The sequence below is a fragment of the Chiroxiphia lanceolata genome, chromosome 1 (assembly GCF_009829145.1).
Source record: "Chiroxiphia lanceolata isolate bChiLan1 chromosome 1, bChiLan1.pri, whole genome shotgun sequence".
NCBI classification, from domain to species: domain Eukaryota; kingdom Metazoa; phylum Chordata; class Aves; order Passeriformes; family Pipridae; genus Chiroxiphia; species Chiroxiphia lanceolata.
In genome coordinates this window covers 77,375,386-77,447,474 of record NC_045637.1, presented here as the reverse complement: position 1 = coordinate 77,447,474, position 72,089 = coordinate 77,375,386, and the positions used below count along the sequence as shown (strand labels likewise).

At 41.4% G+C, this 72,089-nt stretch overlaps 1 protein-coding gene and 1 long non-coding RNA gene across 3 annotated transcripts in view; one reads left to right on the top strand and one right to left on the bottom strand.

Annotated features, from left to right (window-relative positions):
- Positions 1-10,076, bottom strand: part of BASP1 (brain abundant membrane attached signal protein 1) — a 53,940-nt gene extending 43,864 nt beyond the window's left edge. Inside the window, 1 exon segment of the mRNA XM_032695284.1 lies at positions 9,873-10,076. The gene's annotated coding sequence lies outside the window, so the exon portion shown is untranslated.
- A 22,875-nt stretch (positions 10,077-32,951) lies between these two features.
- On the top strand, positions 32,952-52,100 carry LOC116780589. Of its 2 annotated transcripts, none has more exons than XR_004354528.1 (4): positions 32,952-33,045; positions 34,556-34,664; positions 42,643-42,680; positions 51,887-52,100. It is a non-coding gene; the product is annotated as an uncharacterized LOC116780589 (long non-coding RNA). The 2 variants fall into 2 exon arrangements; XR_004354525.1 differs by lacking the exon at positions 32,952-33,045 and adding an exon at positions 34,051-34,223.
- The last annotated feature ends 19,989 nt before the right edge of the window (positions 52,101-72,089 follow it).

The window sequence follows — 72,089 nt, the reverse complement described above, 5'->3', positions numbered from 1 at the left end:
GGTCTCCTTTCCAGTGCAGGGAGTCAACGAACATCATTTGTGCAGCAGCCGATGACTGCCTCTTCAGACCAGGGATGCAGTCCCACCAAAGCTACTGTCTTTGCAAGACTGCCCAAAAGGATCCCACAGACAGTCTCATTTTATTTGTTACTTTTAAGAAGATCAGAGGAGCTCTTCACTGGTAGAATACCTATGTCTGCTCAAAAGTGAGGTTTCCAGAGACAGCAGGGTGAGACAGGCAAGAGATTAAAGGCAGGAACACGTAGCTCAGAAAAAAAACCTTGTAAAATGCTGAGAAGAAGGTAGCAGACCCACAGTCAAACTCCAGAGGTATTGGAAAGGAAGTTCAGGACCAGGGAGGACTGTGGTTTTTCGTTCCAACGCACAAAACCTCAGCGTACTCAAAACAAGCATTAGTATTCAAAACTTGAAAGTGTTCATGGGCAGAGATCAGGCTGTGAATAAACCTTTATCTATTATTTTGGTTCTATCAACACTGTAAGTTTTCTCTATGTAAGGAGTTAATTTACTAAGATGACTAGCTGTAATTCTAATGAAAATAATATCCTTTGAGTTTTTTGATCTTCTTTGGGAACACAATGTACAGCAGATGATCTAAATCAGTCCTCTTCAGTTCCCTGGCCCCCTACTTGGGGACCGTCCACAGTGACCAAAGGCTATTTTGTATCTTCACTCTGTAGCTACAAACTTGTACTTCAGAAAAAAAAGGCATATATACCTGCCATCATGAACTCACTTGGCCTGAACAAGGCCCTCATCCTGATGGGACTCATACTGAATGTGCAAAGCAATCATGTTGTTGTCTCTATCATTTATAGATGTTATGCTTTATTTAGACACAATTAAAATCTCAAGCAATTAGAAGTGGATCCAAAGAAGGCTTTCTCTATGAAAGAAACTCAGGCCAGTATGACTGTGACAGCTACTGGCCTTTATGCAATATGCAGCCCAGCACAGCCACAGCTTGACAGACAAGCTTTGTCTATTACAATAGCAAATGTTTCCTCTAAAACTCTGTTTTGGAAGGTTTTTCAACTCACTAATGTAGTTTAATTATGACCTTGCAGCACTTTATTTAATTTTCTACAGGAATCAAAATCTAATTCTTCTTGAAAATAAGACTGTCAATGCAACCTGTCACAGACAGGTTTGGGTTTGTTGGCTTTTTCTTTTTAATTTAGTCAAGAGTCACTTTTCCTTAAAACTAGAAGGTGTAAGAAGGAAAGAATTCTCTTCCCTATCAGTCAACCGAAGAAATCACATTAATATTTCTTCAAGTGATAAGAAGTTTAAAAGTGTTAAATGCTTTCAGCTGGCAGAGCTCCAAGTTTTCCATATTGTTACAGGATTTGCATGAAACTTTGTTTAAGACCAAGTTCTCATGTTGATATGATCTCACTAGTGAACATCTAGATTTGGGAGCCATATGCATGCAAACAGTTGGGATCTAGTAGCACTAGTTATAAAGCTTACAATTAAAGTTTTACAATAAGTCATTCTGTTCTCATGCCTCCACTCATTATACATGAATGACAGAACACACTTAAGCTTAGGACATAGCTCGTACCGTGTTCTGCACAACTGCTAATGCACACATTGCATGTTACTGTCACTGATTATCAAGGTGTTCTCTGAAATAGGTTGAGTTAGTTCATGGCTGAAAATATGGACTTCTAGAAAGGTAAGCAAGGGAAATGACAATATAACCACTACAATAATTTAATTGAAATACAGATAAATTATCTACAGGAATATGGTAAGGAAGGGTACAGAGCCAAAGCTAGATGAAAACTTAGTAAATATTAGCTTGAAGATACCAAGCCTTTTTTTACTGTGACACATTTACAAATATGGACAGGGAAAATATAGTATATCCAAACAGATTAGAATACAGTTTCTAATATATAGAAGCATATAAAATTGCTTGTTTAACAAGGAGATAATCTGCCAAAGAACTTGTTTTTTAAGTAGAAAGGAAATAAAAGCTGCTGATATAAATATTTCTATTCTCGGTCTGTAAATTTATCGTCATTGTTTCACAGCAAACTCCTGGACAGACTTTTTTTCTGAACCACAAATCTGTCAGTGCAGAACTTCCTTCACTCCCTATCATCTCTGTGTTTTAGATGGTGAGGCACTCGGATGTTCAGTCTCTTTCCTCACAGGGTCAGTGGCTGCAGGAGAGCATGCAAAGCCAGCTTGTTTCCCTCAACACCATCCTCCATATATCAACTTCAAGTTAGAACAGAGATGGCAGGTATTTAAAGACACAATATTTACCCTGCTTCAAGCAAGGTGGATCCACTATGTTTGTCATTTGTTGACTGCTATGTTTGCTCTTCTCCATAATGCCTTGGTGACAGTGTTGTTCCAAGAGATTTTTGCAAAAACACCTGTAGGTGATTTGCTGTATAATTTGAACCCTTGGTAACAGAAGGTACCTGAGCACTGAAGGCCACTTTCAATACATCGCATGGTAGTGGATTGTCAATACAGTGTATTGTTCAGTCAGGAATTAGACACCATAAGGAGTGCCACATTCCTTTTGCTAGAAGCATCAATAATTTCTTCTGAATCTGTCAGTCACTGATTCATCCACAGAAGAGAATGACAGCTGAACTTTCATAATAATTATTCTAGTTCTTATAAAAAAATACTGCATCATTAGTTTTCTTGAGCTCTGTTGAAGCTTTTACACACTATTACATGGACAGGAAAACAGTGCACTCCAGTGAGCTACCATATTTCAGTTCACATGACAGCTCTCATTTAGCATGGCTCGAAAAGTATTATTCATTAAGGTAATGTCATCAGTTCAAGGCAACTGGATGTAAAGCATGAGCCACTATGCCGAAAGCTGAATGTTTCTCTAAATATCACCTAGGGAAACTAGAACTGAATAAATCATTAAGATGCAGAATACTGGTGGAACATCAGATGGTTGCAAGAGGTTTAAAAGGTTTCTGCTGATACCTCTTCACTCAGGATAGTTTTCTTCAAGGCGGAGATCCTTAAGGGCAGGAAATGAGAATATAGGAACAAAGAATGGATAAATCTCTCTTACCAAAATTTTTTCCTGCAAGTAGTACCAGATTTGTCATAAAAAAATGCCAAGGACAACTTGTCACTCTCCTTGAACTCTCACATCCTACATGCAGCTTTCTAGAGCTATCAGGAAGTTCTTAGCTACAACTGCTGGAGCTACGTAGAGCACGTGTGGACTGCAAAGAAGGAAAGATTTTCCATATTTCCACATTGGCTTTGGTCAGCTAATTTAGGCATTTGAATTATAGGCTTGGGAACTATCCTGAGCACTCAAGTATCCTACGGAGGCCTCATATGCTCATAGTGAAAGCTCCAAGTGAAACAAAGTTGCAAACCAACGGTACCTTCTCCTATCTCTCAAAGTGAGGGATGGAAGAGCCTGAAAAATCTAGCCGGATTTTGAGTTTTGTGCCCTGGAGAGTTGCTGTCTCCCTTGCTTCACAGGGCCTGTAGATCTGAAAAGGAAAGCAATAGACAACAGCCACCTTTCACCCTTTCTTCAGTGACACCAGCTATTCCCAGTGCAGAGTGTACATTCACTGGTGCAGAGTTTACACACAGGGTTGAGCGATGCTGCTGAAGGAAAACAAGCCCCACAACCTCGATACATCTGGCTAGGAAACCTGTTGGTTAGAGCAGCCAGCACATCTTCCCCATTTGCCTCACTTTTTCTGGTGACAGCAAGAAACCCAGAAGAGCTGTTTTTAGCACCTCAGATCTCACTGAATTTGCCTCCTCCCACCAGCTCGGCACAATTAGCAGCAGAATTCAATCATGTACTTACCATCACTGGCCAAAATACAGCAATTTTGCATATAGGAAACTTTGCATATGAATGGGAAATATCGAAATAATCTGAATATCTCATCTAGTGGTGACGGGTTTCTCCCTATCCTTTTCCAGACTCCTGGTTTTATATCACCTCTAGCCTGTTTTTGTTTTTGTTTTCTTTCTCCTGTACTGACATGCTTCACTGCCTTGAGGGAAGATGATTACAAGAAACCAACGTAGCAATTCTCAGCCTCTGGTCTATCTCAGGCAAATGGAAGTACCGAAGCGTTTCTCATGGTGTTACTCTTCCAAACATGTTGACTACATGTTTGTAATGGGTTTTCACAGTTTTCTACATCCTGATTTGAGCTTCTCTTGCATGTTTTTTTCTAAGGTAGTTAGATGAGAGACTTGCATCATTTCTAGTATTGTTGATCCATTCTTTATTTTGTCTAACTTTGCTTAATTTCTTCTCCATAGTTCAGCAATCACCTTAAATTTGTCTAGCGGATGCACATCTACAGCATCCTGATATGTCACCATCTTCTACTTCATCCTAAAACAGTTAATAAGGTCAAGATGTAATTTTGAATATGAGCCCCTCCTTCACTAACCATTCACATAAGGAAAACAGTAATAGCAGAAAATAATTTCACAAATTATAACCAGGCTCTATTCTTCTATAGGGGTTATGCTCTACATCCCACTGAGCATTTAAAAACTACCGAAACAGGAAATAGTCAGCAGCCCCCTGATTTTACTGCTCGTACAGGATTGGCTTCTGTTAGCAATGTAAGGTAACGATGGCAGAGATTTCTGCCATTAAAATTAATCCTTGGAAATCTTTGTTATTATATTTACTAGGCTTTTGCCTGGAGTAAAAACTTATACTTCAATATTATATTCACATCCTCTTCATGCCAATGCATCGGTAGACTACAATCACCATCATGACATCAGCCATTAACATGCTCTTATAAGTGGCAAAAGGTAGGTGGCTAAGGCCCAGTCTTATTAGACATTCAGTGTTGTATCCTTTGTAAGGACAGTAAGTCTCTAATCACAATGAAGCTCTTGTCACCAGCCCTATGGTTTACATCAAGCAACAAGTCATGCTGCTCTGAACAACTGCTAAGGCAGTGTATGTAAAATAAAATCTTTCGAAAAGACATTAAGATTCCTAAAGGTTAAAAAATAAAATCCCTGGATCAGCAGATCATAATCATATGTGGCACCACTTACCAGGCTAAAATCTAAACTATGCAACATGTGACTAAAAAGCATGTGGCTTTCCCAACACTACAGCACCGGTGGGGTACTTGGCAGTCTATACTAAACAAGTCAGGAACTATGCAGCCTACTTAAGTTTTATTCTGCAGAAGACAATACCAAACACATCAAAAGAGATCAGTCTCTGACTTCTATCCCAAGACAGAAGGTTTTTATTAATAAAACTGTTTCCTCAGAGTTAAATTCCATTAACTGTACTTAAGAGGGAATTACTACACATCTTGCTCCCAGGCAAAACCTGACCATTCCACATGTGTTAAAAATCAGTATCTCTTTACATTTACTGGTGTTCTGAAGAAAGTCAAAGGATTTTATTTTCAGATTCTGGCAAGCCAGGAATTTTTCATGTTTAAGGAATCACATTTCTATCAATCAGTTTCTATTTTAAACTTACGAATTTTCATATCAAATAGCCAACAGCTACATTTTTATACTAACCACATTTCTCTATCTTGAAGTAAGAAGCTTAGGTGGCATCATGTGTTTAAGGAAGAGAGCTGTGAGATACAAGATGTTGCAAAGAAGACTTTAAAGTCCTTTCCATTCTGCACAAAGTGTTTCCCCTCTTCTTCTCCCTGCACTTTTTTTAATCTTGAAAGCATTTTCTACTAATGCATGAAATACCAATTATGCTACATATGGTTTCTATTTTCAAGTCTCTAATGCTTTCAGGAATTTCTCTGATTTCTCTAGTTGTTACCTCATCCTTGTCATTCCTGATTGACACAGAAGCAGCAACCCAAGTCACTCCTAAGTATCTTTCTTTACTTATAAATCTGTTTCCATGCATCTGTAAGGTACTTCAAAATGGCGTGCCTTTAGTACCCTTGTATGAATGAAGGCATAGCATTGAATACTGGTTGATTATTATACTCTTCATTATACCTGAAGAGCATCTAGTTTTCCTACTTGAAGAATTCAGATTTTAACCATCACATTTACAGTGTACCCATGGATACCTCATTTATACCTACCCACCTAAATCAAGACCTGGGATTTGTGCATAAATGTGTACATATGACTGCGGAATCCTCATCATGCAGGATGGGGGAAAAAAATGCAAGAAATATTCTGAAATTCTTTTCTTTCAAAATTAGTGCAAAATAAGCTTTCCATGGCACGTTTCCAAATAACTAATAGCTCAGTGGTAGCTGAATATCCGAAAATGAAGCCTCACAGAACTCTCCCAAGATTTCATGGGAAGGCCTGTTTCTGCCCTGCAACCAGCTTCTGTCTCTTGATGCATCCCATCAGGCCATGAGTGGATGCCTGCCCAAGGGAAGAACTTAGCATTGTTCTGACAGAAGCTGTCGTGTACACAGGAGGCTCTGCTGAAGGACTTCATGGTTCACCGCATGGGGCAAAGCTACCAGTGGAACACAGCACAAACAGAAGAAGCTTCATTTGGAAAATACAGTTTATTCCAGAGACTTAACGTTGAAAGATCAAAATGCACAAATACTTAAGGACTAGAGACAATTCTAGAGACGGTTTCAAAATTATGGAGGTTGCATACTCTATATAATCTCAGGGAAAGAGTATGCCCCAAAGGTATGCCACTTTCTGAAATAAATCAATCATTTATCATCAGATTGTTTCAGTGGGTGATGCATTTCAAATGCAAAGAAGCATAGAAGGAGGGGTGAAACAGAAATTTCACTTGATCATTGCTTCAGCAATAACTTGAACAGTAATTTTACCAGTTTTACCTTTTAATGTTGATTTTATTTTAACTGGATACGATATACTCAGAGGTTCATATGAACAGAAAAAACTGCTGCATGATTGCTTTTTGGCAGCTATTTACAGTTTTCTTGTATTACACGATCAGCTATTTCATTCCTAAAGCATGCAAGAACAGACAGAGCCACCATGAATTTCCCAACATTTTGGGTTTATTCTGTCCACAGACCAGAGTTGGTGCTCTCTGGTGAAACTAAAACAGCCAGATAAAAAGAAAATATTCACTGCATACAATCTAGTAGCTAGGAAGATCTCGAAACAAAGCTTCTGCCTCTTACAAAGTTGTGCAAGACAATGAATAGACAGCAAGAAAAAAAACCTTTGGTCGTGTCCTTGCGTCTTCCTTTTCCCTCACCCCTAAAAGATGGAGGGTCTGCCCAAAGTTCTCAAAAACACCCTGAATACAAAAGGATTGTGTGGGATAAGGTATCTCCCCTGGAGGCAGCAGTAGCAGCAGATGCCGCATCTTCCCTCAGCATGGCACTTCCACTCCATTCTCCCTGGTCCCGTGCTCAATGGGGAACAGCCACACAGGGAAAAACCCCTGAGATTGAAGTCTGGCTGCCAGTCTAGGTGGTGCTTGGCAAGCATCTGGCAAGCAGAGAGGGGACATTTTGACAGATTTTAGGGCTCTGATGGCTTCTTCAGAAGAGACCTTAATTGGAAACACTGGAAATACCAAGTGATAGCCATGCCGAGGAGCCTTGGGGTGTATGTTTTCCAGTGAATGTTCCATCACCCTCGAGGGGAAGCAATAAAATCCACTGTCATCCCTTGTTTAGGAGCCCACTGGCAATAATCTTTTGTTAGCTTTAACTTCAGCTTGATAAACACACCAGCTGTCTCTGTTCAGAAACTGTCATTAGCTTACAAAACTATCCATTTCCAACAGGCTTATGCATGCTCCCCCTAAAGAGAAATATATATCCTGATTTTGGACAAGGGCTAGGAAGGAAAAGGGGAGGAGGAGGAACCAGCACCGATGCCAGCAACGAGATGCAACAATTCGAACAAAAGAGATTTCAAGATGTCGCACTAACACACACACACAAGCAATGTGAAATTTCCTGCTGAAAGATTGCTTCCCCTCGGCAGAGGGAGATGCTTGAGGAGGCCGCCCGAGCACGCAGAGCACGCGTGTCTCCCCCAGACGGAACCCGGCGGAGAGCACGTCCCTGCGGCGTGGCTGCTCCACAGGGCATCCGACTGCGGCACGTACGCTGCACCCACTTCGCCTCTTTGACCAAAGGGACCCACGAGCGAACCTGGGATACCCGCGCTGCTGCAGAGGGACCCCGTGCTCCCCATCTCCTGCGCCGCCCCTCAGGGCCGCTCCGAGGAGCGGGGGTGGGTTTTGGAGCCCGGGGTGTGGATGCTATGGAGGCACCCGCAGCCGCTCGCCAGGCACAGACCGAAACCCGCTGAGGGCGGGAAGGGGCGGGCAGCACCAGCGGCCTTTTCCCCTTACAAAATTCCGAATTTTGTCTCGGCGAGGTGAAGGGGGAAGGGGGGTGTGTGCATGGCCGGGGTGGGGGGGTGGGGGGGTGTGGCACAGAACCAGATGTCAAAGCTAAGCCGGGCGCAGCGCCGGGAGTGAAGGCGGGGGGGTCACTCCGACGATCCCCCCCGGGGCTCGTAGGGGGCAAGGGGCGTGTGGGGCGCCTGGGGGTCGCGGCGCAGCGCGGCGCCTTTGTTCCGCCGCCGGCCCCAGCCCCACCGCCCCTCCGCGCATGCGCCGGGCACAGACAAAGGCGCGGGCTGGACGGTGGGGGCTTCCGCATCCCCCCCGACCCGCACCGCATCCTCCTCCCCGCATTGCATCCCCCCTCAGCACCGCATCCCCCCGCTTAGCGCCCACCCGGCGCGGCGGGAGGATGGGCGCGTCCCAAGGAGGGGGATGTGTGTGTGTCCGCCCGCCCCCCCAAGCCCCGCGTGAGCCGCCACGCCCAGCTGAGGCGCGGGCAAAGCTCCCTGCGGGAGCGAGGTTCGAGAGGCACGCGTGTGCGTGGGGGAGAGGCGGCACGGCGGCGCGGGTCGGGAGGGGCAAGAAAAAAGGTCGAGGGGAGGTGTAGCGTGCTTCGGTGCCGGGAGAACGGGGAGCCGACGGGGAGAGAGGGACCTGTGGAAAGCGGGGGGCGGCATTCGATGAATATTCATGACACAGACACACTGGGGCGCACCGCGGGGGCGGCAGCGGCGGTCCTCGCCGTGTTCGGCGGCCGGTCCGTAGCCCCTGCGCGGGCAGAGCTCGGCGGGGCAGCCGAGCCCCCCTAAGCCTCGGCTTGTGCCGCCCGGCCGAGAGCGACGCTTAAAACCCGCCGGCTCGTCCACGCGCACGCGTGGCCGCGGCGGCAGCGCCGCTCCCGCCGCCTCGCCGGGGACAGTCGCGTTGTCGCCGGCCACAATGGGCACGCGCCTCTTCCCCGCGCCTCGCCCGCCCCGCCGATCCCCCCCCACGCTCCCCCTGCAGCACCGCCGCCCCCCGCCCAGCCGCCCTGCCATCTTCCTGACGCCGTGCGTGCTCTTCTCCCAGCGCTTCCTTTCGTGGAGAGCTTTGGCATCTTCTTTTTTTTTTTTTTTTTTAATTATTATTATTATTATTTAAGCAGCCTCTCTTTGGAAAAAAAAAAAAAAGGCTAAAGGCACCGAAAAGAAATTGGGCATAAACCACTATTATTCCCACCACACCCACCGCTACCCCCACCCTTCCCCAAGAAAGCCTTCCCGGGCATTTAAATCTCATGGAATAGCCTTCGGTCCGTTGTGTGCCTCGAACCCGCTCCCAGGTGGTCCCCTCTCGAGGAATCGAGCTCCTCGCAGCGATATTCCTAAAGTGTGCCCGAGTAGGCGGCTCCCGGGCTGCTCCCTGCTCTTCCCGAGTCTCACGCACGTCTCCGCTCCCCACATCCGAGACAAAACGGAGGGGGGGAAAAATGATAAAAATGACAAAGCTCGTGGGGTCCGCTGTGTAATTGACATAAATGAGATACACCGCTTCTTACCTTTATGTGTTTTTCCTCTGTCCCTTTCGGTGTGTTTGTGTGCTGGGGTGTCACAAAGAGAGTCCAGGTAGCCCAGAGCCCCCTTGCCTCGCTCGGAGCGCTGTGGCTCTCGCCCGCTCGCTCGCCGGGACTGGAGTGCCTAGTGCCTGCTGGAGCACTGCCGCCGCTACCGCGGCTGCTGCCTCTGCATTTCTCACTCTCTCCCCCTCCCTCTTTCCCTCCCTCCCCCCTTCCCTGTGACAGTCTGTGGGCAGTTCAAAAGCCACACGCACTTATTTATTTATTTTCCGGCTCGCGGGCGGGGGATGCGCTGCGCGGCGCTCGCGCTTAGGGGGCGCACGGACCCCAGGTTTAAATATCAGCCGTGCAGGCTGCGGGGGGGGGCGGGCTGGATCGCAGGTCCGCGAGCGCACCTTGCGACATTACCCCCCCCCCTACATTCCCCCCAAAAAGGGAAGGGAGCAGCTAAACTCTCTGCCCCAAGGAGAGCGGCCGCGGCGCGGGGTCGCACGCCGAGGTGCCGGGCGCTCTGCGACCGTCCGCATCCGCGCCGCATCGGGGCCGGCTGTGCACCATGGGGCGGCGGGTCGCGCCTCGGCGGAGCTGAGATGCTACGCGACGGAGGGAACGGGCAAGCCGGACCGCCTGCCTACACCTGCAGCCCTCTCGGGGAGCGGGAAGCCCGCCTGCCCGGCGGAGAGGGGCGGCACGGGCGGAAGAGACTGAAAAACCCCGGGCGTGGATGCTCTTGGCACGCTTAAGGAACGAGTCTGCCCTTTAAACACAAGAGGCAACAAAATAGAGGAAAACAGCCCATTTCTCAGGAGAATGGATCTGTCTCCCGGGCGCTCCTGCAGCTGAAGAGCTGGCCTGAACGTCGCCGGGGCTTCAGGACTGGTATCCCTCCAGCTCTCCCCCTTTTCCAGAGCGTCCCTGGGGCCACCACAGCGCAACAAAGGGCACTGCCCGCACCTTCCCACCTCCCTCTTTTTAAAACCTCACTGCGGCGGGGACCAGGTGCGCCCTGGTCGTCGCTCCGCGCCCACTGCGCGCTGCGGGAGCCCGGCGGCGGCAGGCGATGCGCGGGGCTGGGGCGCCCTCTGCTCCCCGAGCGGCAAGCAGGCAGGAGCTGCCGGGCTGAGCCGTACTGGGCGCCGCCTCCGGGCGGGGGACCAGCACCTGGGACCCAACTGCCTGGGACAGTCGGTGGAACGGACCCGCTGGGAGCGAACCGACCACCGGTGGCGGCACCTCCACCGGGACGCTCTGGCTCCAGAGGCTCAATCCGGCTGCGCCAGGGCTTCATAGTCAGCAGCACCATCTTTCAGCAGGAACAATGCAGGCTGTTTCCCATTAACTTGGGGACAAGGACCCTGTGAGAGGCGCTCAGTAGGCTCGCGACAAGGATTAGTCCGGTTTGCATTTTCGATGGAGAAGGAGCGAAAAGGGCGCAGGGCACGTGGAGAGGGCGGTCGCGGCGGCCAGGGTGTGTTGCTGAGGGCCCCATGTGTGCGGTGTGATGTGCGGTGGTTCCCGGCCATTCCCATGTAGGAAAACTATCGGGCAATAAAATGCATTTGAGGTTTATGTGTTTCACACCCCGCACCCTGCAACCTGTAGCCGCGCCGAGCATCCAGCCAGCCGCTGCCGGGGCGGGAAGCTGGTCCGAGACGCGGGGTGAGATGCGGGGCTCAAGGGCGGACAGGCAGTGCCGTGGGAGCCCCCGTTATTCCCCCACGGTCACAAAAAAGCCCCGGGCTTGGAGGGAGCAAAGGAGAGAAGGAGCGAGCACGGGCATGGCGGGTTCCCGGGGCTACTGCAAAGACAACTCCCCATATTTTCGTGCAAGCCTTTACAAGCCAGCCTTTTCCTCGTTTTTATCTTATGGGCTTTTCTTTTCCCTAGTTCTTCCCCATACCTCCGTTTTTTCCCAATGGTTAAATTCTCGCTCTGCAGCCCCCAAGGCGCAGCAGCTCGCCGTGCCACACCTGCCCCGATGCAGCATCCCACCCCTCTTCGGGCGCGGTGCGGGGCTGGCTGCGCCCTGCCGCAGCTGTAGGAGGGAGGACAGGTGGGACCCCTTCTCCCACGTCCCTACCCGCTGTATCTCTCCGGTCAAGGGTGAGCGGAACATACAGGGGTAAGGCATGCAGCATTTCCTGTTAAATTGGGTAATCGAGGAAAAAGAGAAAAGAGGGGGGAGGGACACGCCCTGACACGTCCTCAGCTGTCGGAGAAGGGGGTAGCTGCTCCCCCCGGAGGCGAGGCGCATCCCGCTCCCGAGCTGCCTCCGCTTAGACCGGGGAGCAGGGGTCCGCCTGCTCGCTTTCCCGGGAACATCCCTATAGAGGGAATAGTAGCGCCAGCGCCAGCCTGGGGGTGGTCTGCTGCAAGGTCAAGGCAGAAAATCCCTCTCCCCAGTTTTATTTCTGAGCCACGAGTATTTGTGAGGCAGGGCTGCACAGAAGTGAGAGGCAAATCTAGGGTCCAAAATCAAGACAGAGACTGGTAGAGCATAGCAGCGTGTCCTGGATTGGGCTGAAATCGAGTCCTGGACCGTGGGTAGGGTTCAGGGGAAGCTCCAGATTAGGCTGGGCAGGGACAATCAAGCCTAACAGTGCCCATGAGGCCATGACATTCAGACTGTCGAGATTGTCCTGTAAACTTGCCTAACCATTACACAATTAGCATGAAATTATGTTAGAGAGAAAGAAAAAGACTGGTGTTTAAGACTGTGTTTAAAGGTGGGCTTAGGCAGTTAATGCTTACCTGCATGGAATCAAGCACTATCTGACTTGGTAGTTGAAATACAAGTTACACAGGGTTCCCAGTATATCACAGAAATGAAATTCCTGAATGTGTACTGAGTCATTGGCCTGGGAAAGCCTGTACAACCAAAAGTGGCACAGAAATAATTATTGCTGTTATCAGTTTGAGAGGGATTTTGGTCCTTTTATTGTTTTCAGCAGCTAGAGGGCTGAGATGGTAACCATGGTTTACCTGTTAATATTCTTTTAAATACACCTACATGCTAAATTATGTATCTCAGAACAGCTAAATTCAAAATTCACCAAATGCTCACTTTTGTTACTTTGCTGCTTCAAGGTATCATACATATTTGGATATCTTATTTGATAAATGTGATACATTTAGCCAAATGGGGATTCTAAGCAGCCTTCGAATATCTTTGTCATAACTAAGTGTGTGTAACGTGTCCTCACCTTTTCCTTTTGAAATTAAAAATAGTATCAGGAAGAAGAAAAAGCATGGAACAGAGTCACCTGCAAAAAGATGAATAACCAGGTCTATTGTGGAAACATGGATAAGTCTAGGCCCTTCAGTAATTAACAGTTAGCTGCTTTTCTGAAATCCACACTCTTATTCTACTGTGACAAACACCCAAGTCACCTCTCTCATCTCAGTCAGCTCCTCATGTCACCTCTTGCCAGTTACTGTATCTAAATGCCTTTCCCACCAGATTTGACATTTCAGGCCAGACTTTGTTCAGCCCTGTCTCTCTTCAAGGTCTCACCTGCTGTCATATTTCCATCTTCTCCAATAGGGAAAAAATTCAATCCTAAATACTCTTTTCTTATCTTTAATTTGTATTGTTCGTTCTTCTGATTAATAATCAAGTATTTTTTTCTGTGCTTATGTTAAGTCTGACAAGAGCCACAAGCCATGTCTCTTAGCCCAGCATTACCACAACAAAAGTCCAAAGTACTCACAAGGCCACCTCCCCTCATCTTCCACCAACACTCTACCATAATGCCTTCATCTCTGTCACCCAGCACCTGCATTTTTGTATCCAATAGCTCTTTGGTTTTTTTCTTCAGGAGAAGATAGTATCAGTAAGGAGCACCTGTGCTGGAGTAGTGGAGGCCTTTTCTCTTTACTTCATAGGAAGAGAGAAATGACCAGCAAACAAGAAAAAAAATCAAGTTAAAAATATCACCAGTGCCCCTCTTTCAGAATCAGTCCTGAAAACGACATGCCACCTTCCTCGCACTTACCATCACAACCAAACAGAAGCAAACGCAGAGCCGTAACAGCTCGGGGCTTTCCAAGCCTGTCAGCTCCAGCTGCAGCTGCCAGAACAGCCCGGCCCCCCCCCGGTCTCCAGCTGCTCCCCTATTCCAACCGCTCCCCTATTCCCTAGTTTTTACCACAAGAGGGAGCATTTTGTTCAGTTTATTGTCAAAACCTGGTTTCCCTTGTATGCAGGCGAAGAGAATAACCACAGTTTCCCGTATGTAGAGATTTTCCCCAGCTCATTTTCCCCATAAACGTTTTCGTAATAACGTGGGGTTTTTCCTTTCACCATACAATGTAATTTTTTGAAATTCTGTAAAATTATTGTTCATTTAAAGTAAATTTTATAATTAATAACTAAACTGTGTTTCCTTGTTGATTCACTCAGTTATAGAGTCATTCTTTCAGGGGAAAATACAAGACGCTAGTGTATCGCATATGTAAAATCTTCTATTTGCAGTGGATATAGTTCTCCTCACCAATTTAAATACCAGCTACAAGAATTTCAAAAATTGACTGCAACAGCATAGGTAGACACAAGGTATAATTTCATAGATTTGCAGACAAAGCACATAAAATACAGAGCTTTGATCAAATCCTGAAATAGCAACTTTGCTAAATCACTACTGGAACACCTCATACAAATGTAAGCCCTCATGTAAAGACAGATGCAAGCCTCTGATAACAATTTTAACCTGAACAACTCAAAGTCATATAGCAGTAGGCATACCTCAGTCTAGTTTTATTAGACTGTTTCTGTTTCTACCATAAAAAATGACACTTCGTGCCTATAGCCAGGTAGGGATATGTGGGTTGTGAACCCATCTTTACCCTAATGCTCCTAGCTTCAGCTCAATCTCTAACACGAAGCATATGTGCCTCCCAGGAGGTCCTGTGCTAGCTATCAATATTAAAACGCTTTCCTACTCCACTGAAGTCTGTATGCAAGTTTTCCCAAAGATGGATATAGTTGCTGTTCTGACAATACAATTATCTGAGTTATTTCTGTCTGTTACTCCAACTACCCTAAGGAGTTAGAGTTACTTGTGTACAAAAGAAGCAAATGTGCTCAACTACTATAAGCTTCCCTTATGATTTATGCATGCCAGGCTTCTCCATGACCATCTATAGGTTAGATCTCAAACTCTTTACTCCATTTTCACTTGCAAGTTTCACTGAAGCAACAGCCAAATAAGATAGTCACTGTTTGGCTTCTATGGCCACAAAAATGTCTTTCAGTTAACAACTGGAGTGACTATATCAATATCTTGATAGTGATCAGAATTGGCTTCTCTTGTACTATTTTACTCTCTTCTCATTCAACTACAAGAATGTCAGTAATGCAGGATCAAGTGCACAACTGACCGGATAATCTAACTAATGTGACAGCTATTACGATGTACCTCCTAGAAGGTAGGAGAAGTGAGGCACATGAAAAAGAGTGCCAAATACCCTCAGAGAAGAAAAACATAATTCTCTGCTCTAATACTTTGTGTTCTGATCACTGTAATGAAGGATGCTTATATACTTTCCTTGTTGTACTAAAACATTTTTCTGTTTGAAACACAAGTTGTTGGATTCCTACCTTGAGAGAGAACTTATGTTTGTCACCCCCAGGTCCAAGGACTTGAGGGCACTGTTAACCCTGACTGCCCTTGCCAAACCTCCCTCAGGACCTCACCCCACCCCTACCCACAGCCCAGGACCCCCTTCCAGCTCAGCCCAAGCCATCAGTCCTGGTCCCAGCTACACCACTGTTTATCCTGATCCAATCCCTGTCTCTGACCCAGTCTTCTACTGATTCTGACTGAACTTCATGAATAGACCCTGGATCTGGTTTATCTCCTTCTCTTGCCCCTCCTTCAGCTCTCGATTCCTCCTCCCTTGTAGGGCAGCCCTGTGCTTGCTGCTATGCAATATACAGTTTGTAACAGAAGCCTGCTGGCAGGCCAGTTAGCTGTGTAAAGATAGTGCAACATGCAGTTCCTTGCAGTAACTCCAGCTTAAGCCATTTGGTTTACCTGGCATATTGCTCCTTGGTGAAGGCCCTTGTGACAATGATACCACAGCTCTGCTTTTGAATTCAAGCTGAGTAACGTGAGGCCACTTGAGGAGCACCTGCATCTGTACTTTTGCAAGCAGTCTTATAGTTAAAACTCACTTAATAGTGCCAGTGTTATCTCAGAGTCAAAGCAGAGGAAGGCCAAGAGGGATACCCATCTCAAATTTGTCTAAGAGCAGCAAATATTCCTGAGACCTATCTGTCTCCATTTATTCCTTCAACTTGGAACCACTAGATTTAAAGCTGTCCTTTTACTGCACTATTTGTGTCAAGAGCAAGCTGCAAATTACTTTTGAAGAGTCAAATTGAACAACTACATTTGAGGTGGCTAAAGCTAAAAATATTTGTAAATGTTGAGATTGAAGTGGCTCTCACAGAAAAAGAGAATCAGATAATACTCATGCCTCAAAACCGTTATTCCTCAGCTAACCACCAGACACATCCACAGAATTGTTGAGACTACTCCTGTGTACGAAAACACTCCTCTGCTTCCAATAAAGAGCCAGTTGTAGAGATTTATCTGAAATTAAAATGTTAGCAGTAGATCACCACAGGAAGGACCCATTGCTTCAGACTGCCAAAAGCAAGTCTGTGAGCAGCTACATGGTAAGTTATGTGACCACATCTAGAGGACCCGTCTTTTCATATCAGAGATGGGTACATTCTCAGAACATGGACCGTACATTCAGCCACAAGATTCTCCATGTTGGAGCAAGACATGCTGTCTGCTTCCTGAATGCTTCTTTGAAATGCTACACTACATCGATATTTTTATTTTCGTGTTTTTATGTGCTAAGTTTAGTTATTGGAGAGGATGGGTGAAAATACTTGAGCTTTAAATAAGCTTTGCAATGTGCACTACCAGCTGTTTGTAGCTGAATGACAGAGAGTCTGTAGCCACCTTTTGCCTTTATTGGGTGAATTTTGTGGATGCTACAAATGAAAGAACATATGGGAAATCCTTACATATGATAGGATCAAGGTTGTTACAGTGCATAAATCAAACACACACAAAATGGTTCAAGCTTTATTGAAAAACTTCGGAAAGAAAAAGATAAAGGCAACTGGGATCTGTGGAGATGCAGGAGCTGGTCATTGATTGTACTCTAGCATGGAAGTATCAGACATTCTCTACTTTATCAGCCACAGTTCATTGACCAGTGTAACTGAATGACTTCATGTAATGGAAGCAGATGCTGCTTTTGCTTGCCCAGCAGCTCATATTTGTTTAGGGACCGGTAACAGCCTTGGTGACAGGCAGAGGCTGCTGATGTCACCATACTGCCAGTCTGTCCTTCAGTGCAGACGAGTTAATTTCAGCAACAACCATTCAGACCACGCAAACAGCACCTCCAGTTTCTATTTAATAAGTTAAAAAGCTGACAACTTTCCAGTGGGACAAGGATAGCATCATCTTTTCTCATCAAAATCATTAAAAGAGGTCCCACTGCTGGTAAGTCTGACACAAAGCTCACAGGACAAGCCATCCATTTGACTGGAAAGTTTTAACTGTCTACAAGAAGTACTTTCCAAGTGTTTCTGGAACATCATAATTTCCAAGATGGTCGAAGTCTCAATCACCTTCCAGAAGACCTGTGACTGGCAGTCCATGGTGTGACCTTACAGTCTAGACTTCCTCAACATAAGACTTCTGTGAAGAGGCATATGGTTTTACTTCTGGTCAGTCAAGTTCATAGATTCCACCTTGTATTGATCCCATCTGCTCTGTGTTCTCAAGCAAACCTGTGTGTTTTAATTCATCAGTCAGGAAAACAAGGCTAATAGCACACCTGGAGGTAAGTTCCAGTTTAGTAAATGTGTCCTGAATTCCATGAGTTCCATAAGACTGAGGCAGAACTATTAATAAGCAAAGATTACCAGTCAAATCTTTAAAGGGTTTTGCTCCATATTGGGTAGCCACTGCATTAGAAGGGCTTTCAATTAGCTATTTTTTTGAACTAAGAAAATGAACTGGGAAATGGCATAGTACAAAACAGTGGCCATTTAGCCACTTTCCCTCTACACTCTCTCCCCTGCCTTCCCTTACACTTGGCACTTTGGCTTCTTGGCAAAGGTAGGAATTTATAGCATCTTTCACCAATGCAAGGATTCTACAAGAATTCATAAGGTAAGTAAAATTAGGACAAAATCGATTGCAAATCAAGTCACAATCATCTTGCTTTTCAGTCTTCCATCTGTGCAATCTGTCCTGTTGTAATGTCAGGTCTTTGTGACAGGGCAGAAACTTGTCCTGGTTATACACACCTGTGTGCAGTCAAATAGAGCAGTAAGATCATGATATTGGCTAGTCTTCTCTACAGTTTAAGGATCATAAAAAGCATAAGGGTGAGTGATACTCCTATAATGGGAATAAAAGAGTCGAGGAGACAACAAGGCTGGATTTAGTGCAAGCTAAATCCCCCTCTGTTGTGGGGATAGCTAATGGCAGTGAAGTTGGCTCAGTCACCTCCTGCTGCTTGTCCCAACATAGCCAGCATGACTGAAATTAATGCATCAGGGAGGATATACTGGCACCAGAACTGCACCTAGAGCATATGATTTCCTCTCTGTAAAAAGAGAAGAAGGATGTTGAAGGGGCTATCACATCAATTCGGGAAGAAGTGAACCTGCGTGCAATTTTTGGCATGGAAGCCATCAGTACTAAGAAAAAATCCTTACTGTCATATATAGAAAGAAAAGATGATGTCCTAGTTAGAACAGCTGGGACCAGTTCATCACTGTATGGGTGTAACCCAAAACTGTGTATTCTATAGCCTTCCCAGAAACTGTTGTCAATAGAGCATTTACACCCTCTGCCCAGAGCAGCCTGACTCCTCAGGTTATAAACTAGGTGTTGAGAGGCCTGCGAGATAGGAGGGTGCTCCTGTCCTCATACCCATTGTGGAGCTCCCCGCCCTGAGGGAGGTACTGGGCATTCCTGCCTGAACTGGAGGATATATAATGTTGGAGTCTTGGGACTTTTTTAACCACTTGTGGAATCCAGAGGAAGACTGCAGATCACCACTCTCAACCAGACTGCAACCACCATTTTTCAACCAGACTGCAGCCACCACTCTCAACCAGACTGCAATCACCACTCTTGACCAGACTGCAACAGCACTCTCACCAACAGGTTTTTTCCCCTCTCCTTTTACTTTGGACTCAGGGGGCCCAACGAACACCACTCTGTTCATGCCCCAGGGTGCTGGGTTATACATTTGGGGTTTGTGGGTTAAAACCAATTGTTGTCTGTATAATCGTATTTATTGTATTATTTTATTAAATTGTTATTCTGACTTATAATCTCTCCTTTGAGTTGAGTTCATTTCCCCTGCTGGTTTACCTTTAAACCAGCACAGATGATGAAAGCATATTGGGCCTGTCATATTCTGAGTGAAGATTGCTTTTTTCACGACCAATGTAACAGACTTACTTTTGGGGATTTCATAGTGAATTTGCAGTGGTGGGTAATGAATGCATAGCCGTGTGCATGGTTTGAAGCTCTGATCTTGTCCAGTCTACAACTTACACCTGGTTTTCTTGTCCTGCCACTTTTATTCAATCTACTTCTTTTGCTTGTAGAAGTTAGTAACATAACTTAAACCAAATCCTGTTTTCTTCTCTCTTTACATGTTTTTTTTTTTTTAGAAGGCCTTCTGAGAAAAAGTTACTGTATATTCTGGCCTGAATAATTAAGCCTCTGAGCACAGATGAAATTCAATATTACAGGACAAAAGCATAAGCTTTGCCATGCTGCTTTCTCAAACACTTTCTTTTAAGTATAGAAGCAAATACTTGCTAGCCTTGTCTATAGCACAGTTTTGAAAATATTTGCAAAAATTACTATAGTATAGGCCTTTCTCATGGAGGAATTAACCTGTAGCCAGCAATTTATTTTACAGACATGAAGCAATTTAGTCACAAGAGCCACTACATGCTCCAACCAGATAAAGAAACAGGAAGCTTGAAGGAAGTCTGTCTTCTCCTCCTGTTCCCTATAACCATCAACGTTTGAAAAGCTGCTTTCAGCACAAAATGCAAAACATTTGAAGCTGGTACAGGTCATTCCCCATACCATGCAATGAATGAAAGATGCTGAAGATTTGCCTCCACTTCTTTCAGCCTTCTGCTGAAGCTAGAACAAGGTTTCCTTTTGTTAGTCAGTAAGTAGCAGAAGTGTTTAGTTCACCACAAGGTAGTTGAGCTGTAAGGAATCATGGGAAGAATATACTGCAAGCTTCTGCACCATTATGATACAAAGGCTGAACGAGACCATTTTTACCAGGGTATAATAGAGTTAATATTGTAAACAAAAAATACACATCAGCAGTTTGCTTCAAATTGCTTTCCATTTGATCACTTAATTATCAGTTTCTGGATTTATGTGCAATACAATTTTATTGGCTACTGAGCCCTTTCAAAATAAAGTACCTGAATATAGTGTTTTCTCTTCTCTCTCCAACCAAACAACTCTAAAAAATATCTGCTTTGAGACAGAGGAGGGAAAAATGTCATAAACTGAAATTACTTCCTTACCAAAAAGTTTTCCCTGACAATCTGAATTGTATATCCCTCACTGATATACAGAACATGAGCAAAATAGACTCCTTGAAATACAAGATTTCAACATAGACTGGAGATACATCATAGCATATTATAAGAGCTGTTTTGAGGGAATTTTGGGAGTTTTATAGTTCTGTTTTCTGCTTAGAGCAGGGCAAACATTAATGCTATAATTGGCCTGTCATGGCTTCATCTGGATAAGTCTTGAAAACCTCCAAAGGTGGAGACAGTACAGCACCTCTCATAACTTCTTCCAGTGCTGCAATACCATCTTGTTGAATAATATTTTCCTAATGTCTTCTTTAAACCTTCAGAGTCACAACATGTGTCCCTTACTCTTGCCTGCTTTGTACTTGCTACTTTAAAGAGGAGTCTGGCTTTGTCATCTTCATAACTTCAGTTTGTGTGGTAATAGGCTGTTCAATCTTCCTGTTGTCTCTTCTTTACAAAACTAAATAAGCCCAGCTGCCTCAGTTTTGCCTACCTTGATAACCTTCTGCAGGACAATCTCCAGTTTTTAACCTCCCTCTTGAAGCGTACCCCAGAGCCTGGCACAGTGCAACTATGGCCTCCTCAGCAGCAGATTAAATCAAGGAATAACCCTACCTTGATCTGCCAGCCATGTTCCCCCTAAGGTAATCCTTGGCCATTTGCTTGATTCATGATGGGAACACAGAGTTGGCACATGTTCAGCCTGGCATCCACTGTCTCACCAAGTAATACCTGGAATCCCAGGTCCTTTCCAGTGAGGTTACTCCTCTACCTGCCAGTTCCCCACTAGTGCTGATGCATTGGGTTATTCTGCCCCAGGTGTACTTTTCCTTACTGAGTCCCATTTTCTCAGGTCACTGTGAACCTGTAAAGAACTGTGAAGTTCTGCCATTTGAGGTTTTGGTAACTGCCCCCAATGTAGCATCATCCACAAATTTGTGGGGGATGTGTGCCACCTCATCATTAAGACTGTGAATGAAACACTCAATAATATGGACTGTAGTGTTACCCTCTGAGGAACAACACTAGTTACCAGTCATATCTCAAGCTATTGATTTCTTACCTTCGAGCCCCAATTTCTATCCTACTCAAGCCCAGATTTCCTCATCTGCTGGATGAGATTTGGGATACGGTAGAAGGGGATGTCAAATGCTCCCACCATTCTCCCCTTACTTACATAGCCAGTCATTTTTTCAGAGAAAGTAATCTGGTTGGCAAAGGATGATTTGCTCTTTGGAAATCTGTGTTGACTAGTCCTATTTACCTTCTTGTCCTTTGGGGGTTTGGAAATGTCCAGAGGACATGCTCCTCAGCTGCTTCTCCTGATTGTCATCAGAGGCACCACAATCACATCACCCATCTCTGTCAGCACCCACTTTCTACCACAGACTGAATACTTCCTCTAATCTGTTGTGCCTCCCTACTCACCACCTCCTTCCAAATATGTGCTAGTATACAGAGGGCTCTGGGAACAGATTTTGTCTGTGGAGGCAGAAGCAAAAAAGGACTTTAGTACTTCAGTAATTTCCATGTTTGTTACTAGACCGTCTCCTCATTCACCCACTGACCTACCTTCTCTCTGAGTTTCCTTTTCCAGCTAATGTTCCTATAACCTCTCTTATTAACCTTTCTCTCTCTGGCCAGGTTTAGCTCCCCACCCACCTTCTGTTTTGACCATCCTGATTTTGTCTCTACAACATTTGTCTTAAAGCATTGCTCAGCAATATTGTTATACTCTTACTTCGTTGCCTTTCTGTGTTCCCATTTCTTGTACACTCCTTCCTTATGTGTTTTAGTTCATTGAGAAACTCCTGACTTAGCCAAACAGGCCTTTTGCCAGAATTCCCAGTCTTCCTGAACAACAGGATGGTTTGTTCTTAAGCTCTTGAGAAGTTTTTTTTAAAAATTAGCCAGGTTTCCTGGGCACCTTTCCCCTTCATGGCTGCTTCCCAGGGCACTCTGCCTAGAATTCCCTAAAAATAAGCTAAAATCTGCTCTCTTGAAATGCAAAAAATCCTAACCCTGCTGCTTTCCTTCCCAGCTTTCCTTCATATCCTGAGCTCAATCATCATGTGGCTACTGCTACTCAAGCTGCCAACCATGTCTGCATTTTCCATTAGCTCTTCACAATTTGTGAGCAATAAGTCTGGTAGAGCATTAGTTGTGGTTGAGTCTCTAACATTTCTGTGTCATGAAATTATCACCAACACAGTCTAGGGTTTTCCTGGAATGTTGCCATATTGTTGATGCCTACAGGGTTGAAAAACCCATAAGGATGAGAGTATAAAATTAAGAGACCTTTACTAGCCATTTTAGAAAACTTCATCTGCTATGTCCTCTTGGTTAGGGAGTTCTTACAGACTCAGTGTACTCTCCTCCTCTGTTCTTGACCCAGGGACATGCTCAATTTCATTGCCTTTCTTTGTTTCTACTTCTTGTACAGTCTTTCCTCATATGTTTTAGTTCACTGAGAAACTCAGTGACCATGTCCTCCAGCTTCGTACTGGAGCACTGGGCAGGTCTGACTTTAAATAAACCTCCCTTCTCTTCTTCTCTGCTCATCCTTCCTACAAGTCATGCCTTTACTTATGCCCAATCATGGGCACCAGCTACTGTTCAGGAGAGATTTATGTTATACAAGGGGGTAATACAGAATTCACATTCAAATTTTCCAACCGTGCTGCCCGTATGTGGTTAGCTTGCTGTTAACTTTCACAAGTTATGCAAAACCTGACATGTTAAATGTTGTTTCATATTTTGGAGTGAAAAAAATCTAAGACTTGTCCCTCTCACACTTCTGCAATCAGGGGTATATGAAGTTGTGATTTGAAAGGGGACAACACAGCTGTTCCCTGTGACATGGATCACAAGCACGGACAAGGTGTGAAATGAGTCACCAGACAAGCCCCAGCATTTGGATTCAGTTTTCTACCCAGACCTGCATTTGGACCCTGGAAAACACAGGATTGCTTAAAACAGCAATGACTTTGCCTATACACTACAGTCATGCTGCACATATGAACATTCATACCGAGGAAGAGAAGAAAGAGAACTTACTCTCAACTTCAAAGTAGTCAGCATATTCCTTTAACTCAGGAAACTCTCATAAAAATGTGAATATATCCTATTTCCTATTGTATTCAGTAGTACCTATATACGTACAGTAATACAGTTCACAGCAATCTTTTATAGAGTTCCAGCCAAGCTAAATGCTTTTGAAATGCTAATGAACACAATGAAACAATTCTTCATAACCCCAAAACACTGCCATGCACTCAATAAAAGGAAAGCATCCTTAGGAAAGCCTGACTGTCCCCCTTCACATGGGAAACACTGTACAGGTTTGCTTTTGTAGAATTTGTTAGTGGAAATCCAGAGCCACCTTCAAGTTAGTACTCATGCAGATTTTATTATATACCTGATTATTTATGAAGCAGCTAATTTAAAATGTGTTTCAGCTACAAACAAGGAAAATTATACTTGCAATCCATGTAATAAGTTGTGAGACTGTATGTGGCTTGCGTATCCCTCTTGAATTTGTGATGCCAAACAAATTTCAACACACATAGGAATGCAGCATCCTTACAGAAAAGGTACAAATCTATGTGTGCTTAAGCAGATATCCCCTGAAATGTCAGGAATCACTAACATCAATGAAAAGGCATTTTAAATTACTTTGGATTTATTGTCTCAATCTTACAGCAAATGACAATTGTTGAGAATTCATGTTTTCTGTATTTGCTATTTGCTGACAAGACAAAGAGCTTTCTGGTCTCCAGGTTACAGGACAGTGTTAACAGTGCCATTGTTGATGTTCTATATGAAGCAAGGTTTGTACAGAAAAGAAAATATTTTCAAGCAGAAATGTAAAATATAAACTACTTTCTCCCCTCACTTCCACAACTTTGAACAAATTGGCCAGTTTTATCGAACAATGACAACAGAGTTCTCACATGAAAAGCCTCCATGTGTTCATTTCTAGAGGGACTCCAGTTTTACTCCACTTTAGGCAAAGGTTATAATATGATCTTGCACCTCAAGGACATCTGAAAATGGTTATATGAGCATCCTGAATGCCTTGGGTTTAGGGAAAAATTTGGACGCATCTATAGATAAAGAGTCAAGTTAGGAGGCAAAAAGTTATTAAGGGTACGTTAAGAATGTTTCTCTTATGGCATATTTACATAGCAAGTCAGCATCTCACATAAATGAAACCAGATGTGCTGCACAGATGTTGGATGGTCTGATTTTACTGCACACGTGCTTTGCAGTTGCTGTATGCACATGCAGCACAATTTGTGTGTGGTAGACATTGAACATCAGCTACAGGGATCTGGAAAACAAACTTCCACTTGTTACAGTAACTTCAAAAGCTCACAGAGTTCCTTGTTTACTTGCACAAAGCTGTTTCTCTTGATACTTTAAATCTAGCAAGGCCAGCGGGAGGATCACTTCCTTCAAACACTGTGAAGCTCTTAGTGCGTAACTCTCATTGCTTCCCAATTGGCTCCTGTCTTTTAGATGGGATCGCAGAGCACCACAAACTTGCATGCTACAAATATGAACCACTGCTGTCAAAGGAGTTCAAGGTAATGTAGTTCTAAGTCCAGGATGGTGGGTGGTCTTCCTAAGCTCTTGGCTTTCTGCACTATGTGAACGCTCTCCAGTAGTGTCTTAAGCAAAACAAATGATTTGTCATGTGTTTGGTCCCCACTTTGAAAAATCAGGCATAGCTTTCAGATTGCCTCCCTGGAAATAAGCAGAGCAGCACTGTTTGCTGCACTAGTGTGTCCTAGTCCAAAGGAAACTGGGAAGCCACCCAGTTTATTTATTCTTGGTGACAAGTACCTTTGGAAAGAATAGATCAGAACCATTCTATGCAGAAGGCACTACTAGAAATGGCATTATCAGAAAGCTTCATGGTTCTGCACATTTACCAATCCAAAAATCAAGCAGAATCACATTAGGACCAGTGTTGATCAGAGGCAAAAGACTCATTTCAACTATTTACACTTTGAATGAACTTTTGAAGGAGTAAAATGTGTAATTTATCTTTAGGTTCTACAAAAATAGCCATGACAAATTTAAAATTTCCCCCTGAATCTTACAACTTTTGTTTTCTATTTTAAGTTAATGCAGGTAGGGCCAAAAGCAGCTCCCAACTGATTCAAACATCCCAGCCAGCCTACCAGGCTGTGGTTCTGTGCTGCTAGAGTATGATATGATTAGTTAGCTAATCCTAACTCCCTGTTTTGGGAGTACTACAAAAGATGCACAGTCCTAGGCACTTGCTATGCCCAAGCTTACCCAACCTTGTCCTGGAGTGGGAATCCTGGAAATTCACTGTCCTGTCCATTCAATCTTCCACACACAGAAAGTAAGCAAATGATCCCATCTACTGTTTTTTGGTCAAATTAAGGCTGTACGTCACAGCCTGTAACACCACGTGTATTGGCCACAGAAGATTTGCTACCTTTTCTCCCCAAAATCACAGAATCATGGAATATCTCAAGTCAGAAGGACCCACGAGGATCATGGAATCCAACTATCTGCTCCTTGCAGGACTACATAATGCTAAACCATATGACTAACAGCATTGTCCAGCTGCTCCTTAAACTCTGGCAGGCTTGGTGCTGTGGTCCCTTCCCTGGCGCGCCTGTTTCAGTGACTGATCACCTTCTCAGTGAAGAACCTTTTGCTGCTGTCCAGTCTGCATTTCCCCTGATGCAGCTTCATTCCCTTTCCTTGCACCCTATCACGGGTCACCAGAGAGAGAGGTTCAGCACCTCTCCCTCCACTGCCCCTTGAGGAACTTGTAGACTGCAGTGAGGGTGCCCTCAGCCTTCTCTTTTCCAAGCTGAACAAACCAGGTCACCTCAGCTGCTCCTCATAAATCTTGCCCTCAAGGTCTTTCACCACTGTAGAGTTGCCCTCCTATGAACACATTCTAAAAGTCTGATGTGCTGAATGGATTAGTTCACCAATCCTTCACCCATACTGTAACTGGAATTTGCTGAGGCAGCGCAGCTTTCACTGGGAGAGAGACTGTGAGCTATCTCATTTTGTCAGTCCAAATCACTACTTATTAGCTAACCTGAAGGGAGTCAGAACAACAGATTAACTCAGATTCTGACTGTCAGAGAAAGAAAAGAGCCATTTTTTAACAATTCAGATTATTCAGTCTTTCCTAAAATGATTGCTAGCACTGCTATTGGAAGTGCATTTTATGTTACAGGAACATGGCAGTTATAGTCAGTCCCTCAACATCTTTATAATTTCAATCCAATTTACAGCCACCAGAACTAAATGAGATCTGAGCAACGTCATAATAGTACATTCATTAATAGAACAGGAGTCTATTTGGAAAGTGTAAAACATCTGAGATTCATCAATAGTATTTAAAAATTGGAACATAGTGTGTTGTTTTTGTTGACATTTGTTGCGCTTCTAGTGAACAAAAAGGCTGGAAGGATACTAACAGGAAATTCTGTTCACAAGATAAGCAGCTGTTAGCCCCCAAAGCTTCAAAAGTTCATAAAGGCTGAAAAAAAATTTCTCTCTGTGTCTGATTTAATGAATAGTCAGCATTCCACATCAGCCAAAGGAAATGCTTTGGGGACAGTTTTTACAGAGGCAATCAAATCTTGTGTTTGTGTGAAGAAGGACAGAGCTTGCCATTTGTTTGTGAAATAACAGTTTCAAAGGTTATGCTTTCACCACAAAAATCTTGAACTGTTGTCATTCCAAAATACTTGAGAACCAGCCCATTTTGTAACTCACTGTTTAATTTCTGGAAAGAGACTTGGTCCAGAACATGTCATTGTTTTCATATTGGAAACCTTCATGACTTCAATGCACATTTCTTGAAAAGTGTTCTGGTTTGGCTTATAGTCATCCACAAAGCAGCTAACAGAACTGCTTCAGTCTTTTTGTCTTCTGTTTGTGGTCCACAGATGCTAAAGCTTTCAAGTAAATCCACACAGGAAAGAATAACAAAGGCAAGTCAGTTGTAGACTGCACGATCCATTAGTAAGGTCAAAAAATGGTTATGTCTTCAGCAAATTTCTCAGTGCTGTGCAGTGAGATACATCTTCAGCTGACATAGGTGACATAAGCTCATTTATTACTGCTGTGCTAATTTACATCAACCAAAGCTTTGGACCTGGTCAGTCACTGTTAACTCTGGGAAAATTCCATGTTTCTTTGGAAACATTTGTTCTTGGGAAAGTGGCATTGGATTTTTATATATAAAATATGTCCAAGGGCTGTCCATGATAGCAAACAAGTGGTAGATTTAAATTCAGACATTATGATTTCATACGAAATAAGGAAAATAAAAATGAAATTGAACAAGTTAATGCAGGTTCCATATGATTTATTTCTAGAAGGGTGGTGAAATTTTAGAGCCCTGAATTCCTTCCAATGGAAAAAACCAAGCTGTAAGGAGCTTGGCATTTATGAAATCTTAATCCAAAAGGTAGTTATTCATGCGCATTGCAGGGAGATTGACATAATAACTTCAAACCTTTCACAAACCCAGTGACAGAGGACATGTTAGGCCTTCAGTCAAGCTGCTCTTCAGTTCTTCTCAATATATAAGAGAAGTTATAACATTTGTGTTCTGTTAAAGTTTAGTAACTTGACAGCGGAGGCTGGCAGCCTAAATAAGACAGAAAAATTACAAAATGCAGCACTAATTGCTTGCACAAACTATCATTAATAAACTGAGAATTTTCTCAGGCTTTATGAAATGATGAAGCAGAGGACCACACAGCTGCTCTGACAGTGCATTCAAGCTGCTTCTGGGCCATGACCATTCCAAATTGACAGGCACTTGAGTATTCAGCTGCCTTGGACCAGAACAGATCCAGTAGGTCTAACCATTATCTCTGATTTCTCTATCACTAATGCAACCTCAGAAGGTGCAGGTGTAACTGATGTTGGAAATGACACTGTGAAAAGGGAATAAACATTTTTTCAGGACCATCCTGGTTTCAATGTAACAAATTATACTTTTATCTCTGTATTTAGCATGTTGTTTTATTAATAATGCCTGAAGTCCAAAGAAGTAGAAATGAGTTGTGACATTTATATACATTGATTTCTGTCTTCACATTTGAAAACATATTTTCTCTGGAAAAAGTTGAACAGTTTTATTTTCTTCTTCTTCTTTGTTGCTTTGTTTTTAATGTAAAAAGTTCTTTTCAAAATGGAAATAGATGTTTCAGTTTTGTTTGAGCTTGAAAGCAGTATTTTATTGGAAGAGAGCATGCTCCTTGAATTTTGTTATGTTTATGTGCACGTGTGTTTCATTAATGTGTATTTATATAGAAAAGTTTATATAAAATTTCCCTAATTAAAATTCACCACAATGTTTCAGAAATATATTTAAATGTCTAGTCTACAGGAAACTTGAATTTCCCACAGATCACATTTTAAATTAGTCATCTGTATTTTTGAATAAGCACACTTCAAGACTGAACCACTGCAATAGATCATACCTCACTGAACTTGAACAGAAATAGCATCTTTTATTTCACCCCTTTTTTTTCCTGACCTGGGTGTTTGTACTGCTTTCCTCAGAGGCAGTACTTGGGTAAGCTGAAATTCCTGCCTTCCTGTTGCTAAAAGCAGCCCTCTGCTAGCTGAACACTAGTACGTGGTACATTTTTACAGCAGTCTCGCTGGTATTTTCATTTGTGTCTCTCTTAAAAGCTTCTGCACAAGTGGTAAGACCCCTGCTTTGTTCAATGCGAAAATCCAGTCTAACCTTTGTCTGGGACCCAAACACAAAACTAAGCATATCACACTTAGCCGAGGTGCTGTTTGAGGATGCTTCCTAGTGCTTTTCCAGAAAGTGTTCAAATTCAGTTTTCCAAGCTGTCCTTCAAATTCATCCAGACAGCTGACAAGAAGCTTTTTTAAGCAATGGTAAGTCTGAGATTTGCTAAGACAGAAGGGGAAGACAGCTGTTTTTAGTTATCAGAGATAATTTTAATATGACCAGGTATTTCCTGCTGGGTACAGAGAGACTGAGCACCACAGGAAGAGAGAGCAGCAACTTTTACAGAGACACATTAATGTTTGCTTTGCTGTCACTAGGCACATTTACCTGTGTTCGTGACATCTTCTTTCTTCCCACAGAGAATCCAGAATATTTGTGAAGTAGCATGTTTCAGCCTACACTGAAATACTCAGAGACAAGTTGGCTTTCCCTCCCATTTCCTTCTCAAAAATCAGTCTGGTATTTTGTAGGGTAAATTTTCACTTCAATATGGCATCATCCATGTCACTGCTTCATGGACTGTTACTGAGCTAACCCATACCATGACACATCCTCAACTCTTGTTTCTCAACAGATCTTGGTAAATACAGTTATCTAAAGGATACCATTTGCTCCAGCTCATAAATCAAATAAACTTTCTGTATCCACTTGTTAAGTCAACTGCGTCAAAAGATTTAATTTTCCCCTTCCTTTCCCCTAAGTGATTACTTACATACAAGCAAAACGCTGTCTGATGTTTTGATGTTTGCTGACTCCTTCCTCTTGCAACTTTGAAAACTTCTTCCTATGATACTTACGTGATGTTTGTTCATCTGAAATTAGAATAGGAAAGCAGTTGTAGCTGTGAGGCTCTTTGTGATGTAGATAGAAATCCAGCTGCTCTCCTGCGTCCCTAACCCTTTTCCCATTGCTCATAATTCAAATTCCTTTTGGCTTCAATTTTCCACACTCAACTTCAACACAAAAGTGATTATGTTGGACGTCTGAGTAAAATCTGTTGAGCCATTTTTGAATGATTCAAGTGTGAAAAAATACTGCCAAATGCTCTGACCAAATATAAATAAACAGAGGGAAAACTTAGAGCCTTTCTTTTTCTTTGGTTTTGTTTGGGTTTGTTTGGAGGGTGTTTTTTTGGGGAGGAGGGTTGTTGGTTGGGTATTTTTGTTTTGATTTTTTGGGGGTTTTTTGTTTGTTTTATTTTGTTTTTGCTGTAGAGGTCACTGAAGGAAGTTTCTCAAGCCTTTTCAGAAGCGGAAGTTTAGAATGGGAAATTCTGTTACCCTGTGTACAGCAGCAGCTCCCCAAACCAGCCTCATATCTTCTACTTTTCCCCAGTTCTACAGCCTTACTTAAAAACTTTACCTCTAAGTACATATAGGCACACAAGTAAAGAGCATCATTCCACATGTGCTGTCTGTGCTGAGAGCAGCATAATTTAGGTTTACTCTCTGCTTGATGGAAGTTTACCACTGAGCTAAAAAGGGAAGCCCAAAGCAACACACTGCTTTCTGTTCCAACTGAACTTTGTTCATCCAAACAAAGTGTCTGAAGGGAAGACAGGGCAAGGACACTACATGACAAGACCTTCCTCTGAAGGGCTGTCTAGAGTTGTACATCTGGAGATCCAGAGGAGATGTTTGATAACTAAAGACAGGCAAAAGTCATATGAGTCTTAAAATAAAGGCCAAAATGTCAACCCAAAGAACTATAGGTTAATCTATCCCACTTTGATGATCTCTGGGGAGACAACTAAGCATGGATTTACCAAGAGTAAATTAGTCCTGGCCCACTCAATTGCTTCCTATGATCAGGATTTCAGTTTCTGGACAAAGACAATGCACTGCATGTCATTTATCTTAACTTGACCAAGGCTTTTGTCACAGTGTTGCATAATATACTTGGATTCAAGTTAGAATGTTATGGTTTGGATAAATAAGCAACCATTCATCTAAAAATTCACTCATGGGGCTCGTAAGAGTAGAGGTTAATAGGTCATACTTTATCTGTTAGCTAGTAACAAGTGGAGTACTCTGGGTCTTTTCCTGCAACCTGTCCTGCTTAGCATTTTTATCAATGTCCTGACTGCACTTTCACTGGGTTTGTAAATGAACCAAATTGGGGTGCAATTGCTGATGCACTTAAGGTATAGAATTTAGATCTGTCATCTAAAGGGACGTAGACAGGTTGGAGGAATGGGACAGGAGAAACCAGTTGAAATTCATCAAGGACTAATACCAAGTGCTGCCCCTGGACAGGAAGGACAACCTGGTGCAAGGACACAGGTTGATGCTGCCTGACTGGGAGCAGCTCTGCAGAACGGGACCTGGGGGCTTGACAAGCTGGGCACGAGCCAGCAGTGTGCCCTGGCTGCATAGATGGCCAGTTGCATCCTGAGCTGTGTCAACATTGGCACAGCCAGGACATCAAGGGGAAGGTTTGTCCTTCTCTTCTCAGCATCTTAGACCACATCTCAAATACTGCATGTTGTTTTGGCTTCCCAACACAAGAACAACATTAACGAACCGGAGTAAGTTCAGTGGAGAACCACAAGCTGCCCAGAGTCAGGAGCACCTGCCTTGTGGGGGAAACTAATAGCGCTACACTAAAGGGTCCAAGGCTTGTGCTGCCCAGAGAAGAGATGGCTTCAGGGGGACCTAGCATTAGGTTGCCTGTGTCTGCGAGGAGGGCATCAAGCAAATGGATCCAGGCTCTTCACAGCAAAGTGTGAGAGGACGCACAAAGTGGGCATAACCTGAAACAAGAGATGTTCAGGATGGAAAACGGAAAAAGCACTGGAACAAAGAAAATAAAATTATTTTTTTCACTGTCACAACAGTGAAGAACTGGAACAGGTTACCAAGAGAGGCTGTCTCTTTCCATCCTTGGAGAGTTTCAAGACCACACTGGATAAAGCCTTATACAATGTGGTCTGGTCTCACACCTGACCCTGCTTGTAACAAAAGTTTGGAATACAGATCTCCTGAGGTCCCTCCAGCCTATGATCCTATCATCCGGTGTTGTATTGAAGGGCAAACATAGCCTGTCCTCCTAGCTCTGCTGGTGCAAATCTGTACTGTAGCCTGAAGGTACTAGTTGATATTGTGTCAGGAGGCAGAGGAAGAAACCATGAGAAAACGCTGTGTACAGAGTGGCATGTGCTCCCCACCTGTATGCTTGCCTTTCCCTTTAGTCACTCCTACAATCCCACATGTAGGGGATTTGGACTGTTTTTCTATTTTATGTATGAAAAACATTAAAGAAAATTTTGAAAAAATGTTTTGTAATCCACTAACAAGCCCTGTTAGTTCCATAAATGTAAGATCCAGCTACTTGGAACTTGGAGTATACTTGTTGGTATTTGTTTCAGAAAGAGGAATTTATTAAAAACTACTATTATTTCTAAGACATCTTCCCCTCCCCCCAAGCCAGAAGGTAACAGTCGGCTTTGGCCCAAAGCACATTCAGTCAAATTCAGTGATACAGATCTCCCTTTTTTTCCCTAAAGTTGGCAGTAACCATATTAGTCTAAAAAACAAATTGTGACTTCATTGGTATGAAACATTAAATATCATAGAACATGAGGGCCACTATTATTCTTACTTAATAAAATAAGTCTTAATATGTGAACAAATCATCATTTTCCAGACTCATTCAGAAGCTCAGTGAAGTAACTGGGGTTTCCCATCCACTGCCAGCTGGCACTGATTCAGACTTAATGTGCAGTAGTGGAAGTAACACTGGTAGGTTTGAGTCTTATTTCAGTCATGACTATAGATAAGCTTGTATTAGAGAAGCAGTGGATATAGTTGTGAAGAAGATTAATTCCCAGGCATATGAAGTAGAAATGGATAATGAAAGACTGTAATGGTGAAGAGTTGTGTGAGAGCAAAAGGAAACTAAAATTGCTGGATGAGTGAGTGAATGTCATATCAGAATGCCTGGAAACAGCAGTGGAAGATGGAAAAGCTAAGATCACAAAGTAGCAGCACAAGATCTTTTCCGACACAAAACTAGAGACCGCTTAAGGGTTTAAATGGCTAACCAGGAAGATTAAACACTTAAATACTTAAGAATAGTGTTGGATCAATGTTTTCATCTTCAAAATTAGGTTTACAAAAATTTATTTCATTAAGAGGTGTATTTGCAAATAGAAGAAACAAATCTTTTGATGTAACACACTAAGCAGAAAGCCATCTACAGCACCGTGTTAGTTTTAGTCTAGGCCTTCCTTGGTGACCAGTTTGTAACCAAGGAAGTGGCCACATACCCAGTATTCCCTATGAATTTTACGTAAACCAGGGGTATAAAGAAGAAGGGAGGAGAGGCCTTTGCACTCTTTCCTTCCAGTGGTTCTGAAGGCACAGGTTCCCTGCTGGTGGTTCTGCTGTGTGGGGGAGTGAGGCCTAGTGAGGCCTTGTAGACCTTGGGTCTCCGGCCTGGGCCGGTTCACCCCTCCTTAGTCAACCCGGTGTAGCATGCAGTGTTTTACTACTCTCATACAGTTAAAAACATTATTGAGTCAAACAATTATGTGTTATGTAACAATTAGGTAGTATTAATCTTACCTATTTTTCCATAACCCAAAAACTTCACAGGACAATTAATGGAGTGATAAAATATCTGTACCTGGGATAGCAATATGTTTTCTCTTAGTTCATTCTGAATTATCCTGTATTTAAACTCAAGAGTTTTTTAGTTATAAAAACAAGAAAAGTGAAAAAAAAAAGAAATTATCTGAACTTATTAGCCAGTGAAAAGTATGCTCGGATTTTGTATCTGACTATTAAAAGAGGCTTACTCTTAATTGATCTTTCTTTGGCATATAGGTCCTCCCCAGTATCGGTAGAGTCATTGTGTATTAGCAGGGAACATGGAGATACTACAAGATACTACAATCAAGAGAGTAAAACCCTAACAAGTAAGATTATATTGTTTTGGAGTGTGTTCTCGTCAGACCTGTTTGAACACTTTTGAAAAAAAGGAATTTTGACTTGGAAAGTGGGTCCTACATGCATGATTTGAAGTCTGAAAACCATGGCTAGGAATGAGAAGATTACATTCAGTTTTAGTGAACTTTAGTCTACAGAATTTTATCACTGTCCTGTGACATATAAGTGAACTCCAATGTAACAGGACTTGCAAAAAAAAAAAAATGCAAGAGTAATTAGATATATTTTGTTTAGTGCCAGAATACACACTGATCATTTTCTGATGTTGTCCCTGACCTTGGTTTTGTTATGTTTTCTTCAGGTTTATAGCACTGGAATGAGGCTGAGCTAGGAAGAGCTCAAAAGAAAATCACTTTCATGTGAAATCATCAAAAAACAGTCGCTGAACTTGTGAACATGTATGGCTTCAGGTACCCCAAGAGGGAACAAGGAGGGAATGAACACTGCAGAACTCCTGTCCTTTATCCCTTAGTTTAATTTAAATAATTTACTTATCACTCATGTAAATGCGATATTAAAACTAAAATGTTATCTACTGGGCATAGAGCCTTAAGGTATTTTACTGGTAACAAAAATTAGAACTAAGCTTAGATTTTAGAAATACAAATGGCCAGTATTTTGGAAAAAAAAAAAAAAAAAAAGAGGAAAAGGCCTTGTTGACATTACCAGAAGACATGACACTCTGTTTAGTTTTTGTTCAGGCTAATACAGTAGGTATGGACGGATCCAGTTCGTAAGAAGGTATGGTTGATGAACAAGTCTCTTTGCACAAATATGGTAAGGGGAAGGATGACAATGCACCTCATCTGGATGGATACAGCATTTCCCAAATGCTTAAGTACTCCTCTTTAAATTGCTTATGTCCCTTTGCTCTCCCTGTTTTTTAATGCATGGCAAAGTTAGTTTTGCCTCTAATAGAGAAGGTTGAAACAGTTGTCTTGTTCACCAGGAAGGAAAAGTAGCACACAGTTCTGACTGAGACGGGTACAGGGTGCTCCACAGTACAGTCTGTGCAGAAAATTATTTCAGGCTGAGATTTGAGTTTTCAGTTGCCTGCAGGTTCTTCAGTTAAGTGATCTGTCATTGTTTGAGACCCACAGCAGGTGAGAGTGCGTTAGCAAGGTCATTAAGATTGTTCTCATCTTACTACTGTGCTCCTCCCATCCTCTTATACCAATTTGAAGGCCATCAGTTGAAAGGACAATTTAATACTGAATGAGCGTTTACCTAGAAAATATGTTTACTTCTGTAGAAGCATCCCAGGTGCAAAAACTAATTTTTAAAAGACAAATGACTCTGCAGGGAAGCGGAAGGACTGTGCAGGCCATGCATTTCCCTTAAGCCATTACAATGATTGACTCGAATGGTTTGTTAGTTTAAAAGACTTTTAGCAGGAACTGGAGCACACTGTATACTGTTTATGCTTTAAGAAAACACGGACTGTGTTGATTTACAGCTCTCTATGTTTCTCCTTTAAGTAAAAATACAGACTCCCGATGAGTCCATAGAGGGAAAAAAAAAAATACAAAACCAAACTAACAAAAGAAACACAAAATAAATGAACCTCCAAAAGATTTGCAATTCTAGAATTAAACAACACTACAGTCAGGCAAGTAGCAGCATTCAGTTTCCTAGTTTCACCATCTGCTTTTCAACTTCACTCCCTATGTGCAAAGCTAAAAATTTTAGAAGGGCAGGGGGTCACCATTACTTCAGATAATTGGTATTTTAAATATGTCAGAAATACCATGAGTGCTGGCAGGAAGCCATTAGCTGCAGACAAGGAAGCAAAATTTATCTTCTCAGATTTATAGTGAAAAGTCTGTGCATTACACTAAACCCCTGCAAAGAAAGAGTCTTTAGAGAGAAATTCAGTTCCTCAAAGTTTCACATTTTCATCAGAATATTCCACTACCTTGTACATCTTAAATAGCTGCTTGTGCAAGAAAATTCATAACCAAGAGGAAGAGAGCTCATAGTACATGAACTCTGACTTCATACTTCTGAGAACAAACAAGTATGTAAATCCCTGCTTTTGAATGGCATTTGCATTGGGTTCAGATTTGGGGGTTTTTTTAATTGTGTTAATCTTGTCGTTCTCCCATTTGGTAGCACCAAATTTTTCTTGCGGTTCATGACCACAAAGGCCCTTCTTCAATTTTGTCTGATTGTTAAGGGACAATCTTAAAACCTTTAGCAACTATATCACAGAGTGCAGTGACTAAGCCTCTGAAGTCGAATATGCCACACAAGACACTTTTATGCAAACTACGTAGAATTAAAAAGGAAGTAAATCTAAGCCTTTCAACGTGCGGAGTAGCCCAAGTGAGTCCAGGGGAGGAGAAAGGGTGTGTGCAAAGGTCCACACATAGGATGTATGAGCAGGTCTTTGTTAACAAATATATTTCTTCATGTAGGCACTTCCGAGTGACATCTAGGATACCTTAACTGAAGGAAATAGGAATTCCTGTACCTATTTAGTCTGAAGGGAAAGTTCTGCACACATGAGACTCGTATCCTCTCTACCAAGTCAAATGTATTTTGTTTTACTCTGGGAAGACCCCATCAAGTTCAGTTGAAGGGAGGGGGAGAATTTAGCAGCATGAACTTTTTAAAATTCAACATAGGGTCTAGTATTCATTTTTAATTTGCTCCTTCTTTCATGAAAATGGTACTTATTGGGTAGAATTTCATTTACACCATATAATTAATCTGAGTTAATATTGCTTGGATAGTTCTTAGAAATGTGATATTAGTGTTGGCAGAGTTTCCCCTATTGTCTGCCATGTTCTCTAAAATTACGCCAAGCCACAAGCTAGGTCATCACTGCTTTTATAGACTCAAATAAAGCTATCTAGCAATAGTATGCTTTTGGCAATTTTAGAGTTGCTATTTTAAAGCTGCTTTGCCTGGAGCTATCTACTCTCAGGGGTTACAAAAGGAATCCTAGACGTTCCAGTATAGCATCCCAGACAAGGATATATCCTGACTTTTCAGTAATTGAGAATAGCCATAGGATTAGACCATCATTTGATACTGTGTTTGGATAAGACCCTCAATTTAGATGTTATTCATATCAGATGGTTTTTTTTAAAGTGAAGCATATTTAGGGTTTTAGTAGCTCAAGGCAGATGCCACGTCAAACTTTCTCCACACTATACATAGCCACCATCTGGCACAACTGCACCAGCACAACCCCACAGGGCTCCAAGCGCCTGGTCCCTGTGACAGCAGTAGAGCTTAGCACAGTTCCAAGCAGGTGCAAATTAAACTGGAGCTGCAGCTCAGTCACTGCAAGACTAGTACTAGAGCAGATCACCGGTTGCCAGTATCTAATGTGTGACATTAAGGCTAGCATGAGATGAAGCTCAGATATTTGTACTCTATTCATCTGCATTTGTCTAAATTATGGACTGAAGACCTTTAAATGGGCTATCATCTTACTTAAATGAGACTGCTTGGCCTGTTTTCTAACATTCAGAGTGCTGAGTCAGCTTACTCGTGAGTGGGTTCTTACCTGTCGGGTCTCTAGAGACAGCCTGGTGTGTATGAGAACTGTGTTACAAGAATCCAAATAAGGAGAGTAAACTTCATGCAAATGAAAATATTTCATGGTGGGAAACTTAATCAGTATTCATTGTGTTCACTTTTGGTCTCCCAGATTGATCCAGAGTATATTGGCTGAACCTTTCAGATGAGGTGTTGATCCTTAAAATACTCAGACCTTCACCTTTTGGTGTAGTATTTAGACCACTATTAAACACATCCAGCTGCAGCTCTGGCATTAATTAGTGATACCAAGTATTTTGTGCAAAAATTAAGGATTAAATATATATGCAAAATATAAAATGGTCTACACAATAACACTTGAACTGTCATTATATTTCTTCACAGAAGCCATGATGGACTGCCCTTAAAAAAGTATACATAGATTATTTCTATTTCATACACGGCAGCAACTTCCAGCCAGGCCCCACAGAACAATGACTTAATTGGGTTATTAGGTAGACAACTCACATGACCATATTTACCATATTTTCTTACTCTGTTTGCAAGGATAACTAATTAGAAGCAGCTCATCCAAACATATTAGAAAAGAGCTGAACATGACACCTGCTGTGCATGGTTTGTGTGTTGCATACACAAACAGTGCAGAATTGCACAGTAGAGAAAGTCAGCACGTGGCTAATGAGTGACTGCATTCACAGAATTACAAGCTTTTGGCATTTCACATAGACTGAGGAAAGTGGAGGTTAACAGTTTTGAAATTATCTATTTTATACTAAAAGCCAAAACAGCGGCTTTCTTTTTGATTCTTGTTCTACTCTACATTGTGGTATAAAATTGATACAAAGGAATAAGAGGGATATCCTTTGTAATATCCTTAGAGAAATATTTGTAAGGGGGCATCCTCATGGCTGCGAGGACAGAAAATGGTGTAACAATTCTGCAGGGTTATACGAAAGGTATGACCAGCCTAACAGCTAATACCTAGAAAAGAACGCATCAGAATACTCATGTTGTGATATGTTCCCAGAATACTTTTCCATCCCTTGGCAATTTTCACTTTGTTGGCTTCCAGAGGAGATGTTGCAGGCTTTGTATGTCGTGATCTTTGATGGATACTGTTCTGCGAATGTTTGGTTGTTTTCGAATGCATGTACACTAGCAGCATCCACACCACCCCTTGGCAAGGGATTTTTTGCAATCACTTAACTTTACTTTGGATGAGGAGATATCTCCTTTTCCTCTTACTTGAAACCTCCCTACTTCTAATCTGGCATGAGGAACAATTCTTCTCTTGGGAGAACAGTCAAACAGTCAATACCCCCTCACAATTTCCAGACCACTCACAATTTTGTAGGACTCAGTTGCTCTCTAGCTATCCCCTTTCCAAACTGAAAGGTCCTGGTCTTAGTGGGGAAGATCTTCCACACCCTGCTGGCTTTCACTAGACCTCTTCTATTTTTGTTGCATCCTTTTTAGGTTGAAGGAATAGAACTGCACACCATGTTTATAACGGGAGTGTGCCATGGAAGTATTCAGTGACATACTGATATAGTCTGCCTTTTACATCTTTGCTAGTAACTCTCGACACTATCCTTGCTTTCTGAGCAAGCTAGTGAGCTGATGCATCCACATGTTAATAAGAAAATTCTGATTTGTAAGATATATTAGTTTGTTCGAATCCATCAGTTAATATTTAAATTGGAAGTGCATATTTCCATGAACACCACTTAAAATTGAATTTCAACTCTCATTTGAAATTCCAGTCACTCAATCCAGTAAGGACTACATGCAATTCATTCTTCCTATCCTCTGTAAACTGACATAATTGTAGGACTTTCTCACCTTGCTGCTTGTGCCCTTCTAATTTTTTTTATGACTGTTCTGAACAGCTGATCTCATCACATCAGCCTTACCACATTTCACCATAATGTGCTGCTGATGTCCCTCTCCACAGCTAAAAATAAGCTTTTCCTCCTATTGTATATTAACTGTTTAATTATCTATGGAATTATCTTCCCTTGAATGCGAAGGCTGCCTCATTTCCTTGAGAGCTTTCTGGAAATCCAGAAAGACTAAATCAGGCTGTACCTTTAAAAGTTCCAAGAGATTTATGAGATGTGACTTCCTTAACAAAAAACATTGATCCTCTGAAGTGTGTGTCATTTATCTACATGTGTACTAATTCTTCTACTGATTCTATAACGTAGCTCTGCAGCAACAGACGACTCACTGATCAAGTTTCCTGAATCTGCCCTGGAATTCCTTTTAGCAAAAGCATCAAGGAAGTTTACCCAGATAATTTTAACATGTTAGGAAAAATCCACATGCCAATCCAAACAAATCCAGATATTTATAGGTTTCTTGCTGAAATCCTGTACAGGTTGTATGAGGAAAATCATACACTAGCTTGCAAAGTCTTCTGCATTGTCCTGCATTAACTCACAGTAGTAGTATAAGCAGAAGGGGAGAAATAAGAAAAATATAATAGAAAAGGGATAAAAGACTCTCAGAGGCCAATCTCAGGTTCAAGGGAGCCTGTCTTTATCTGTAGCAATGATATACAGATACGTTAGATATGTATATTCCTCCAGAACCAGTATTTTCTAAAAGGTTATGTCAGCTGGAGATGATAACTCCTATGTTATCTCACTTTGTCACTGTGAGAAAAAAAATTCATTAATGCTTGAGCCACGTGGGTATCCTGTGATGCCCTAAGAGGGGATGCAATGCACCATAAAGCAGTAATTGACTGATAAAGCAGATACGTTTCATCTCATATTACAAATATAATACTAGAAAGCAAAGTACTGAGGACATATTGTCAGAGGTCACAAGATCCCACTGCCCCTGATCAGGTGGTATTTCAGATGCTTCAGTACTCTGTGAATTGGGCATTGTGAACATTTGCAAAAATGTTGACCAAACACTGCAAGAGCTTTTCTGGGAACCTTCTTTTGAAACAGAATTGTTGTGTGTCTACACTTTTCTTAAAGCATAGTGACTTGGAGATTCTCCTTGTTACTTAAATATTTCAATTAGAATATTAATTGTTGTCACTGACAACAGCTGGAAATGCTGCAACAGAAAATGATGCTTTATATTAGCTCAGACTCATCAGTGTAAACTCATAAAGTGTGATTACAATTTGAAAAGAGAGCATTTTGAAAAATATGAAATTTGCATTCATTGGAATACTGCTGCACGAAATGAATCTCAAGTGACTTTAGCACTGCAGGGGCAGTTGATCAGTGGGGCATTACCACAAAATTGTGGTGTGTAGCTAGTACATAACTAACTAACCTTTCAGTAGGGATTGCAGTGGGCAATGGAAGCTTTAATACTGTCAAGGTCTTTGCTGTACTCCTCTGATATGCTGGAAAAATTAATATCTGCCCTTGTTGTTCTGGGAATTAATATGGTCAGGGACGAACAGCCAAATATAAAAAAAATTCTAGGCAATCTAAATATATTACCTCATCATTACTGTTATCCACTGGTGACTTAAGCTCCTGACTAAAACAAGCCTGCGCATAATCATCTTACAAACTACAGAGCAAAAATGTCAGAAAATAGAAGAAAAATATTTCTTTAATAGTGGTAATATTCTAAAGCATGGTTTAAAATCTTCCTGAAAGATCTGAGAGCATCTATGGACTTATTGCCAAAGAGAACTAGATGTTACACCCTCAGGGTTTACACTGCATGTATGCAAAAACTTCTCTTACTTTGTGTGTGGCCACAGATCGACTAATGCTGATAAAGCATCTCTTTGGACAAGCAAATGGAAAATAAATCCATCAGATTCTATTAATTTAAAAGACACGTCTTCCTGCTCAGTGCATCGGAGCCTCTGAGCCACAAAATGCTGCAAGCTGGGAAAGCACTTAGAAGACATGTCATTACATAATGGCCCCACTCTTGCATTCCCCTGTGTCTGTTGTGGGTTATTGGTCTTCCCTTAAACTCGGGAACAAGTCCCCACAGAATACCAAATGAGAGTAGAGAAACACCAAAAGGGAGAAGTAGAGGCTGCAAGCTCAGGAAAAAGCACAAGTGACTCCACAGAAGATAAATGTAAAAGGGATGGGGTGAAGGATTAAATGCTCAAAAATGCAACTGGAGGAGGTGCTTAGCTGGGGTTTCCAACAGTGCCCATTGCTCCACAAAACATATGAGGAAGCAGTGGATGCTGCCAGGATACTCTATGTGGACACATGACAGAACAAGGGAACAGAAATAGGATCCATGGTTCTTGAGGTCTCCTCTTGTCATGCTGCTTTTTTCCACTGCAGTGGGTGATCAGCTTAATCTGGACAAGGGGAGCATGAATAAGAACATCAGGCATTAAAAAACAAGGGGGACAAGTGCAGCCAGAACCTCAGTAAGAGAGCTGGATTCAAAGGAAAGACTATAGCCTAAGGGACTCAATATACTCCCCTTTGCCATGAATTGGACAGCACAGCTATGCCCATCACTTCACAGCTGAGTTTTCAACTCCTTTGATCTGTACAAAAACATACATCAAACTTAGATCACATTCTAGCACCCAAAATCACAAATATAATAATGAGAAATTTTTGTTTTTCAACCTTGAAAAAATTGTCCAAGATAATGTTCTGTACTATATAGTGGGTTTTCTAGTCACAGGAGACAGAAAGAAGATGTTCTGAAAGCTTGGTTACAGTGAATTAAGAAATGCAAAGGGTATATTGCTGGTGTGTAAAATGTGACATTTAGGATATTTATGTTAGCTGTGAAACTATCTTAATGTTTCTGTGGTTGAGCATCCTGTTAAAATTATTTAAATTAAAATTCTTCCTGTAATAGTACTTCTGTGTCTCTCAGGAATTGTAGCAGTTGTTTCATTACTATTTGTAGAGCACATCTGGATATCTTCACCAAAAGACATTGAAATGGTAGGTACAATTTTATCCCAATTCTTTGCTATTGAGTGTGACACTAACACCACAAGATCTAAATACCATTTACTATACTATAGAGCTTTCTCTTCCTTATTTGAAAGTGGCATTACTAACAAATTTTATTTTTAGAAACAAGACTGCATTTGTTTTACTTTTGTCTGTTTAGCTGCCTTCATTCTGACAGTATTTCCTTCCAAATGCATCCCCTTTTTGGCAAGTATGTGTCTTCACTTACATGGCAATACTATTAGAAACAATAAAAAGTTGCAGTTTGGGAACTCTGCTGTATATAGATAAGATTTTAACTGTGCCTTTAGATGCAAATAATAGAATTAATTACTTCTTCAGCATACTAGTGAGAAATGCTTCAAACTGGTTGGATGAAGTTCAATCTTAATTTAGGTCACTAATGTTAATTTAACATCATCTTTCTGACAGGTTGGAAAGAACAGCTAAAATAATATCCCAAAATTACCAAAGCAGTCATTTTCAGGAAATGACATACAATGGAGATGAATTCAAATCAAAATTGAGTCTGAGTAGCTGCAAACATTGCTAGTGTTGAGAGTTCAGAATCCAAACTTGGCATCACGTGTTACATTTGACCCTGAATGTATGAGCTGGGCTAAATGCATGCACCTGAGAACCACATCAGTTTGGAGATCAGCTCTCATATTTGTCCTCTCGCTCAGTCAGGACCTTGTACTCGTTCCCTCTGCCTTCAACTTTGAATCCTGATGTACACATTACAGCAGCTGTGGTGTGTCTCTGACTTGGGAGCCAGGCCTCTTGTGGTTCTTGTATTCAAGGTGCAGAGGAACAGATGTGTGAGATGGGAGCTGCTACAGGCATTGGACCATATGATCACAGTCAGCTAGTGGCTCATATGAGCTCACTTTCCTTCTCTGTGTGAATAAAGAGTACTTTGTTCGCACTGCAGAATCAAAGACTACATGTGGACATTTCCCATGGTATAGTGGGACTGCAGAAACTTGGCAGGGGAAGTCAGCACCAAATATGCTGTGTGGCTCCGAGCAGTCTGTACGCTGGTCTGCATCCCAGAACCATCTAGTATTGCAGACCAGGAAGAATAGTGAGATTTTTCTTTCAAAGCAGAAGACCATAGAAAGGAGCCCAGATCTACCTGTCTGCTCTGTGGGAGCCTAATCAGCAGGGGAAAACAAACAAACAAAACCAAACCAACAAACAAAACAAAACAAAACAAAACCAACCAAACAAAAAAAAAAACAAACAACAAAACAACACCCCAAAACAACAAACAAAAAAACAAACAAACAAAAACAAAAAAAAAAAAACCCACAAAAACCAAAACCAAAAAACAACCAAAAAAAAAAAAAAAAAAAAAAGAAAACACCAAACAACCAAACAAGAAAAATTGGAAAGGCGCCCAATATTGGAAAAGAGCCCAATGTCCCAAAACAGCCAGTCTTCCTTATTTGGGGTCTGCCAGCCCACAGCTCTCCTCTGCCTGCTGCATTGTTCTGCCTTCACATCTAGCTCTTGTCTCCTGGGCTCACCTCCATGTCTCTTTGCTAAGAGCAGGGAATTAAAATCTCTTTTACTGGCACGTGCTGCTGTTGCCAAGGGAGAGCAGCCCTTTTCAAACACTGTCCCTTTGCTCTGTGCAAACACAGTGCTTAATTGATTTTGCAAACAGCACAGTCTGCTTTTCCGAGGGTTATAGTAAACTATGATGTTTGCATTTTACACTAAAACTTTGTGGGAAGTTGCATTTCGCTGCTGAATTCCATATGACAGCATGATGCCTGCGCCCAAATTGGGACCCTCTGAGAAGAAGTACTTATTACTAGTCTTCAAATGAGCAATTAATAGAAAGCTTTTGTTGCGCAGAGCTTGCATGGACTATCTTAAACAAGAAAATTCAAAGTTTATAAACTTTGAGAAGGATTAAAGAATCTCTACACATATGTTTTGTTCCTTTTTAGCAAATGTCTTGATACTTTTTATTGCAGATAGGTATTTTGGTTTTTCCTCTGGATTATTTAATTAAATCTGAATGAACAGAGAGGGATGGCTGATAGCAAGTTGTCAGTACTAGAAGGCATGGAAGGAATGACATAATTTGTTTTCCCCTTGATGAAAGCTTTAACATGTGACTGAAGTTTAAGGACACATGAGACATTAGTGTTTACATTACTTTCTTTTCTTTCTATCTTTGTCCCTAGTTGGGAATATTAACTAATGATGCACAAAAGTGAAAACAAGCTTGGTTTGCAGAAGACCTGTCCTTGCCCCTCATAATATGTCTTCTTCTTTATACACTTCTCGTCTATTTACGAAGTACAGAGTTTTAGCAAAAAGGCAGATCTTTGTCCAGAAGGTTTTTAGTGGTGCCAGGTTCCCCATCCTTTCCTCTTTGATATGAATCTATATCTCTTTGTATATTAGTTTAGAGTCAACAGGATACTGCATCATTACTTTTCCTAAGGGTGACTTCCTTTGTTTTTCTGAAGGAGCCATGATTGCCACATCTCAGTAAACTGCTGCAATCAGTTCCTAATATTTACCCTTCTTTAATAATAAACTCAATATCACATATGGTGTCTTTTTAACTTTTTAAGTTGATATAGTCATTAAACTTAACAGTGAGTGGTAAAAATGGAAACTAACATCGGTGACACAAGGAAGTTGTTCTTTCAAGCACTGAGCACACTCTGTTCTTGACTCTTGGAGGTCCCATCACAAATACTCCTGTACTGCAGTGATAGATCCCTACTCCCCTTAACTTTGTGTCTTCACATACGTGAAAAAGACACATTATATAGCATTTCCTTAGAATATATGTATAGAGAGCCATTTCTTGGTAAATATTCTTAATAGGACCGTAATTATATTCCCCAAAGTTTAAGGCCAAAATCAATGATTATTAATATAAAGATATAAATAGAACTATTTTATTTATTGATTTCATTCTGCTCCATAGTGTTGTACCATGGTAACTCAACCTATTTTATAGTGCCTTTTTACTGGGGATGTAATAATTCCATGATAGTCAGTGTGTGACAATTACTGGAAACTAATTGAAATTCCATCAAATTAACTACTGTAGGTGTATGTTGTTTACTTAAAGAAGTAAGAGTTTTATGTCATGCCTGTGACTGAAATCTCAGTGGTAACTCTTATGACAAGCAGTCACTAATTAAGCATTTGAGATGGGCAGAAGTTCCTGCTAGCGCAGGGAGGTGGCGTCTGCTATATACCCTGCAAGTGCACAGGTGGGTTTGGCTGGGTGGGCCAGACCTGGTTAGCAGAAATATTACAACTGCTAAGTTTTAAAATTGGGCACATTGCTATACATGTTTGAAAGAGGGCACAAATAAACTGTTTGCTGTGCCCAACTGGGGTTAAAACCTGTAGGATGAGTGAGTTTAGGTCAGCTTATAAAAGGATGGAGGAAGAGCACATCCTTGGCACAGCTAAGTACTAATAGTTCTGTCACAGTTCATATGGTACCTTCACAGAGGATTTTCTTCTTCCATTCCTAAATTCCAGACAGGAGTAATGCCACCAAGAACTTCCTGCATCCCACAGCTGCAGGAATGAATTGTTGAAGAATCACTATTAAACGTGACTGAAGAGCAGCATACAACATAAAGCTTAGCAAGAGAGATAGTCACTCAGAAGCTTAAGAGAAGAGCTAGCTTTACCATGGTGCCCAGAGGCAGCAGCTTTACTGACTGAGTATTTGGGTGTTGCTGGGTTTCATTGCTGCTCTTTGCCTAGTAAGGCTGTGTTCCTGTTCAGGTCTGACCAACTGCCCAGCTGGACTAATATACCTTCCCAGGGAGCTGGCTGGCTGAGAGCTGGTGACTGAGTGCTCAGTAGGAACATCAGAAAACCTATTACTCCCACGCAGCACAGGGTGATAAGGTCCTCTTTTTCCTCTGGAATGTAGGCAAAGATCATCTAATTTAATTTTTGTTTGATTATTTTTTACTTTATATTGCTACACAGAATCACAGAATATGCTGAGTTGGAAAAGACCCACAAGGATCATTGAGTCCAATGCCCAGACATGTACAGGACACCTCAAGAAGCATACTGCCACGGCCCGAGGGGAAAAGGGACAGGGACACAGCACTACACAAAGGGTTCAGATGCAGCTGACAGGTCTGGGTGCAATACCAATTTATTGAGAGAACACAGGGACTTATATAGGGTAAGTCTGAGGGGAGGATTCATAACTGGGGAGGTGCATGGGACTGACAACTAAGGGTGAGACAGGATTGGGAGACAGGGAAAAGGTGGGTGTGACCCGTGGGTATCCAGGGGAAGGAACCAATGGGGGCTCACTCTGCACTGTGGCAACTCTCAGCCAATCAGTGACAGAGGAGCAGGAAAACAGGGGAGAACAGGGGAGTAAACAACTTTTGGAGGGAAAATCTAAGGGACAAAAGGGAATAACATTGGGGTACATTAAACTTGATATAAAACCAATGATGAACTGGGGAATAACATGAGAGTCCGTGAGATAAGTCAGTCCGGTAAAATAGCAGTCCATTCAGGCTCTGTAAACGTCTCTCCACGCCTGATATCTTTCCCAGTCGGATTTCTCATTCTCCTCAGCATATCATGTGCCTGAGAGCATTGTCCAAATGCTTCCTGGACACAGATAGGCTTGCTGCTGTAACCACTTCCCCAGGCAGCCTGTTCCAGTGCTCAACCACACTCTGAGTGAAGAATCTTTTCCTAATATCCAACCTAAACCTCTCCTGACTCAGCTTCATGCTGTTTCCTTGAGTCCTGTCACTGGTCATGAGAATGAAGGGATTGATACCTGCCCCTCCTCTTCCCCTCATGAGGATATTGAAGATATAATGAGGTCTCCCCTCAGTCTGCTCTTCTCCAGGCTTAATGAACCCAAGCGACCTCAGCCGCTCCTTGTATGGCTTCCCCCTCCTGACCCTTCACCATCTTCACAGCCCTCCTTTGGACGCTCTCTAGTAGTTTCGTGTCTTTCTTATATTGCAGTGACCAAAACTGCACACAATATTCAAGGTGAGGCCACACTAGTGCAGAGCAGAGCATGACAATCCCCTCCCTTGACCAGCTGGTGATGCTTTGCCTGATGCCCCCCAGGACATGGTTGGCCCTCCTGGCTACCAGGGCACTGCTGACTCATATTCAACTTACCATCAACAAAGACCCTGAGATCCTTTTCCACCTTGCTGCTCTCCACCATCTCATTCCCCAGTCTATACACACAACCAGGGTTGCCCCACCCCAGGTGCAGAATCCAGCACTTTCCCTTGTTGAACATCATATGGTTGGTGATTACACATCTCTCTAATTTGTTGAGGTCTCTCTGCAGGACTTCTCTGCCCTTGAGGGAGTTGACAGCTCCTCCCAATTTAGTGTTATTGGTAAACTTACTTAATATTCCTTCGAGTCCTGCATCCAAGTTATTAACTAAAATATTGAAAAGAACTGGTGCAAGTATGGAGCCTTGTGGAATCCCACTAATGACCAGTCACCAGCCTGATGTTACCCCATTCACTTGCATGACTCTTGTGCGTGACCTGTGAGCCAGTTGCTCACCCATCTCATAACATGTTAATCCAGCTGTGTGCTGGACATTTTATCCAGAAGGATACTGCGTAAGATAGTATGGAAAGCTTTGCGGAAGTCCAAAAAGACTATATCAACTGGCTTCCCTTGATTGACTAGGGGGGTCATAGAAGAAAATCAGGTTTGACAAGCAGGACTTTCCCCTCATGAAACTATACTGACTGTGACCAATGATTGCTGCATCCTCCAGGTGTTTTTCAATACCTCCCAGAATAATCTTTTCCATTATTTACAGGGCACTGAAGTGAGACTGACAGGCCTGTAGTTTCCTGGGTCGTCCTTCTCACCATTCTTGAAAATCAGGACAATATTCACCAGCTTCCAATCAGCTGGGACCTCTCCAGATTCTCCAAACCACTCAAAAATCATGAAGAGATGTTTTGTGATGACATCAGCCAGCTCTTTGAGGATCTAGGATGAATCCCATCAGGCCCCATAGATTTGTAGGGATCCAGCTGCAGCAGCAGATCCCATACAAGTTAAGGGTCAACTGGGAGTTGATCGTTCTCGCAATCATGGTCCTCCAGCTCAGGGCACTGAGACCCTCTCGGTCCATCATCCATGTTGAAGACAGAGGCAAAGAAAGAGTTAAACACCTCTGCTTTTTCTATGTCCCTGTTTGTGGAGTGACCATCTTCATCCTGTAATGGGTCAATGATATTTCTATACTGCCTATTTCCATTAATATATTTGAAAAAACTTTTTTCATTGTCCCCACATTTCTGGCCAGCTTCAACTTCAGTTCAGCAGTGGCCTCCATATTATTAATCATCAATAATCCACTTTTCTGCTGCTATAGCACATGGATAATTAAGGGAAAATAGCCCCAAGAGATGCAAATATCTAACAAAGATGACCAGGGAATTCTTTAAATTAAAAATATGAAATACTCCCTTTTTAAGTTCAACAAAATGCTTTCTTCAATTTGAAATCATTCTTTTGAAGGAATTCTTCAACTTCCTGTCAAAATGTTGTCCCTGAGCAGTGAAATGAGAAATCCACTTCTCAGAGCAATATTAGGTAGCTGAAACACAGCTGCACCCCTGTGATGATAAACCAAAGTGTCTTGTCTTGTCTTTCCATTACCTTGTGAAGTGTTAAGAGTACAAATTAGGAATTCTTCTGAAATATTGAGGAGAGTGATTAAACTGTTAGTGAATTTGCCCATATACCTGAACAGTAAGCATGCAAAGGAGAACAGATGCTAAAATACCTATAGATGGCTCTGGTTTCTTTTTTCTTATTTAGCTTCTGTGTACTTACATTTTGGTCTGACTGCACCAGCATGCACATGAAATGAGTTACTACCCACTGTAATGGAAGCTAAGTGGAATACTAAACACCTGTTTTCATCACTGCTCATCCACACAGAGAGGAGATAAATATTATCCTAGAGAATGAAATAAAGTAATAAAGCAGAGCAAATCCCTGGAGCACAGCTTCACTCGTCGCATAATAAATAACAGCATGGTTATGCTGTTATGATCCTGCTCTTCCAGGTGTTAAGACTCTGCTTGACATTGTGGCTATAAGAAAACAGATTTTGGATGCACCAAAGTGAAAAAAATGAGATTGAGAAATGTATGTCTTCTCTTTTCGTTAGGCAGTTCCCCATGTGGTCTGCTGCTTCTAAGTCAGGAGAGATCCCCTACCGTTTCCTTGCTAATTCAGCTGTTGCAGGGAAGCCCCCAGAGTTGTCCTGTAACCTGTCCCTCCTGTGTGTTGCTCCAGAGCATGCAAGAGCACAGGGCAAGGAGCCAGAGGCCCACAACAGCTCCTGTGGCACAGGTTCTCCAAGCAATCCTTACCTCACCAAGTTCAGCAATTTTAGTTCCTTTGTACTATTTTATCCCTCATCCACAGCATAAGGAATGTTTGTGATTTTTTGTGATGAACAAGACTGGCTTTAAAGGAGGTGAGCAGGCTTCACTGATGACCCTGAGATTAGCTCAGTTGATTATAGTACAGCACTAATAAAGCCAAGGTTGTGGGTTCAATCCCCATTCATTCATTTAAGAGTTTGACTTGATGATCCTTGTGAGTCCCTTCCAACTCAGAATACTCTGATTCTGTGACATCAAATAGGTGAGACTTAGTTTATCTTAATACACGCTGTGAGAATTGCTACTAACCATAAATGCAATAATGGAGATAAAAGAATGGATAAACTGTTTAGTCTGAGAAAATGCGTGAGCTGGGGATTTCCAAGGTCTCTGAGGATGCAAATGTTTGGAAAAAAATTGACAAATAACTTGAGTTCAAAGGTACAGTAACTTCTGGTGAACAGGATGACTCCTTACTGAGCCTCAGGGGAGGTAGGGCTGTCTCCCTTGGTACGTGCCTGGGAGATGTGCTGCACACAGCACCTGCACTGCTGATGGACCTGCTTAAATGGAGTGAAAAGGTGATGTTGAGATCGAGTTCAAAACAAAACAAAAAAAAAGCAGTGAAATATTGTGTTGGTCCTCACATTCAGGGTGACTCAGGTGTTGGACCTGAAGTTCAGGGAGTAGCATAATAATTTTGTTTTTCAGCCCACACTTGGTTAGAAAGAAAAATAGAAAAGTGAGTTTTATCTTCACTGGGAATTTCTACATCGTGTTTGTTCTGTTACCTGGTCTTGTTCAGTGGAATGGGAGACATCTGATTTTCATGTGCTTATCTGGGTGGAAGTGAGATCATCCCACAATGTCTGATACCTTTATAAACATGTTGGGAATGTGTGATCCAGCCATACCATCCCTCTAAGAGAGTAATACAAATTTCATAGGCATGGACAGAGCCAAATGAGGGAAGGAATATTTCTTAGTCATGCTTGTGTGGAAAGAAAGTCATAGACGTTTCAGACAAGCAGAGTTTCTCTAGTTACTTTACCAAAAGAGTAAACTGGGCCTGAGACAGAATTTGACGTCATTGTATGTGGAAACTGGAGAGTTCAAGCAGGTAATAAATTGAATGTTTTGAGTACCTAGTGTAACTCTGGCAAGGGGGAAAAACAGTGACATATTTTTCACGACCATTTTGTGTTGAATAAATCCTAGTGGATTCTGTTTTGTCCCTCAGTTTCTTTGGGTAATTGGCCTGGCCAAGGAATAGTCAATGCCCCTGAACTGACTGTAAGCATGAAATTTGCACTGGTGAATGCTGGGAAATGTTTGGAGACATACAACCCAGAACCGAATAACTTTAAAATTACACTGGGAAAGCCAGGCTTCTACTGTAGATTCGTTAATGAAGACTGATGTATAGAAACATGAACAGATTCCAAAGCCTTTAGTGAAAGAGAAGACTTTGATTACTGGTCTCAAAAGTTCAGACTTATGAAAGATATCCTTAGGCAGAATCAGCTCCAGTGCTATGGCCCGAAAGGCACTACCAATCCCAAATGTCCCTGCACAGCCTCTCCTGTGGCTACCACCACATTGCCCATGGCTCAGGACCCCATTTCAACCCTTCCTGAGGCACCCAGTCCTGGTCTGAGCTGTGCTGGAGGAGTCTCGGTCTCCAGCCTTGCTTCATGTATGGACCTCAGACCTACACTGCAGCCTCACCTCCACCCTTGTCTCTATCTTTGCCCTTTTTTGCTCCAGACTGCACCCTCCGGAGGGACCCTGAGCTTGGTTCATCGGTTGCTTTGCTTGGGACTGCCAACGGACCCTGACACCAGCCTGATGTGTTCAGACCCTGTGAGACAGCACCCATCAGTAAAGGCACCAAGGAGGATCCCAGCTTCTCTTCCCTCGTGGAGCAACCCCACCCTCACTACTTCCTGACATTATTAGATCATGTCTGGAGGTTAAACAGCTCCAGGCTGGTACAGAACAGTCCTTCAGCAATGTAAAATAACAGTAAGATGTACAAGGGAGCCTCACAGCACTAAGACCTTTTTTGCTCAACAGAAAAATATCTACTTTTTAAAAGGACTGTGTTGTGTACTTTCATAAACAAATTCCTCATCTGACGATTTTTTCTAAGTCTTTCATTCCTAGTTATTTATTCCTGACTATGGGGTTTTCATGCAATAGTAATGTCCTAGAGTTTTTCTATGTCACCCTGCCACAAAAAAAGTCATGCTAGATTAATCTGTCTCTGCTCAACCCATACTTGACACTCCCTCCTGTCACTGGACAAAGCAAGTAGCTGAGGTGTTGGTGTGTGCAGTTCAGATGCTTTATTCCATTTGTTCCCGTCTCTTGAAACTCAGCATTAAAATTCTAGGGTATGGCTTTTTAACAGAATAAATTATTTCTTTTGAGTTTTCAGGCAATAGTGAGGGAGACACATTAATAATTCAAATATTTCTGCTGTTTCCAGAGTTTCAGAAGCCAGGTATGTTGTTTGGTATTTTCCAAAGGCATGTAGTTACTGCCAGTGAAAGATTTCATATTTGAGTGTTATGACTGCACTTTGCAGCAAGCGAGCAATAAAAACCTGACAGTCAATGCGTATTTAGAAAGTTTGATTCAACTTACCTACTTCTCCTGGAGATTATTAGTTCAGCTATATCTACTAATCATGTGGCCATGGGAATTTTTCTCTGAACTGTGGAACAGCTCAGGGAGAAGAGCAGCCTCAGGTTGACCATTAGCAGTGTTTTCCAAGGACTTCTGCTACAAGAAAAAATATTCCAATGCATTTTCAGAGTAACCCTAAGGATAAGTGGATTGGTTTTTCTTGTAGGATGGTAGCGTAGAGAAGAACCAGTGTACTGTTGATTGGTCTGCTGCTTTTTGTCCTACAAGCTTATCTACCTCTTGCAACCGTCCAAAAGACAGCCAATTAGCTAAAAATCAATTCTTTTATGGAGACACAGAAGATTAATTTGAAAAAAAATAAAATTGAATGATTTCTTGCAATCTGGAACTAACCTTTTCTTCATAGTGCCAACTTGCTGCTCACAGCACCACTGCTACCTAAGCCACCTTGCAACAGCTAGCAGTAAATGCTGCAGATCAGCAGCGTATAGATCATCCTTTTCTCAGATATATAGATCTCATTATTCCTGTAAGGCAAGGAAACAAAGAAAAAAGCAATGAAGCCGGGGGGCAATATTCTTCACTTCTTGAGAAAGGTCAGAGCTACCAAGGAACAAGCAATACAGCTGAGGGGAGTTTCTTATCCTGTCAAGGAGAACTACAGTCATCATCACATGCCCTGTTAAATCTATATAGAAAGTGTAAAAAGATCTGTATTTTTAGAAATTTACCACTTACTTCAAAATAAAGTGAGCAAAGAAATGAATTGTACACCGTTCAAGACTGTAAGGTGTTTTTCCTCTCACCAAAACTATTTTCCTTCATTTTCTTAGATGTTACTTGATATGTTAATTCACATAGCAGCAGAATTCTCAGGGCAGGGACTTTGTCTTAATTTTTTTCTTCTTCCCCCCCACAAGCACACGAGACTTCTAATTCTGGGTTTAGCGGGGTAGCTTCCCCTAATGGCTTTGACACAATCCTAACACAAAAATAGCTTTCATCGCTGTGCAGTGCAATATAAACAGCCCTAGAAAATACCTTCCAGACTTCCAGCAGCCCCTTGATATCATCTTTGGATAACTGTTTGGCTGCAGAGAACCTATGAATTTACCACTTACTTGTTTGAATTTTACAATTGTATCTTTATCTCTGCAAGCTATATTAGTCCTGCTGATAAATGAGGTTAGTGGTCTAAACATTACTTAAGCAAGCATGCTTTCCACTTCCCTCCATTCTTCCAGTGTTATGCAATTTTTACCTGGGGTATCCTAGATTTTTCTTTTCCTTTTAGCTTTCCTAAATTAGCATACCCTTCACTGATATTGTAGTCCCAGGGTAAGTGTAGATCCAAGCATTCTTGAACTGGGTGGGAATTCATATCCAAGTTTTGGTTCTGAACCAAACCAAAATCTTAGATGACAATCCGATTCTCAGGAATAAAGTTCAAATTGGCTAGGCATCAAGCTCACAGATCATTAAACTGCTTTGCGTAAGCCTTGTATATGTTACATTGTAAATAGTAAGATTTTCAATTTTTCCATCTATTTCCTTTTGCCTGATGCTTTTTGCAGTGTTGTAGCCCTAATGGCAGTTAATAAAAGGTAAATAAATATTGCTGAGAGAATCTGAAGCAAGTTTTAAAGCCCTTAAAACAAATGAACTTTTGCAGTGATGAACTAATCAATTGCCTCTCTTTTGTATGATTCAATCTGGAATTTGTGATTTAAGTTTTCTGTAATTTAGTATTCTTTTTGTATAAAGGCTATAGAAAGACATAAAATTAGCACATAATAAAATGAAGTGCTGAACTTATACCATTGAGAAAAAGAGCTGTAACACATCCAGACATATTAAGTCTTTTGCTGAGAAAAAAAAAACAAACAACTAGACATGCCTAATATTGCTTGTCCATTCTTTCTCTGTAAAAAGAGCCAAAAAAATTTGGACAAAGGTGTTGTAGTCATAGGTGGGACTCAATGACCTGAGGTCTTTTCCAACCTAATTGATTGTGCAATTCTGTGATTCTGTGATCTCTTCGTGTAGTCATAGGCTGCTACTGATCACCCTTTAGCCCTTCCTTTGCCAAAGAAGTACAACTGCCTCAGGTTTTCCCCATAATTCATGTTCTCTGTGTCCCTGGCCAACCTGATAGACACTTTATAGCTCCTCTCCCTCTTGAAGGGATGTAGGTTCCCAGAAGTGAACACAGTAGACCAGTTATGCCCTACTCCTCCCTTTGAGTGTGGAATAACCTCCCTTGATCCCCCTAAGGTAGCCCTTGATGGTTTACTTTGATCATTATGAGAACACATGGTTCGCACATGTTCAGCCTGACATCCACTGTAGTGCCTGAGTCCTTTTGACTGAGTTTGCTGCCCTGCCAGTTAGTTCCCAGCCCATACTGATGCTTGGGGTTAATCTGCCCAGAGGTATTGCATCCTATTATTTTTTTTATAAATTTATTATTATATTATTCTTATTATTATCATTTGTGTTGCCCCAGTCCCTGAGTTTTTCATGTTTTTCTGAACTGAAGTTGTGCCATTTGTCACGTCCCCCTCTAATTTAGCATGGAAACCACGTCCACATAACTGTACTGAATGATTAAAGATATGCGTTATATCTGAATGCTGAGAGTTGATCCTAAGGTCTTCTCCTGCTTTGTAGGTAGATTGTAGATTGTAAAACATCTCTCCTGTATGGACTGGACACTAGATGAATATTGCTGAGAGCAGGTGACATGTAATACTCACCAGATGGCTTCAGCCCACACTGTACTTTTTAGAGGAGGACTGTCCTGTGCTGCTTTCTTACAAGCTGATCTACTTTAGCTACTCAGAAAACAGCTGTGGTAGTTCTTAAGAACTGTTTACTGATTGAAACCATGTCATATTATTAGAAACATTTATAAGTATTGAAAACATAACAATACTGAATGATCTAGCACCTTCATGGAACAGTTGATATGCTGGTACCATTCTCTCAGATATGCTTTACAGCTGTAAGTTGTGATTAAAAGGGGGGGGGAAAATGAGCACAACAGTGGGAACTGTTCCAAGGGCAGCGATAAAGATCTCCCTCCTTGTCTGGAATTGCCCTTTAAGCCCTAGACTCTTAATCAGCAGCAAAAGGAAGCAAAAGCTTCCTTCCCTGACTAGACCTGATTTCAACAAAGATGTGAGAGTGTCTTTCACAAAATACTCCCGTCACAATCTTTGTAAGAGCTGTTTTAAAAATAAAAATTAAAATAGCTTGGTCTTTTGCTTCCTTCAGTTGTTAGACTAAATAATAAGAGACCAGCACCCTTTCTGATGGTCACTTTCATGAATACAGAGCTGTCCCTGTTTCACTGAGATAAAGTAACTTCAGCAATGTGTGTTCTGCTTTGCCAGATAGTCTATCTTTTTTAGAGGATGAAATTTCTGCAAGTAATCTACATCCAAAAGGTGAAATTTAATCATCTTTATAGGAAAAACAAGGCCTATCTGGAGTTTTCTGGTAGATGGTTGTATTCTTCAAATCTTCCCATCCCTAGCAATGTTTTACAAATCCAGATTTAGCAGGGAATTAGGACCATTGTCCTAAAGTGTATTTCATACCATGTTATGTAAAGAGCATAAATTTCTATTTTACTAGTTCAGGGCAGGGAAGGAACACAGGACAGACTGAAAAGCAGAGGTACATCTGTACCTCATTACTATAAAAGAACCTCTGGCCTTTCTGATGCTAGCATAGCCCAAAGACAAGGAAGCCTAATGAAGGCAATGCTGACTAGGTCTGAAGAATGCTGAACCCACAGGGAAATGGGCTTCATGAAAGGAGCAGAGGAAGACTGACAGGAACTGGAGTCAGAGACAGCAGCAAAAGGTAGTCAGCTGCTGAGACAGAAGAATACACTAAAGTGTTTTGAGTGTGTGGGCAGGTTGCTTGAATACCCTCCTTTTAATGCACACAGCAATGGGAAAAAATACTAAATGTTTGTAATTAAGTGTTTAAAGAGTATCTACATGTCCATATTTAAGGGAAACTTTTATTCCAGGCACAGATGAGAGTTTGGGTACTTTCAAAAAGTCCCATTAACCACTTCTGTGAATCCTTAGATGACAACTGTGCTAGGTTTACGCACTTAAGAAAGTTTTCCATTGTATCCCCCAAGGAGAAACTGTTAAGTTTTATACAGGATAATCATTGCTCTAAATATAATGAGTCAGGCTGTAGGTCTGTCATGAAGAGCTTTGAACTCATAGCAAAAAGCCATAATTCATAGTAGTTACAGTTTGGAATATTTATTAGGATTGCATGTGGCCATGCCAGTGCAGAGAATAGGAAATGTCAATAAATCTGCTAGGTCAAACTGACTGTATTGTAATAAGTGTTGTTCCCACACTATTTTCCTTTTTCCAACCAGTTTCTCAGCTCAGAACTATAGTCCCGAATCTACCTTTCCCTTTGTTTGCCTATCCTTGTTACTTTTATGACCTTTGGCAGCTTCTGAAAACTGCTACATAGAAGACAAAAGAGCTATAGTCTCTGGTGTATGACTGATGAAGTAGGCATGTAGGTATGTCTTTAAGAGCTGGGGAATGGAGCTGTACCATACTTCAAGTGCTTCTGTCTGGGGTACAGTTGAATATCATGCTAAATTAGGTTTGCTGACGAGTACCTCAGACCATTCTCTGAAACCTCTTTTCCTGTTCCGGTTTGGTAGCTTTGATGTTCTTATCTACAGTACTTTCAAATTGCAAAGTCTACCCTGGGAAGTTCAACCTCTGAAGTTAAGTGAGAATTTAAACTAGTATAAATACTCCCTTTTTCTTTGAACAGTTCCAGTGGTCTTCAGTATAATTATTTTGATTTGCAAATATTAGTGACATTTGTGGATTTGTTTGCATAGTCTGCATTTTTGTTCCTCACAAGTTTTCTTAGTTTGCAGCTGATATTCATGTTAAGTGCTGATGGATACACTTTGCTTAAATATTAATTGGAGAAAGTCCAAAGAACACATTTCAACTAAAAAAAAGCTGACGGTTTAAAATCCTGACCCAATTAAAACTTTTAAATTAAACATGTTGGTTAGTATAATATGAAAAAGAATTTTACTTTGCAGCAAAAACTTATTAGATGAGACAGAAAATAAATTCATGTGTCAGTCAGCATGATGGGAAAAAATTCTGTGTAACTGAGATGCTGATGTTCATTTTCCCTGCCATGTCATGTAGGATGCTTTAAGCAGACTGTGCTGTTCAGCCTAGGTGAAGTGCAGAAGGAGTATGCATAACTCCAAGGAAACCTTTCCTGTCTGTTTGTGTTTGTTGTTTTCCCTTCAGTTTTAAACCAACTCCGAAATGATAGATGTAGGACAATTGACAGGCATTAGGAGTTTGTATAGAAAGAGCAGAGAAATAATGAATGAACAGAACTGTTTTCAGTTGGAAACTAGAATGTGCAGGGTTTACAGGTGGCTGTGGGATATTCTTTGTTATCTGATCATGCAAAGTGGATCAACAGGAAAGAGCTGATAGCAGGGCTCCAAAGGGCAACGGGTTTCAGTGAGTACAGGAACAGGGTTGACAGTGATGCTTACTTACACAAGGGTAGTGTTGTTGCTGTGGGTTTTAATCTGAGTTACATGCATGAATACAGATGTCACTAGGAAAGAATTCAAAATGTTCAGGTTGCCAGACGTTGTGAAAGAAATTAACAAGGGGCGATAATGTGATTGGTCACATGTTTGTTCTCAAAGTATTTTTTCCCAAGACAGCATTAACCTGGGTCATTCATGCTGCACAGAGTGGAGGGTGTCCATGATTACTTTGACTTCCCAATGTTCAATATCATGGAGCACTCAATTCAGAGCAATAATCATGATCTATGCTTTTTCTTATCCATGTATCCAATTACCATTCATTAGCTTTGGGTTTGAGACGGGTTTATGTATGAAACTATAAGCATTTATAAGAGAATATGTGCCTGTGGAGTGCCACAGTTTGTCCTTGCCTTTTGAAATGTTCAGAAAAAAAGGATGAAAGTACCACTTTCTCCGCAGAAGCTGTTGCTTTGCACAGACATCACTAGAGGAAGGCAGAGCCAGGCTGCAGATATACCAATGAAGGGGAGGGTTAGCTCCTAGATTTCATTTTTAATGATTGGATTCTAAGCTAAATTTAGAGAGCCTTTATTACAGACTCTTTTGACACTGTCTAAAGGTCAGTTAACTGCTACAGACAGCTTGGTAGCTAGGATTTTATATAAACTCCTGTTTACCAAATTCCTATGCTTGTCGAATGCAATTGAGATTGAACTTCCTTTGGATATTTGTCCAAGAAAAGTGGTTTTTGAGCATCAAAATTAATATTGAAGTTGTTTCTATGACCAATACCAGAGAAAAATACAGAGTTTTGTTGATAGAAATTAAGTAAATTGGAGAAGATTAAAGAGACAAGAATAAAGAGGATAGTATAGGGTATCAACAGCGATCAGAGCGGGGTGGGAGGATAGTAAAGAAAGGGACAAGGAGATGTGGACAGACAGAAACAGAAAAGGTCTGCAGAAGTAGGATAAAAGAAAGTAGGCGGTAGGGACTGTGAGGAACTAGCGACTGGACCCTACTATCTGAAAATGCTCAGTAAAAGCCATATGTGTCTCTTCCAGTGATTTGCTTAAACAGAGAGGAGCAGTCTGTTGTGAATACTACTGTTGCCTGAAATGATAGAGGTCTGTGCCATGATATTAAAAATCCATCTCTGTTGATAAGAATAACTAGAACTGGCTTTTATAAGATCTGGAAAAGGGTATGCAAATTACTGCATGGGAAAAATACTAAGCCTGTAAAATCAAGCTTCTGTCAACCATGCCAGAAATATAGTTAGCTGTACTGTTTTAAGCTGATCATCTGTAACATGCATTATCATACTTTCTAGATAGAGCATAATATGACCTTTTTCCCCCTCAAAGGCTTCATGAGTTTGCCTAACATGAATTATGCCACCTTTCATGACTCTCGGGGTTTTTTCGATATACTGAGAAGTATTAGTATTTTTAGATGACTATTGATTTCTTATACTGTAGCACAAATCTGAGACAAATTTCTTTACTGAATAATATCTTGAATTGCACCACAAGATGTTATTAGTTTGAATTAAATTGGAATTGCTGTGTTTTCCTGACAGGACTCAGCTTTAAAAAACGGAAGTCATTCATAAAAAAGTAAATGTATCTCATAAAATTACTCTTTCAGAAGTTCATTTGATGTTTTCAAACTACCATGTTTTGTAGGCGTATGAAAGGATCTAGAGAGCTTGTAGGGATTTTGTAAAGTACCAGCTTAAAAATGAGCTAAAGAATGCTTAATGTCTCAGCTTTCTCACTGATTAATGTGTATTTTTAGTGGCTCCCTGTCTTTTAACTAATTAAAACTATGTATTAAACTTTGTATGGTTGACATACTGCAATTAACATATGTAACATATTAAAGTTAATGAAGAGGGAATTGTTGATTAATAGTTTATAAATGGCACCAATAAATAAATGTCAAAAGGACACTGCTCTCAGTTATATAAATTATTCTTTAGCTTGAAGACTGCTGATGTTGCTAATATAGCCCACTGTTGAATGCCTGCTACAAAGTTTTTAGTACCTCTGACTTTCATTAGTCCAAAATCCTTGAGTGGTTCTTAATCACGCTGCCAATTTTTAAGCAGCTTTGAGACACCAATAGAAATTACTCCTTTTAAACCCAGTAAGTCCTGACCTGTAGTTCTTAACCTATCCCTCCTTAGACACAATCACTGTTGATTTTAATGTATGTGCAAGCAAGTTCTAAATTCAAATTCAGCATCCCTAGAGAGGTAAAAAGATCAGTTTCACCCCCCACCATCACTACCCCAGTGGTACGAAACTTCAAAAAGGGAAAATATGTGAAAATTAGGAATTTGTTAAATTGAACCTAAAGTGAGTAAATCTTCGCAGGATACAAGGAGGTTACGGCAGGGTTGCATACTGGAAGCCCAGCACTGTGTACCACCTGTTAAGAAGGCTTAAATAAGGGTAAAAAGGAAGCAAGCATGTCTAATCAGCACAATAACTAGGTTATTAGAATAAGAAGACATCTTTCAAAGAGCTGGAATTGTATCCAAATGAGGAAAACACAAAGGATTTTAAACCCTGGTAGATTAATTGTATAAATGCAGTAGTGCATGTCAAAATAGAGCTCAAGGAACAATGAGCTAAAAGGATCAAATGAATATTAAATATTCTTTCAGACATATGAAGTGCAGGAAGCATATCGGAGGGGCCTTAGAGCCAAATGATGATTATGGCATTGAAGAAGAGCTGAGAGGGCAAGAACACTGCTGAGAAGCCCAATGAATTCTTTTCTTAAGCTTTCACCATGGACTAAACTGGAGATCTATGTTAGATCCCTTTGGAGAGAGAAGATGTTCCTCAGAGAGTACATCTGATACTGAAGAGGTTAAAGAGCCTGTGGAAACATTAAAAATTGAAGTATTAACTGATGATGGACAGTGTTCATCCATGTGCTTTAAGAGAAATCAAAGAAATTGCTGAACTGACAATGTGTAACTTTGTCGTTTAAAACTATTCTAGTACACAAGGACTGGACCGAAGGCAAATGTTATCCCAGCCTTTAAAACAGGTTCCAGAGAGAATGAGGGAAACTACACATATGTAGCACGACATTTAAAGCCACCAAGGTAGTAGAATTCTGAGAAATAATTAGCTTAAGGGACATGTGAATATATGTGATCTGTGTGGGAAGATGGTTGGTTCATAATCAGTCACATCAGTTTCCTTTAAATCTCTTGCGAATCCAAAGAGCCATGGGGTAAGACGTGGATTGGCTATGAGATGAGATGCAAGAGGTGAAGGAAAATGTCGATTACAGCATTTCAGAAAAGTCACCAGAGTCTCTGGAGGTCCATGCCCAAACCTGTGCTGCTGAAATGACTGGGGAAGGAGAGGACAAGGAAGACAGTGAGTAGTAAGTGAAATGATTTACAGAAGATTTGGGGTTGTTCTGATAGTAAGAGTGAAGGCAACAGTGAAGAATTGTAGGAGAAGTTTCTGGGACTAGTGACTGGGCAATAAAATGCGAAATGAAATTTAATGCAGATAAAGGTAGGGTGGAAAAATTCCATTTTGCATAAGATAATGGAGTCTGTGCTGACCAGTGATATTCAGGAGTGAACAGCAATTCAGTGGAAAATGTCAATTCAATGTCTATTCAATAGACTTCAAAAAAAGGCAAAACAAGAGGTAAGCATGATTTAGAAAGTAATGAAGGGCAAAACAATAGCATTATTTTGCATGCATAAATGCATTGTTGACCCTCAGCATTAATACTGCATAAACTTCTGCCTCCATTATCATAAAAAAAAAAAGAATAAATCATAGAATCATATAGAATATGCTAAGTTGGAAGAGATCCATCAGGATCATCAAGTTCAACTCCTGGCTCTGTGCAGGAATCACGCTATGTGCCTGAGAATATTGTCCAAAGGCTTCTTGAATTTTGTCAGGCTTAGTGCTGTGACCACTTCCCTAGTCACATGCACTTCCCTGAGGAGCCTACTCCAGTGCTCAACCACCCCCTGGCTGAAAGACCTCTTTCTGATATCTAACCTAAACCTCCCCTGATTCAGACTCCTACCATTTCCTTTCACTGGTCATGTGTGACCTGCCCCTTCACTTCCCTTCATGAGGATGTTGAAGGCTGCAATGAGGTCTCCCCTCAGTCTCCTCTTCTCCAGGCTGAACAAATTAAGTGACCTCAGCTGCTCCTCATACAGCTTCCCCTCCAGATGCTTCACCATCTTCATAGCCCTCCTTTGGATGCTCTCTAATAGCTTAATGTCTTTTTTATATTGTGATGAACAAAACTGCACACACTACTCAAGGTGAACTCGTTAAAAAAAAAAAAAAAAAGGTTTACTAAAACAAGATAAACAAGGATGATTAAGTATATGCCAGCATAGGATTTCCTAATTTGAAAAAGAAAGGGCTTACAAGGCAATATGATAGAGGTCTTCAGAATCACACATTGTGTAGAGCTAATGGTAAAGACTGACAGCTCACTGCTTCTTGCAGTGTCAGACAGGCTTCTAGTAGGAACTAAATCCAAAGCAAATGAAAGAAGGTGGGTTTTGGTACAGTGGGTGCTAGACTTGTAGAACTCCTTTCCAAAGAATGTTGTGGATACTTTAAGCTTGAGTGAGTTGAAGAGGATAACTACTTGGAATGAAGATCTATTCAGGGATGCTAAACAGGCAAAACATTTTAGGCCTAGACTATGATGAAAACATGGGGTGACTAGGAGAATATTTGAAGTAGGAGAATACCTACTCTTCATTAGCATCTGATTATTGCTGTTGTTTAAGAGAGGTTATGAAAAAAAAGGACATTTGGTCTATATTGGATTCTCAATGAGTGTGCTTCACCGTAGGCTTTCCACTTTAACTATTCTAGGAGGATAAAATATATCGTTATGATCAACCTCACTTCTTGGGAGTCTTGAATGAATTATCTGCACTGAAACAAATTTAATCTGTGGTTTATAAAGGATAGTCTTAAAATTAGCGGATCATTCAGACAACATGCTTTATTGTGGTCAAGTCTGCCTAGGGCTTGAAAGAGTTAGATGTCCCTACTACTACAAAACAGAAATTATACTCATTATTTAACCCTTGCCCATTACTTACTGTTGCCAAAACAATCATCATTCTTCAATCACAGGTGAAATTGGATCAGCTACATGGTGACAGACAGCTTTATTTGATTTTGGATTTGATGAAAAACATAAGGGCAAATACGCTGATTCATACTAAAAGTGCATCTAATATCTTGCCTATGACAGAGGCCAACAGGGGATTCCTAGGAAAGAATATAATAAAGCATAAGGGATACTTCCTGAAATATCGAGGTCTGCCCTCAGGCAACTTCCCATATGGAAATTGCTCCATGTGTTTTCCCTTCTCTACACCTTTTCCAGTTCTTCTGCATATATTTTGAATGGTAATGGAGCTATATGAAGCTTTGAAAATGTAGATGTACATTTCACAAGAGTATTTAAATGTAGAGTTTTATATAGTGACATGGTACCTTTTGCCCTGTTCTCCATTCGTTACTCAGAATTTCCTAGTATGTGGTTGTTTTTGTGTTTGCTACTGGACACAGAGTCAAAGTTTTCAGGGCAGTATAACCCCTAGGTCTTGTTAGTGGGTGGAAACATTGATTTGAGATTCTACACTAATGGGTATATAAAGTTAGGATACTCTACATTTATCTGAATTTTATCTGCTATTTTATCACCCACTAAAACTCATAACATCTTTCAGTTAGACATTTCTCTTTATTGTCCTCCACAAATTGCCTCATAATAAAATTTTCTTGTCTTATCCTTTGTGTGTCCCTTCATAGTGACCTGCAATAAAAGGTGCCTCCAAAGAAAGAATACATGTTTAGAGTCCTGTTTTATTTAATTTAGTCCTGACTCTGCTGCTAATCCCATGCTTTCATAATGCACTCTTTCAGAGGTATTTCCTCAATTGGACATTATACTATGAAACAATAAGCATGCATGTAATGTAAAACAACACCATCTACCATTAGTTTCATGCTAAGCAGATCAGCAAATGCTCTGAAATGCTTTCTTTGTGGGAACTCCAGGGATATATTAACTAGAATTAAGATTGTGACCACTTTATTAAGGAAGGAAAAGTTTCAATGGGAGCCTGTGGCATTTTCTACAAAAATTAAATACTTTTTATAATACATTGTAGGGCAGATCCCTTCGGGTTCACAATACAATCAAAATGAACTGTGTGCTGCTCGATACTGTGTTTCTCACTTCATGATAATGTGCCATTGTAGTGAACTATGAGAAAAAAACAATATTTAACGTTTGTTAATACCCTCCAAGAACTTTTACAATAAATGGTATTTAATACCATCAGAGGAAAATAAATGCTGGTGCAAAGCGAAATGAAATATATAATCAAATGGAGATCAGAAGCTAAGATTGCATATAATTGAAATATTGTTCCGTATGGCTGGCATTAGCTGCAGCTTCCAGGTAGCCCAAATTTATCTAAACAAGCACTGCTACAATCTCCTCATTTGCATCAACAATATTGTTTAGGTTACTTCTTGGTAAAAGAGTTCTAGAGCATGAAACCCTTCGAAGACCAACCTAGTAAAGAAGTTCAGAGATTTATTCTCCTTTTAAGATGGAGTGCTTTACTGCCAGACCAAACTGCCGTAAGTTTGTGCAAGAAGGGGACTGGCAACATGTGGCTGGAGAATAAGGCAGCACCCATAGCAGTTGACAACACCTCAACATATTCTTGTCATATACTGCATGATTGCAGAAGTGTTTTTACTTTGGTAATTTCCTTTCTTCTGCAACTAATTTGAAATCAGCATTTTCTGTGCATAGATAAGAGCACCACATCTACTTTTCTGACAAAGCAGTTTCTCAAATTTGCACATAAACAAAGGGTAAATGCTGCGCTTTTCCACCCGTACAAGTTAAAGGATATCATTAGTCTTGATGTATTTTCCTTTTTGTTACTCACTTTTTGTAAGCAATATAAAATATGCATTTTAAACAAGAATAGTTACCAGGAGCCTAGCAGTCCCATTTCGATGGTTCTGCGTTGTAAAGGTATAATTCGCAAGTAAAGGGAGAGGAATTTCACTTGTAAATACTGCACATTCTCAGAACAGTGATCATCTGTAAGAAAGAAAAGAACATTTGGTTAAAAGCTAAGTTAGACTGTAGCCAGAGCTGAAACACAATACCATCTGTTTGTTTCATTCTTCCTGTTGTTGAACTTGTTGAATTTGTCATAAATAACTGCAAAGAGCATGGGCAAAAGTAAATTTAAATGATTCATTATATGGCCGCACTGTTTAGCTTTTTTTTTTTTTTAGGGCTGTAGAATTTTGCTCCTCTGTACCTACAGCCTGGCCTTAAATCCTGAGATCATAGGCATTGTGAAACTGCTAAACTGAAGGTTTTTTATTAAAACTGACTATTTACTTGTTGTGTCATCAGCGTTTAAGCCGGGAGTAAGATTTGTGCATTAGCGCTGTACTGTGAGAAATTCTGACAGCAAGCATAGTAAAGACAGGTTTCTTTCATCAATCCACTGAAGACAAATGTAATTGCTGTAAAAAGAATTATAAATTTGACATCAAAAAGAAAGACTAAAGAAAGTATAGTTTCACAATCAGTGAGGGAATTGGGATTTCTACCTTTCTTCTGCTTCTGCTAATCTAAATTGGATGAAAGGCTCAATTTATAGAGAAGTTATACATAATAGTGAGACAGTCATAGAATCATAGAGTCATAGAATGGTTTGGGTTGAAAGGCACCTTAAAGATCATCCAGTTCCAACCTTCTGCTGTGGACAGGGATGCCTTCTGCTACACCAAGTTGCTCAAAGCCCCATCCAGCCTGGCTAATCTCAGTCTCATCCGCTTCTTTACCTTCATTCTTTTCACTTGTTGCTCTCTTTTTCCTCTCCTTTAGGTTAGTCTTCTTCACTTCTTGCTTTGAAAAGTAGCTCCTCTCCCTTGTCTCTTGTCCTCATGCCCTTCATTCCCCAAACAACACTGCCTCAGCCTCCCAGCTTGGCTTCAGCACAACTCCCTGAGGACTGCCCACCACACTTGGACTCGCAGGAGGAAGTTCCCATGTTGAACTCATTTGTTAAGTACTGGAATGCTCTTGCTGATGAACAACAGAAACTTGAGGCAAACTGCACTTCACTGACCTGTCTAAAATAAGTTTACCATAAAGAACAGAGTTAATGAAAACTCATTTCTAAAAGGATCTCATGTTCCCTATACCTCACTGACAAAACTATCCCTGGTTTTCTGATCAGAGATCCCTACAGTGTACCAGGCAGGATGTGCTGTGGGCCAGCCTGGAGCTGCAAGGCTGCTCTCCTGCTTGCAGCTGGCTGGCTGGCAGGAGGGTCAGCCTCGGCTCCTCTTCTTCAGGGCCTTCTTTTCAATTAGTTGCAAAGCTTAGGGAAAGAAAACATTAATAGAAGACTGATCACAGGTATTATTTTTTAAAACTCAGTTAGTAGTAAGTTTTCCCACTTAAAACTCACTTATATAGAAGTAAAATTCCTTACTGAAAAAAAATGCAGTTTGGTTCTGTTTTGCCATGAAAGAGTGGATCATAGGAATGTAGGAATGATGTTAATTACATGGTTTACAGTGGGGTTCCCACCGTATCAGACATTTTGCACAGAGTCCCTTTTCAAAACTGCTGCCCTTCTGATAGGAGCAAAATGAAATTAAGAATATTAACTCTCCTCCAAACAGCCTGTGTAGCCTTTTGAGTTGGTATCTGAAAATTTCTTGTTTGTCATATATAGTTTTAAAGAGGGGAATGTAAGGAGTGGGAAGGCATTCAAACAGGCCTGTATGGATTAAACAACTATTCATCACTAGTGGACATTGTAAGAGCAGGACTTCCAGCCTTGACCTCCTAATAGTTGTAGAAAACAGTTTTGAAAATTAAATATAAGAAAACCCCTAAATGTGGTAAGTAATACTGGACTTTGCCCAGTCAGGATTTATGGTTTTATATATTATCTGTTTAACAGAGTATGTATCTTCTTCACCAAGCAATTTCCATCCAGCATGGTAATTTATTTAAGCTGTAACATACTGTAAAATCATTCTGAAAGGAAAACATGATATCTCTCTGTAAACAGTATGAAAGCTAAATTTATTTTGAAGTTTGTACCTAATTTGTGATGCGAACCTCATCTCTGGCCACTGACTCTTGGAAGTCCTTTCTTTCATAATGAGCTTTCTATCAGATCTTCTCTCCATCACAGCATTTGTGACTCCTAACCTTTCTGCAAATAAACAAACACAGAACTCATCTTTTTTTATTCCTCTGGCCTCTACTTGTTTTTTAGGCCCCTCTTTTTTCACCCTTAGCAGCATCTTCCAGTGCTTATGGACTTTTATGTTATCAGTCTTAATTTGGTCATAAAGTCCAATCAGGAACTCTTTTTACCTAGTGCCATGTACTAACACTGGTGTTTAGAGTCAAATTTTCACTATGAGAGTACATTTTGCTGCATAACACAACAAGAATTCTAATACCAGTGTTCTGTTAGTAGCCAAAATAAATATTCTGAGTGAGTTTTCCAAGTTTGCCTCAACAGTTTAGGGTTTTTTTTAGCAGTGGTCTTATCTGATTTTTAAGCCTGAAGTACAGATCTCTTCTATGAATTTTCATAATGCTAAATTAAATATGTATATGAAGTTCATATCCAAATCTGAAGTCAGTGAGGCTAAGGAAGACATTTATTTACATAATACCCAGGAATTAAAAGAAGAACCAATACTTTCCTATAGTTATATCTCTGTGTGACTTGGTCCTTTTCAACCCTCATATATCATATTTGCTCAAGTTTTTTACTGGAAATACTAATCATGACAAATTGTTGAGTCTTTCCAGTGAAGCCTTTTAGAGGCTAAAGTATATCATCACCTGAGAGTGAGGGAAGTGTGTTCTTAACCATGTATTTTGTAAAATGGTAAAACCCTGTAGGGTTCCTATAAACTGTAATTTATGCTTGCATTAAGAAGTTAAGGTTAAAATGCTCACTAAAGCACTTGTTTTACTAAAACTGACAAGATCTATTTTAAATATGGCATTGCTTGTGACAGAGTTAACCGCAGAATGTACTCCAGCATTTTTTCTCACCTACTTACTGGATACAGACCTATAAATCATTTACCAACTGCTGATAGCATAGGTGAGTTGTCTTTTTGATAGGAAAGTTTACTCAAATGTCATTAATATCAGAGAATCACAGTGAAGACCATAGGCCACTAACTCCAGCTGCTGAGCATGTGCCTACGTTCGGGTCTGTAAAAGTTTATGAGTGTTTTGTTCTACCAGTCCTATTCATGTAGTGTTTTCATTCAAAATTTGAATGATAGAAAGAAAAGCACAAATCCTTAATGTTTCTCAGGACTCCTTTGTGACAGGCTGTCTATATTGAAGCGACTTCTGTGGAGACAGTATATATGTAGACCTGACCAAACTATCTATAAACTAGTTATTATGGGCTGTGAGCACCACAGTAGCTTAGGACTGCACTAGATATAAAACACATTAATTCTTCCCCTACTTACATAGCTTTTCAAGTGAGTATTTCAACCCAGATCAAATCTTGCAGTTCCTCTTGACCAGACTAACACAAAAAGTTGAGGCAGTATTCCTCTGTTTTTTAAGTCGAGCAATACCAATTCTAAAACTGGTGTGTGTGGGATAGAAGTCCACTGGTATCAAACAAAGGGCCAGTGTCTTCATCATGCGTGGTGTAAGGAGCCTTGAACAAGCTGGGCAGGCTAAAGTATCCCAGTAACTCTGGAAGTAATGTAACTCCTCTGGAGTTGCGCTGACTGGAAGCAAAGCAAACCTGCTTCTTGTACATGAAGTCTCTTGGACCTCAAGGACAGAAATGCTCCAACCCATAGGCACTGCTTCCTTTTCTGGAGACTGCCTCTAGGATACACAGGCCCTACTCTATCATGCACTTACATGCCCTTGGAGAGCTTTTGCACAAAATTGCAATCCTCTCAGCCCTTGCCTTGCATTAGCTTAAAGCACAGAAATCCCAAATACAAATTTCCTGCAGACCCTTGTCAAGTATAATAGAAGAATATATTGACAGACATTTTCTATTTCCTGCAGTAAGGGGAATTGGATACAATATGAGCTTAACTACCATCTGCAAAACTTCCTCATAAATACTTTATGTCATGTTGCCCTAGTTGTCCTAAATAGTCTTAAAATTCACTCCTTGAAGTGTTTTTCAGTCTTCCTGTTGTGTAGCATTCTTTTTAAGAGCGGATGATGAGGTGAGGTTGTACCCACAGTTTATGGAGAGCTATGTCTCTCTGGCAGTATTTGCCCTGTCCCTTGTCCATCTGAATACTCTGGTAATTGCTTTGCATCACTGATGCAAAGACTGTCACCATGCAGTCCTTTAAGTGGCAGCCAGCTCCCTTTCCTGCAGTTATTTACAAAGACGCAGGTAGGAGTGTGACTGTTCAAACTGCATGGGACAGGGACCAGGATGGCCTCCTTCCTGTAGGGCAGAGATAGCTGTGTTTCAGCTTCACCATTAGAGGAGAAGAACTCTTGTTTCCCAAAACTAGCACAGGCAGCAGTTTCTGGAGGAAGGAGGGCTGTGATAGCATCAGGGAGCAAGGTATGCCCTATGAAGTTCTTAAATAACTATTCCAGTATATCTTACTCTCACGGAAACCATGAGGTAGGTTTCATATCACTGAAAAATGCCACTGTCCTTTAGTTGGTTTCTCCTTTCCACTTACACAGTGATACTATTAGAAGACAAAGTGTGGTATCTGAGACCTCTCTATTTACCTCCTCTTTGCCATGATGGAAATTTACCATTAAGTATCATTTCACTTCTCTCCTAGTTAGTTTCAATCAAAAGCAATATTTGACCCTTATGTTACTCAACTTTTCACTCAGCATTCATAGTATTGTACTGATAAATTAAAAACTGTAGATTTCATGTAGCCACTGCATACCTCATTTCGCACTTACAAGTGTGTTGCTGCAGTAGCAAAAGAGGCTCCCAAAAGAGCCAAAGCTGAAAGCTAAGTTTTGAGAGAGTAAAAAATCCTGGCTCACAGTTTAAAAAATATTATGAGTCTGAACATTTCATATGACTTTTAAGTCATGGAACAAGGAATTTAAATTACTGAGGAGACTGTTTACTGAAACATATGACCATTTCAGCCCTTCTCTGGGTATTTTTGTGTGTGAGAGCTCATTGATCAGAACAGAGGGAAGACCAGGTAGGTCTTCCAGATTAGGGAGTGGGCAACGTAGGGAGAGTATGTTACTGCCTTTGGGCTGAGGGGGAGGGGGAGGATGAATCCTCCCTTAAACCCATCAAGGAAGTGCAGGGAAGGGAAAGCCTGACATTTCTGGGGGCTGTCAACCTCCCTGTCACCTGCACGGCAGGACATACACAGTCCTGGAGATTTCTGGAGGGTGTCAAGAACAACTTCTTGATGCAGGGCCTGGTTGGACCATCCCACAGGGTCACAATGATGGACTTGCTGTCCCTGATGAGGAGTCAGTGCCAGGGGAGGTGGTGATCCACAGCAGCCTTGTCTGTAGTGAGCATGAAATCACGAAGATCCTGAGGAGAGGGAGGGAGGAGTGTCAAGGAGCCCAGATGCGGGCCACAAAGGGAGCAGCTAACAGCTTGTTCAGGGAGGGGGCAGCTGGGATGATATGGAAGCAGCTCTGAAGAAGAAAAGAGATTAGGTTAACTTCAAGGACTATACAGACCACATTCTCCAGGTGTGAGAATAGTCCAGACTAGTACCTGGAAAAGCAAGTAGATATACCAGCAGCACATCTCAGCTAAGCCAAGTATCCTGTTTAATATCTTTATCAATGATTTGGACAAGGCAATTGAGTGCACTCTCAGCAAGTTTGCAGATGATATCAAGTGTTGATCTGTTGGAGGTAAGAAGGCTCTACAGAGGGATCTGAAAGTCTACATCAATGGGCCAAGGCCAAGGGTATGAGGTTCCACAAAGCAAAGTGTCGAGTCCTGCATTTGGGTCACAACTGTGCCAGGCAGCACTACAGGCTATGGGAAGGGTGGTCAGAAAGTGCCCCAGCAGAAAAGGACCTGAGGGTGCTGGTTGACAGTCTGCTGAACACGAGCCAGCAGTGTGCCCAGGTGGCCAAGAAGGCCAATGGCATCCTGGTTTGTATCAAGAACAGTGTGGCCAGCAGAACCAGGGCAGGGATTGTCCTCTGTATATGGCATTGGCATGGCCACACCTTGAGTCCTGTGTCCAGTTCTGGACCCCTCAATTCAGGAAGGACGCTGAGGTGCTGAAGCATGTCCAGAGGAGGGTAACAAAGATGGTGAAGAGTCTGGAACACAAGTCTTATGAGGACCAGCTGAGGGAGATGGGGTTGTTTAGCTTGGAGAAAAGGAGGCTCAGGCAAGACCTTATTGCTCTCTACAACTGCCTGAAAGGTGGTTGTAGCCAGGTAGGCGTCCATCTCTTACCCCAGGTAACAAGTAGTATGAAAAAAGGAAAATGACCTCAAGTTGCACCAGGAGAGGTTTAGACTGGATATTAAGAAAATCTTCTTTTAAAAAATGGTTGTCAAGCATTGGAATAGACTGCCCAGGAAAGTGGTGGAACAACCATCCCTGGAGATATTTAAAAAACATTTAGAGGTGACATTGAG